Source organism: Mustela erminea, chromosome 2 (assembly GCF_009829155.1).
Source record: "Mustela erminea isolate mMusErm1 chromosome 2, mMusErm1.Pri, whole genome shotgun sequence".
NCBI classification, from domain to species: domain Eukaryota; kingdom Metazoa; phylum Chordata; class Mammalia; order Carnivora; family Mustelidae; genus Mustela; species Mustela erminea.
This window is the reverse complement of record NC_045615.1, coordinates 152,663,446-152,732,532: the sequence shown is the minus strand read 5'-3', so window position 1 is coordinate 152,732,532 and position 69,087 is coordinate 152,663,446. Positions and strand designations below refer to the sequence as shown.

General features: G+C 37.2%; 1 protein-coding gene across 1 annotated transcript; it reads left to right on the top strand.

The window, feature by feature from the left end:
- Positions 1-15,432: 15,432 nt before the first annotated feature.
- TMPRSS11D (transmembrane serine protease 11D) lies at positions 15,433-65,629 on the top strand. Its single transcript, XM_032332034.1, has 10 exons — positions 15,433-15,517; positions 35,342-35,463; positions 37,393-37,511; positions 43,506-43,573; positions 48,941-49,098; positions 51,077-51,115; positions 53,719-53,896; positions 59,483-59,742; positions 60,847-60,989; positions 64,034-65,629. Exons 1-10 carry the CDS (start codon positions 15,510-15,512, stop codon positions 64,193-64,195), a joined length of 1,257 nt encoding a protein of 418 aa, XP_032187925.1. The 5' UTR covers positions 15,433-15,509; the 3' UTR covers positions 64,196-65,629.
- Positions 65,630-69,087: the final 3,458 nt, after the last annotated feature.

Here is a 69,087-nt window from a genome sequence, read left to right as displayed (position 1 = left end):
GACCTTGATACCCCAAAGGTTATGCTGGTGGCACTTCTGTAGGGCCTGTATATTTTTCATGTGCTACAAAACTGCTACAGGAATGCAAAATGGTACAGCCACTTTGGAAGGATGTTTGGGAATTTCTTAAAAAACTAAACATATTTTTACCATACAATCCAGCATTTGTGCTCCTTAGTATTTCCTCAAATGAACTGAAAACTTATGTCAACACGGAAACATGCACAGAGTTGCCTGGGTGATGCAGTCAGTTAAGCACCTGACTCTTGGTTTTGGCTCAGGTCATGATCTCAGGATCATGAGATCAAGCCCCTCATCAGCCTCCGTGCTCAGTGGGAAGTATACTTGAGATTCTCTCCCATTCCCTCTGTCCTTCCCCTCAACTCTCTCTCTCTCTCTCTCAAATAAATAAATAAATCTTTTTAAAAAATCCTCATGATGTTTATGGCAGCTTTATTCATCATTGCCAAAATTTGTCAGCAACCAAGATGTCCTTCAGTAGATGAAAGGATAAAGAAGCTGTGGTACCTCCATACAGTGGAATATTACTCAGTGATAGAAAGAAATGAGCTACCAAGTCATGAAAAGACATGGAGGAATCTTGAACACCCGCTACTAAGTGAAAGAAGAGAATTTGAGAAGGCTAAATACTGTGTGGTTCCAAGTATATGATATTTTGTAAAAGGCAAAACTATGGAAACAGTAAAATGATCAGCGGTTGCCAAGGATTAAGGGGAGTGAAGGATGGACAGGTAGAGCACAAAGGATTTTTAGGGTAGTAGAACTATTCTGTATGATACTATAACGTTTGTCAAAACCCCAAAGGAAAAAACTGTAGATGGTCCACACCAAGAGTGAATCCAAATGTAAACTTCAGGCTTTGGGTGATAATGATGTATCACTGTAGGTCCACTGATTGTAACAGATGTCAACTACTCTGGTTCAGGTATTAACAGTGGGGGAGGCTATGTGTGTCGGGGGAGTGGCTGTGTGGGAGCTCTTTGGACTTTCTGCTCAATTTTGGCTATAAACCTAAAATTTCTCTGAATGTGAAAAATATTTTTTTAAAAAGCCACTAGAGCCTTAGAAACCCTTGGAGATGTAGTGGAATGAAATGGAGGCATACTGAGTCCTAACTTGCAATGGATTAGTGTAAGGGAATCCTTCTGGAGCTGAATTGTGTTGCTGGCAGAAAATATAAAACATTTTTTCTAATTATCAAGTTGAAATTCTTTTTATCAATAGAACTGAGCAGAGAACAAAAACTAAAAGTATTTTACTTAAATGAATACTGAATATCACGTAGCTTAAAATTCCATGGAAACTGATGGTAATAGTTGGGAGTGAGGCCCAGCGCAGGGACTGAGAACCTCCTGAGGGTATTGGAAGCCTCCAGCATAGTGTTACATTAATGTTGGAGAGGAAAACCGAAGATAAAATGCAGGCTTCAGGGGCGAAAAATAGAAACTAACAACAGTTCTTCAGTTTTCACTAATCTGTCCTTAGCCTTAAAACAGGTGTTATTGGTTTAGATACAGCAGATGATGTTGTGTGGTATGCTGTCAATGAAAATTCCTGTGTAATCTGTTGAATGTTTTGCATGGGCTATAATGACCACCTAACGTTACATCATGGTATAGAAAAAGCACTAGGCTGAGCAGCCCCATGACTGTTATGTGGTCACTGACATCAGAGAATGGACTACATCTGCACCCTGGATCTCCCAGGGCCATCTTAGAAGGTTCTGGCACTCAGTTATGCACTATCATCCACTATCATCCATAGGAACTGTGCTGTCCTTTGAAAGATCGTCTGTGTTAGCTGGAACATGACAGTTAGAAGACTTTAAAATCCTCTGTCTACTTCAGCAAAAGCAACACATTCAAAGAAACGGCAGCAATGACCATGGGTAGTATAGGCCATGGAAGTCTAGACACATGGCTCCATGACATTGGTTCCCCTCAAAGGAATATTATGCTTAATGTTGAAGAAATAACATTTCTTCAAGATATTTGATCCTTGTGGGAATGTTTTCCTGAAGAACTGGATGTGGATGGAGACCCCTGAGAAAAGATCATTACAGTTTCAGTGATAAAAGCCTGGGTTTGTTTACCGGAGGAGATTGGAAGAATCCCTGTTATTAGCTATAGACACTACACAGTTACCTCTGGGATTCCAGACAAACCTCCCTCCCATGTAAACGTTTGTTTCACTTTGTTTAAGTGAAGGCATTGAAGTATGAAATGCATCACTGGGGAACCTTAAATGTTTGTTACTAACCTTGAAGATTCCCACATACAAAACTATTGCGTTGATTATCTTGCGGGGATCATGTCTAGTTAGAGACAACATTCACAGTTCCTCTCAGTGCTGTTGAAACTATACTAAAGGTGATAACAGTCTGGCTCCATCGCATACACATGGTGGGGGTCTAGCACAAGCCTCTGGCTGAGCCTCCAACTCTCAAAGCTACTCCTGCTATTCCAGCAGTCTGGATGTGCGTTGATGAGCCTCTTCTAAGTCATGAGTCCTGCCCACAGCTAAGCAGAGTTCTCTCTCTTCTCTCCCCCTGCGCTCGAGGCAACGCATACTACCCCTGGTGCAAAAGCACGAGCATTACTCCTGGCTTTTTATGAAAACCACTCTAAAGGGGCACCTGGGTGCCTCAATTGGTTAAGTGTTTGCCTTTGGTTCAGGTCATGATTTCAGGACCCGGGGATCAAGCCTCTAGTCATGCTCCTTGCTCAATGGGAAGCCTGCTTCTCCCTCTCCCTCTGCTCTTCCCCCTTCAGTCGCTCTCAATCTCAAATAAAAAAATAAAATCTTTAAAGAAGAAGAAAAGGAAGAAGGAGGAGAGGGGGGATAGAAGAAGAAGGAGAAAACCACTCTGAAAAAACCTTGCCCTCACATTACCTTTCACAGGGCCATTTTTAAAAACTTAACATGCTCTGATTACACACCATACCTATGTCTCCTATTTGGTCCAAAGTCCTTATTTCCTTCTCATTAGGTATCTGAAAAGATTAGACCAACAAATTGGAGCACAGAACAAAAAATACACAGACACAAGGACACAGACACACAGACTGGATGCCAAGGTGAGCTGGATAGCTTCTCCCTGTTCGATGACTATGGACTATTCTTAATCCCAGACAGCTATCAGAGAATTATAAATATTAATCATAGTATTGGATGTTTAAAAACCTTGGAAAACAAACCAGGATGAATCAGTGGAAATGTACCAGTATTACTGAAAACAAAAACAAAAACAGAAAAGAATTCAAGTATGTGCTTTTCCAACAGTTAAGTGAGAATTGTTATCTTTGCATCAGAAGGATGTTATGTTGCATGTTTATGGTTCCAGATGGCCTCGAGCCCTGTTAAGTACCTCTCTACACTCATGTATCTCACAGTTCGGTGGAAGAGTGAGACACCAATACAAAACCTGGCCACTGATTCTCATTGGAATCAATGGACAATTGAATAGGGGTTCAAGGACTCTTTTAAGGTATTTGTAAAAGATTACACTACAAAATCACACATTTGCTGAATGGTGGATCGTGTACATAGAAGTAAACAATATGACATTCAATTCAATGTATTTGAATCCCAGTCCCACAACCTACCAGCTGAGCGACAATGGGTCTGTTACTTGAACTTCATGATGATTACTTTTTTATGTCATCTTGATTGGGCCATGGTACTTAGTTTAGATATATAGTCGGACATTATTTTGGATGTTTCTATGAGGTTGTTTTGGATGGTGTTAACATTTTTTCCAGGTTTAAGATATAACTGACAAAATTGTATATAAAGTATAGAACATGATAATTCAATAATACACATATATTGTGAAATGATTAGCACAATAAGTTAATTAATACATTCATCACCTCACAGTTATTTTTTTTGTAGTGAGGATACTTAAGACTTGTTTTTTTTTTTTTAAGAAAATTTCAAGTACACAATACAGTATTTTTTAAATTTTATTTTATTTTTTTTCAGTACAGTGCTATTAACTATAGTCACCACCACGTACATTAGGTCATCAGGGGCTTAATGGGCAGAGGTTGATTAAAGGGTACAAACTTTCAGTTATAAGATGAATAGGTTCCAGGATCTAAGTTATAGCAAGGGGACAATAGTTAATAATACTATACTACATACGTGAAAATTGCCTTAAGAGTAGAGCTTTAAGGTTCTCTTACAACAGCAACAACAATAAAATGGCAATTGAGGTGAAGGACATTTTACAATATATGTGTGTAACACATCATCACATTACACATGTTAAACTTACACAATATTGTGTCAATTATATCTCAATTAAGCTTGAGGAAAACCAGTAGATTACCTTGAATCTATCCCTAAATACCAATAAAAGTAAATGGGAAAATTAACCTATTCAAGATAACAAGAACAAATCCAACCAAACAAAGTCAAGAAATTTACTTGTTTGACAATCCCCAGGCCAAAGGCAGAAAAAATCCAAGTTCAATGAAAACTCCAAATTCAAATTTAGTCTATATGACTAAAGACCTTATAAGACGTGTTAGGTATATTACAAGTAAAACTAAAAAACAGAGCTTTCAAATCCCAACCCCAGAGTGAAGATCATGAGGGCAAACACTGTAAATTACAAGTGTTTGATTTGTAATTTATAAAGACGACTTTATGCAGATTTTCCTAGAAGACAGACCCGGGAGTTTATTTATTTGAATACAATTATTAATTCCTCAGAACTAGATTGGTATACTTTTTAATGTTCTATCAAGATTTCAATTAACCAAGATAAGGTCAGCATTATAAAATTCTCTGAAAAGCCTTCGGCAAGTCTTATACAGTCAAGGGAACAGTTAAGACAGCATAGAAAAGAAATGTTTTCTGAGCAATCCAGATGGTTTTAGGGAAAAAAATGTTTATATGTTTTTCATTTTTTCCACAGTTGTTTCTTGTCCAAGTCTCCTAGTTCTTGAATCAATTTTAATAATTGATTTTAAATTTCAATCATTTTTTTCAGAAATCTATTTTCTGAACACTAAATATTTTTATTATAGTTTCACAATTATCATTTCTTATATCTTCTACATCTGTTGTTATTATTATGCTCAACTTTTTAATTGTTGTATGTTTGTGTACTTTTTTATTAATACAAATTACCCTCTTCACCCTGGTTAATGTTGCTTTGGACCCCCGCCCTTACTGTCTCTGCTTGCTTGCTTTGTTCTTTCTCCTCTCTTTAAATTTCTTCTTGATTTAGTTGTGCATCTGATAACGCATAGGTTTCTGACTACTGGATTTTCCTTTTTAAAAATTTGTATTTATTTATTTATTTTTCAGAGAGAGAGAGAGAGAGAAAGGGCACAAACAGGGGGAGCATCAGGCAGAGGGAGAAGCAGACTCCATGCCAAGCAAGGAGACCGATGTGGGACTTGATCCCAGGATACTGGGATCATAACCTGAGCTGAAGGCAGAGCCACTAGATTTGCCTTTTAAAACCATTAGAACTTCACTTTTTACTATATCTATTGAAACCTTTCATCTATATTGGCATAATTTTTATATTTGTTACAACTTCCGTCTCCTTTATTTCTGCCATGTTTTTCTTATGTTGTCTGGCTAATGTCTTAATTATCTATATTTTATTCCCCAAATAGCATGCCCAGAATAATAAAGACCCTTACTCGATATTTCTACGTACTTCCCTCCCTTGTGGGAAGCTTTTGAATTCATAATGGTCTAGTAAATGTTTTAAACCTATATAAATTATTTTCTTTAACACATCTAAAAACAAAAATAAAAGAAAAGCATTTATGCCAATACTTAATGTATTGTCATCTTCCATAACACTTCCTGTCTTCCCTCCTCTCCACTGAAATTCCCCCTTTGCCAGCAGACTGGTTTATACTCTCTCAGGATGTCATGGTGGTTCCCAACAGGATTCGGAAACATACTCACCATGGGAATCCATACCCATAACTTAATATGTTCTAAGGTCCTTAAATTACAACACTGCACAGCTATAGTTACATTTTTTGAAAGTAACTACTTTAAAAATATTACCATATATCCAAGCCAATATATGATGAGGCATTGTCTCTGACTTTAAGATTACAATTAAATTCCTTCCATTTTTCATCATCTTTGCTCTCTTTTATACTAATGATATTAGAAAAAAATCTTCTAAATAGTACTTTCTTAACATTGAACAAGAACTATATCCAAACGCTTGTGGGATTTTTATACTGTCTTTGATACAATTTTAATGTCAATTTTTACATACCAATGCATGGTCTTAGACTCAAGAATCCTTCTAACATGAAAAAATATATACAAAAGATATGACAGTGGAAAAATAAGTCTACCCAAATCACACCTCAAATTACACTTAGTCATAACCTGAAGAGAACATATTTCATAGCAAAAAAAATGTTAACTTCTCTGGGTTTTTTTCCCTACATGTCAAAAAAGTGAGAGTAAATAGCAGGTGGTACTTTCAGACATTCTCACTTCACTTCTGAATGCACAGGACAATAATATAGTACTTTTAGTGACTTGAACAATCATAATGGAATCAGTTATTAAAGAAGTATCTCCAGGGAAAACAAACACTGTACTCTGGATTATAAGGAATTTACCCAGTTAGAATGTTCACAACAGCCCAACCAGTGTTATAGTCTAAGGCCCTCTGAGTAGGCAAGACAAACTCATATCCAGAAAAGATGTCTAGTCCTATAAGGAAGAAATGGCTGGTGCTTTCAGGATGAAAGGGGTCCAGTGCAGTAAATATGCTATCAGGTAGCCAGTTGGTCTCCTTAAGGAACAGTGCCATTCTGTGGATTCAGTGTGACTTTGTCAATGATGGGTTGGACATTCTAAGGAGGCATTAGTTAGAGTAGTGCTGGTAAGTGGGAACACAAGCTTTTGGACCCATATGGAACCTCGATCTCTCCCACTGTGGCCATCTCATTTATGTACCCATCATGCCAACACTTCATGATACTGTGCTGGGGTGACCAACCATGCCAGTTTACCTAAGATTGAGTTTCCAAAACGTTAGTTTTTGAGTTTTAGAGTCTGGACAGTTCCAGGCAAAATGGAACAAGTTTATCCCCTACTGGTACACCAGCATTTCCTGATGATTGTGGTGTATGTTGTATTATCTGGGCTCTCTCATGAAACCTAATTTTCTGAGGAGGCTTTCCATAATATATCCATTCCACCAGGCCTACTTCTCCGAGCCTTTTGATCATTTGGCTTCTACTGTCTCTCACCAAAATTCTGGAATTTCAACCTTGTTTAACATGGGCCATTGTTTTTTCCAGACTTCTAGGAGCCACTCCAGCAGCAAACTGACACCATTCCCTAAGTACCTCGGCAGATGTTATATCCTATATACTGAAAATCTGCCCATGTCAATCAACCCGTCCTTACCCAGCCTTATGTTCCAGATCTCTTGATCAAGCACCCTACAAATCCAGTCAAACAGAAAGTGCTCCCACAGCCCTTGACATCTGCTGCTAATTTTTGCAGCTCCTTTGTAACATAGATTTTTTTTTTCTTCTCTCTTCAGGCCTGACACATTCCCAGATGGTTATGTTATGACTTACCATGACTGGCAGCCAGGAGATGAAATGCACACAGCTCCTGAAGAGGACAGCTATCACCTTTCAGGGAAGAGGCTCTCTGCAGAATACTAACTCTCAAAGAACACAGAAGACCTACTTCTGCAGATTCAGAAGGCTCAAAAGAAGTCTGGAGAGTCAAAATCTTCAGGGATATCTAGCCAGCTATCTGCATTCCACGGATCAGGTCCCAGGCCTTCCCAAGTAGGGCTCTGACTTTGGAATAGCAGACTTGTCTCTGTTGAGGGTTCGACAATCATGGGAGTTGAGACACTCTATCCAATCTTGTACTTGGTATTCAGGTTTCCCGCTCACCTACTACATGAGATGAGGGCTTCTTAATAATTGACCAAAGAGAACCTCTGGATCTCATACTAGGTTTTCAATTATGTTCATTTCCCTCAACTTTTCATTATCATTTCTACTGCATTATGGGGCATACATCCAACCTCGCAGGAACCATGCAGTTCTACTCTTCTTAGGTCTACCACCCCCTCCTCCATATCTTTCAAATACACGAATCAGCACACTGCCCTGTACATTCACTTCTACTATCATGCTGGCCTAGTTCACTAGTGGTCAGAGTTTTAGTATCACACCACCACCTGTACCAGAAGCTGTTGACAAGCCACCTACTGCTAAATCCTCATTACCAGCCGGGAGGTGAGTGATCCAGTCCCCAATTTTCATCTTGATGTCTTTTTTTTGGAACTCTCTCAGTACTGCCTATTACAAGTTTGATTTTCTGGATAATAAACAATGAGACAAATAAAAGTACAAAGGTTTATTGAGAAATAACACCTGTTAAAGGAAAAGAGAGGAAGTGGGGTTGGGCAGAGGAGTTATCAGACAGCAATGCCTGTCTGACAAAATCTCCACCTATCAACTGGGAACTCTGGAGTAACCATTACCGTTAGAGAAATCCATATTATGTGGTAATAGCTATATTCTTATATTACTACTTCACTCAGTTTATTGGCTTCTAAGAGAAGAAAATGCCCTTGGCTTTAAAACTGAGGCTTTAAGACTGCTACTTGACAAAAGTAGCAGCTAGACACTGTCACATTGTATTAAGTATATCTTCTTATTGTGATGTTTTAATATCTGGGACTTTGCTAACCCCAGAGGGACTGCTGCTCCCAGGGCTGGCTAATACCCAGAAATGGCAAATAACTACACCCATAAGTGAATCCTCCATAAACCAACCAGCCAAGCCAGAGCTCATATCCCAAAACCTCCTTTTTTGAGCTCTTGCACTCTGAGCCATTACTCCCATGCCATAGAAGAATATGCCCAGAGTTACAGTTCATGTATCCCGGGCTATATAACAGACAACTCAGGGACAGCTCCTATACCACAGAACCCACTGAAATTATTCAAACTACTCATGCCTGCCCTGCCTCACTTGCTTTTTCCTACAGAAACCCAATAAAAGCTCTTGTACACAGCTCCTCCTTTTTCTCTCTGCCTCCTCTCTAACTCTGGTGCTTCCCCATGAGGCCCCACCTGGAATGGCATTCTCCTTTCTCTCGGGAACAGTAAATAAAAATCTCTTCAGTGGCCATCATCTTCTGATCCGCTGGCCTTACCATACCTAAACCAACATAAAATCTATATTTTAAAACACAGGTACTCATACACTGGGCAGCTGAGCACTGTTTTGAAAAATGATCTGAAGGATATTGCCATGTGTCCTACAAGAACAATTTTTTAAAAAATTCAAACATGGGAGCCTGGGTGGGTCAGGTGGGTAAGCATCTGCCTTTAGCTCAGGTCATGATCTCAGGGTCCTGGATCAAGTCCCACAGCAGGACCCTGCTTGGCAGAGAACCTGCTTCTCCATTTGCCTCTGCTGTTCTCCCTGCTTGTGTTCTCGCTCCCTCTCTGTGTCAAATAAATCAAATAAATAAATAAATAATAAAATCTTAAAAAAATAAATAAAAGCTCAAACATAGCTATGGTACCTCCCATCCACATGAATGAATATTTAACCACATACCAGACAAGGATGACAGGCTCAGAAAACATAGCAGTTCCCCCGCCCCCATAAGCCTATGGTCTACTGTGGAATAATGTGGTCGGTAGGAGAGAAGGGTAAAAAACAAAAAATAGACAAGGTCCAAATGCTGTGGGGCTTTGCCACCTATGTTAAGGAAAATGAACTGTATCTTAATGCAATAAAGCCACTGAAGAGTTTTTGTAAGAATGGTAACATAACTCAATTTGCAAATGGTCATTCTTGTAGGTATGAAGAATGTGCTAGAATGGGAAGAGACTTGAGGCAGGAAGCTAATCAGAGAGTGGCAGTGATCCAGCTGAGGCCCTGGAGTCATGTGGGACAGTGAAGCTGAAGACAGAAAAGAAAGGGTTCAGTAAATATTTATGCGCATAAGACACTGAGAAAAGAGAGGGAGTCAGGAATGATATCCAGATTTCTAGTGTCAGAAACCAAGTGAATGGCAGAGGGCTTGTAGAGCTGCAGAATACCGGAGAAGCAGGTTTAGGAAGAGGAAGGATGAAGATGTGAATACAAAGCACAAATGAAAAGATTAGCCTCCCAGAGAAGAACAAAAATCGCTTCCACTATAGAGGGATAGAGGCAGATGAGTAAGATATACAGATATGGTAACAAATAGTGGAAGGAGTGGCCCTCTGAAAGCGTCTATATTCTTCTCCAGCAGTAAAACTGTAAGTCATCAGTTAATAGCAAGGGCAGGGAATAAAGAACAGAAAATAAACACTTAAGGAACAGTAGAGAAGATCTGAAGTGGTTTTTATAAAGACTAAACTAGAAACTAACCAGAGAAACCTAGCTATGTTGCTGGGCAGTACTGATGAAACAGGTAAAGCCAATAGTCATTAATTGATAATGCGATTAATCTAAAAATAGATACTACTTCTAACAGTTGCATGTATTCCTATTGCTACCTTCTTATTAACCAAATAAAAAATCACTTAAGAGCCTTTTGTGGATATACTGGATAATTTTAATTGGGTTTATCAGCCAAAACCTTCAGTTTATAAGATCACTTACATTGTCTCTTAACATGTATTATATTAATTTGCCCTGATTGCTTTTCTGAACGTAGAGAAAAATTTCAAGAATCAAATTCATGCATATGTGCAGGAAATTGCCTCCCATAGGAGAAAATGATTCTATGCAGCCCAAGAAAGACGGATGTGGAGACCTTACGAGAGAGGTAAATGATACATACTTCTTTTAACAAAATGAAAACGTACCCATGACCAAGATATGCCTTTGATCTCTTACTATTATTAGAAACTGGTTTTAAAAGTTTACATGAGGCATGTACAAGAAAAATCACTGGTTGCCAACATGAAAGCCATCACAGGTTGTAGTAAGTTTTAGGTTACTTAAACCGTGTTTGAACAGACGCTTTAGGAATAAGATTGGCTTGGAGAAGCAAGATCACGGGCGTGAATCTAGGTGGGTGGGCATTTTAGAAACACCCGGGGCCATTTTCGAACTACATGCCCTCCACATCTCAGGCAATTGTGATCCTTACACAAGTACATACACATACTACCCTGAGCGTCGGAGGCAAAGGAATGACAACATTACATGTTGAACATGCCAGGTGCTTTACATTAGTTCATTCTTTTGATTTGATTTGACTGAATTTAATTTTTACAATTCTATGAGAATGGTACTTTAACTCAATTTGTATATGTAAGAAGACTGAGGCTCATAAGCAACTTTTCTGAACCCTGCTGTGTAGGAAGCAGAAGAACCTGAGTTTGATTTTCGGTGTATTTTAACTCCAAAGACTATACTGTTTCCACTACAACATGCCTTCTGGATAGACAAAAGCCTTTGAAACATAGTGGGACATAGTTATTCCCTAACTTCCAACCACCTACAAGTAAGAATATGTAAAATTAAACTCGGCCACACAAACAAAATCCAATTATTACTTGACTTTAAGATTGACATTTATAATAAAGTAAATGTGTCTATTTAAATACCATTTTATAACTTTCTTTTTTTTTTAAAGATTTTATTTATTTATTTGACAGGCAGAGATCACAAGTAGGCAGAAAGACAGACAGAGAGAGAGGAAGAAAAGCAGGCTCCCTGCTGAGCAGAGAGTCCGATGCAGGGCTTGATCCCAGGACCCTGAGATCATGACCTGAGCCAAAGACCATTTTATAACTTTCAAGTTGTGGGCACATCCATTATCTTTCTTTTTCTATCTATATAATAATAATATATATCTAGATAATATATTATCTATATAATAATCTATATATCTATATAATTTTCTTTTTTCTATCTATGTTATATATAATATAATATCTATCTATGTAATAGCTATATAATAATCTATCTATATAATTTCTTTTTCTATCTATATATGTGAGAGAGCTCATGACACATTCATGACCAACCATAGATCTATGACTGTGCTACCCTGAACCCAGTGACTAAATATTTAAGTTCCAAATTCAAAAAAGACACCACTGGCCCACACCTTCTTAGATCATCTGCTTTTTGGTTGTTTTCTCTGCTTATAATGTTATGACGGGCTCCAGTGAATGATTCATACTTCTGTCAAAGTAAGGCTTATTACCACACATTTGCATATTTGGAGATATTTTCTTTACCATAACCTCTCCCCCTCAGCCTAAGCAGGCAAAAGAACCAATCTTGATAGCTCATGCACGGCATGATTTATCCTCCACTAAAATAAATGATGTCTTCTATTTCTCTGAAGCCTGTTCATGTCCGTCTTCTTGAGTTGAGTTGTCTTTGTTTAGTGAGTTGTTCTTTGTTTAGTGAATAAAATCACTCATATGACAAAGAAAAAGAAGATTCTGATGTTTTTGGTATAATGTCATCCTTTATTCCTTATTCTTACAAAGGCTGCCCCTAAAGAATAGAAAAGTCAAGACCTATCCTGCCCCTCCCTGAGGATCTGAAGATTAAGATTCAACATCTTTTGAACTAGTCTCTGTAAGAGCAATCCCTTTGCCTCACAAACCATAATTTTATGCCCCACCTCTCTGTGTTAAGATCATCACAGGTAAGCAGGAAGTCGCTTTCAGACTGAATGCAGTTTTTCCCCCATGCCACTCCCCTGACTCACTCCCAAGTTCTGTTGTGAATAGTGATAGGGCACTAGGAACAGCATTAATACACTCAGTTACTGGGCATTTAAATAATATGTGTTGACTAGGCACCTATTGACTAAAAAATGCCTCACTAAGTGCTCCAGGAAATACAAAGTTGGAGGAGAAAGAGCATGTATCATTGGGAGAAAGAGCTGCCAACAAAAACCAGAAGATAAGATGCCCTTCAACAGACGAATGGATAAGGAAGATGTGGTCCATATACACTATGGAGTATTATGCCTCCATCAGAAAGGATGAATACCCAACTTTTGTAGCAACATGGACGGGACTGGAAGAGATTATGCTGAGTGAAATAAGTCAAGCAGAGAGAGTCAATTATCATATGGTTTCACTTAATTGTGGAGCATAACAAATAGCATGGAGGACAAAGGGAGATGGAGAGGAGAAGGGAGTTGAGGGAAATTGGAAGGGGAGGGAAACCATGAGAGACTATGGACTCTGAAAAACAGCTGAGGGGTTTGAAGGGGAGGGGGGTGGGAGGTTGGGGGAACCAGGTGGTGGGTATTATAGAGGGCACGGATTGCATGGAGCACTGGGTGTGTTGCAAAAATGATGAATACTGTTATGCTGAAAATAAATAAAAAATAAATTTAAAAAAAACAGAAGATAATACCTCATATCCTTGAAAATTTATTTTTAAAATTTTTTTAAAAGCCATTATAATATTTATATAATTTGGCCCAATAAATTATTTTTCCTTTCCACTTATTTCAAGGGAATATTTAGCAATAGAATGAAAAAGTATATTGGTGAAGATGGTCATTGAAAGAATCACCTACTTAGGGTGCCTCGGTGTCTCTGTTGGTTAAGTATCTGCCTTCTGCTAGGTCATGATATCAGGGTCCTGGGATCCAGCCCTGCACTGGGCTCCCTGCCCAGTGGGGAATCTGCTTCTGCCTCTCTTCCTGCATCTCCCCTCACCTCTCCCCCTGCTTATCCCCTTGTTCATGCTTTCTCTCTCTCTCACTCTCTCTCTCAAATAAATAAATAATATCTGTTAAAAAAAAAAGAGAGAAAAGGTGACTACAGTGAAAAGAAAAAAGAAAATATCTAAATACACTAGGAGATGCTTTCAGTATTTTATGATAAATCTATTCAGTACAAGATGATTCACTCTTTAAAATGTGTCCATTGAAATTGTTTTCCTTTCCTTTGTTTTGATGAATCTATGTACTATATCTGCATGTATTAAGTTTGAAATTACATTAAAATAAAAAGTTTTAATGCACATTTTATGCAACTATTAGGTACATATACAGCTGCTAAAATAATATATACAGCTACTAGAAATAAAAATTTGATAGCACAGGGCACTCATAAAAATTATATGAAGAATAAAAAGCACAATGCAAAGTTATACATTATGATATAACTGTATGAAAAAAACTTGTACATATTAAAAGTCCTTAAAGGTTAACATGTAAAATGAAAATGGTTTGTTTAGGTAGCTTTGTACAAGGGTTTTTTTTTTTTCTCCACTAAAAAAAAAAAAAAAAAAATCAGAATATCAGGCATGAGATACAGGATCAATGAAAATACATAAGGGAAGGGTAGGGAGGAACCCACTCCTTCCAGTTCCACTTGTCGGATATGCACATTATATAAAAAATGTATAAGAAGTTGAACACTTGTCTAATTGCAGTCCTTGAGTGAATTCATTAGCCAATAGCTCTCAGTGATTTACAAGTTAAAGGCATAGAATTTGAGTTGAAAAGAGTCCCCTAGAACCACCTCATTCAGTAGGTCAATCAGATTCATAAAGGAATAGTGCTCCCCCCCCTTAGGCTACACAATTAGTTGGTAAATAAACTAAAACTAAAATTTAAGTTTCAGTACCCAATCTAATTCAATTACACATTCTAATTCTTCAGTGTGCAGTATTTCTCACAAAGTACCTCAGCACAACCTTCCAGATATATTTCCTACTCCCTCCCAGCACATGAGACCGAGACGTCCTTTCTCACTTCCACACTGTTCTTGCCTCTGTGTTTTCATGGGCCTCTGTCCTGGCCCCAAACACTGTTGACATTCCCCTCCTTAGGCTCACCCCCATACATGCTCTCACTACACTGTACTGTACACTCATGTGCTAACAGCAGCAAGTTAGAATCCTTTTTTCAAAACACATATTTGGAAAAAGACAAAGTCAATTTTAGTTCCAACCATTCTGCTTGCTTATCCCACAACTCGTACACATATTCAATTATTTCTCTGAATCTCTGTTTCCTATTCTACAAGAAAAGCAGTATTTTATCTAGAGAAGAGTAAATTTAGAGGTAGTAGAACTCATGAGGGCTTGGAAAGTATTTTCTGATCATCCTCAGCTTGCTGTGGCAAAGAAGGAGGTGTATGACAATATAACTCAGGCAAGAGTATCACATACCATTGAATTAAATATAATGACTCTAGGCCATGTGGCGTCATTGCAAGCCTTCATGAAATAGCCATCCCCTGCTATCATGTTTAGTCACAATTTACCAAAATAAATTAAACTCTTACTGATTTGTGAAATTCCCTGTTTCTGATTTCATTCCACGAGTCATGCTATTGGTTCAAGTTGATTCCCTCAGACTCGTTTAGCAAGTTAGGGTTTAATTATGTGGGATTTCCTCCTTTGTCTTCAGCTTCTTCATAGATCACACATGATGCATGAGAGCCATTCCTTTGTGTAGAAATCTCAGGGAAGTTGGATAGGCAAAAGAGAGGATCTCTTCATTGTCCAGGATCAAAATGTATAGGTAAGTCCTGTTTTTTTGTCTCTGTAGTTTTAGAAATTTTATTATATCTCAGAGCATGTGAGAAATATACAGAGGCTGAAGAATTTTTAGCAATCTTCTAGTTACTTTTCCAGAAACTTCACTGAAACATATAGGTATTGTTTAGAGAATATGTTTGATTGTTTAGAGAATATGTTCGATATTATTTAAATAAGTTGCTTACAGCATGGCTGATTTTTTTTTTTTTTTTTTACAAAATGAGTAAACATAAAGAGACAGCTTAGGGTTATGAAAACATATCTTTAAAGAAGGAAGTGTTTTTGTTTTCTCACGCTTTACCCTTCAAAAAGTGATGTTTGGATTTTAAAAACATTATCGGTAAAAAATTCATCTGTTGTTTTAGAATTTTTCCAGGATTCTGTATTTTAATTTCTCTCTCATCACTAGCTATGAAATATACAATGAAACCTAAAGTCCTCTTTAAGAAAATAAAATAGTATTGTCTACTTTTCATATACTCACTGCATCAGTATTTTTCAAGTAAATTCTTATTGATACTTCAGGGGAAAAAACCAGTATTTGTTTAGTTTTCTTTTCAGCTAATGAATACTGATGTTCACACACATTCATATAAAAAAAGCAACAAATTGTGGTATCATCTACAGTCAGATGATACAATCTCAAAATTACTATATAATGTGATGTGTTTGTATGTGCATCTACAAGTGAACATATTGCTCATTTTGTTTTTCCACGAACACAGAAAAATGTGATACTAAGTCATTTTAAAAAGATGGTAAAAGCATAAGTAATGTGTTAGCTATGTTAAGAGTAGTTGAGTTTACTTTAAATCTACCAAACTTTAGAAAACTCAATCAAAACTTATATTAGTTTAATAAAATACATGTACAATTATATGCATTTGAATATATAAACACACAAGTGAAAAATGGGTAGCTAAGTTTCTAACAAGAAATAACTAAGAATTAACAATAATATGAGTAAAATAATTTCACATTCCACAATGGATATGATGAATTCATTAAAAGAGGTAAAAAAATTCTATGAATTTATATACTGTCCTCACTTTATGCAAAAAATCACAGAATTGTATTTACTCGTAGACTATTACTTTACAAAGTACACTTGTGAGAATGTCTAATGAGGTACATAAAACTCTAATCATTGTACTAAACACTAGTATTAAAGTGGTAAGCTTGGGACAGTCAGTTGAGGGGCTAGCTCTTGATTTCACCTCAGGTCATGATCTCAGGGTCCTGGGATCCAGCCCCGGTGACAAGCCCCGCATCAAGCCCTGCATCAAGCCCCATGAGGAGCCCCTATGTCGGGTTCCATGCTCAGCAGGGAGTCTGCTTCAGGATTCTCGCTCTCCCTCTGCCCCTTCCCCTGCTCTCTATCTCTCTCTAAAATAGATAAATAAATCTTTAAAAATTAAGTAGTCAGCTTATGAATTACATTTTTTCCATTATTTTCTAAATTTCTATAACAACGTAGTATTATTTTGGTAATCAGAATACAGTTTGAAATGCACTTTGCTGAAACATTTTATTTTAATTTTGTAAAGAAATTTCTCTATTTTTCAAAAATTAATGCTTATAAGCAGCTAAATGTACATCCAAATATCATTCAAAGGAAAATAAAGATAAACAATGCAAATAATGAAAGAGATGTACAATTTTAGAATGTCTTGAAGCAATCTAATTCCCAAATTGATTCATCCCTACATAAAATATGACACTCAACCAGAACCAAATTTTCCAAGTACAAAAGACTCTTCTTTTTTTTTTTTTTTTTAAAGATTTTATTTATTTATTTGACAGAGAGAGATCACAAGTAAATGGAGAGGCAGGCAGAGAGAGAGAGAGGGAAGCAGGCTCTCCGCTGAGCCCGATGCGGGACTCGATCCCAGGACTCTGAGATCATGACCTGAGCCGAAGGCAGCGGCTTAACCCACTGAGCCACCCAGGCGCCCAAAAGACTCTTCTTTGAAACCTTGATTTCTACACATCACAGTCGGAAATATTTTCTCTCTTAAATAGTCTGCATCTATTAAAAATCAATTTGTTGTTCCTTTTTTAACCTAAAATTTATATAATTACCGATTAATTTTGTTCATGGGTTGGTTGGTTTTTATCAGAACGAGATCATCAGGGTTACCATGCCAAATAGATGAAATTTTGAAAATAACGTGGATCCGCAACCACCAATCTGAGGATCCATGACTAGAAAACTATGCTTCCATCAACCTGAATAAAGAGACTTTTCAGTGGAAAGAGGAAGGCATATTCCTTTTTAACTAGGGGGCTAAAATTAGACAATTTTTCATTCTGACAGTTTTACTTTAAAGCCAGCACATCTGCCTGAGTCTACAAGGAATTCTACAAGGAATGAATGAAAACATCCAGTTTCCTTCTCTGCTGGAATGTTCTTATCAGCATAAAAGCATGCCATGCTATCTCCAATTTAAATCTCCAACTCCATGATTTTCTAACTCCTCCATATGATCTGAGAAATCAGGGTATCCACATTGGATAAGAGAAAGGAAATAAAAGTGTGTAATATATTTTCTCAGGTAATTCTAGGTAATTTTTAGGTAGTTTTTTTGTAGATCTCCAGGTAAACTCTGTGATACTTTTGGTTGAGAATGGGCTCTCTTGGACAGTTTGTTTACTTTAATTTATAAGTTAAACCCACAGATCCCTCAGGGTTGTCCTTTCCTAAAGGTTACAAAGGTGGTATATTTCTTTCTTTACCTACCTTGTTCACCCCTCTCCAAAGAAGGAAATCCTACCACAGAGCCCAAGAAACTGAACAGCTCCATTATCATGATATAATCATTATTCATTGCAAATCCCTGGGTATTCAAGATTTTGTCAAGTCTACATAGGGAGTGTCTACGACCCGTACATTATATAAAAAGTATAAACTGGGATTTGGAAAAATAAGCTAAAGATTTATAAGCTGGAATTCAGAATGCAGTTTAAGGAAAGACTTAAAGTAAGGGAGCATATCTCAGATCAGGAAGAGACAAGTCTCAGCAGAATGCCTCAGACCACAACAAATCATATTTCCATTTTCTTCTCTTTTGTCTGTGCTCGTGATATGATTAACTGACTAAACAGACATGTCAAAGCCCATCAGATGACCTGCCTTCTTCCAGCCCAAAACAACATGAGACAAAAGCAGAAAAGAAAGCCAAAAATTGTCAAAAATATGTTTCAAACTCTGCCTGTTACTTCAGTCCTGCTTTATGAATCGCTATGTTAACTTTCAAAAACCATGCTCAAAACTGTAAGTCATTAGGCAAAGACAGTATCTCTTAATAGAAATTAGACAACTGAGTATCAACTTATCTTTACAGTCATAGAGCCCCAACATTTTGAATTTAAAGTTCAGGTTTTGCTCACAAAAACCTCAGGTTGCATGCTGAAACAGTTGCCACATTTAGCCAGAATGTTTTTCTAATGGTGGTACAGGCTGGGAGAGGAGGTGGCGCAGACTGGGAGGGTTGTCCTCTGGAAGGCATTCCCAAGTTATTTCCTCAGAACTTTGTTATTTACCTGATTTTTAGGCTGCTTCAGCCTCCAACATGTCTACAGTTGATACCCCTAAAGTAAGTCAAGAGGACAAAAAATCAACATCAACTATTGTAAGGGAACTTAAAGATATTCAGTCCAATTCCAAAAAAGGTATTGCTCCAACTTAAATGATCCCATTCTCTTGAGCAAAGAAAACCGGTCATAACTTTACATTCCAGAGTATGCTTTAAGTCTAAATATAGCACATGCTTATGATATGTAAGAGAGAAGCACCATCCTAATAAAACCATTCATTGGGTAACTATCTAAAGTGATCAAATATAAAATTGACTTTGGAAAAGTTTACCCACTAAGGACTAACTCAGCAGAAAGAAAGAAAATGACAGATGTTGTTGAATATTTACAGTACCCATTTATCAGAGATATGGACAAGTGCCTTAGTGATTAATAAACGGATATGTGAGCTCGAGTTTCAAGGAAGAATATTAAAAAGGGCCAGTGAATGTATTTTTTCTATCTTAGACAAAATTTTATTCCGACAATCATACTTCTTAGCCAGGATATCTGCCTGAGTTTAACACTGCAAAGAATGGATTAAAACATGCAATTTGCTTCTCTGCTGGAATATTCCCATCAGCATAAAGACGTACCATACTATCTCCAGTTAAACAATAACATGAAGCAAAAACCTCCTTCCTTGACCTACATCCCCTCTCCAGCTATTGCCTTATTTCTCATTTCCTGCCCTCCACCGCAAAATTCCTCCAAAGGTTTGTCTAGACTCATTGCCTTCGTTTCAATTTTCTTCTCTTATTCATCCTCTTTACTTTTTAAGTATTTTATTGGGAAATCTACCATTCAAAGATGAATTTTTAAAATGAACCCCAAAGTAGTCATTATTTATTAAGAAAAATAACATTTCCAGGTAACACCCTGTCCATTAACTGCCCTCTCCCAACCCTGCCCAATCTGACTGTTATCTAGCATGTTATCTAGATAACACGTATCTAGATAAATGTCCCCAATTTTCTTTACTGTTTTATCATTCATAGACAGATCCCCAAATAACATATCATTCAGTTCTACCTACATCTGAAATTAATATAGATGGAATCAAAATTATGTTTATAAAGTATGTAGTAATTATATATTTATTCACACAGCTATATGATGTTCCACTGTCAGAATATACTCCAACTTACATATCTGCACTTCTGCTATTTTGCCATTACAAATATTGTAGCTCTGAACATTCTCAAATGGACCTCGTGGCACAAAAGTGCCAGAGTTTCTCCTGAAAAATGAATTTTCTGGGTCATAGAGTGTGTGCATGTTTATCTTGAACCTATTCCCTCTTATCCCACTACAAAAAGATTCTCAGCCCTACAGCTGTGAAATAGCTCATAAATAAATCTTTTTTTTTTAAATGAAGGTTTCCAAGTAGCAAGACAGGACCTACTAAAACAGTCTATTGGGATAGTGGATGCAGGAATCTTTGTTGTTGTTGTTTTTTTCAAGCTTCTCAATTGATTCCTATGCACACAAAAACTTGAGAGGAGTTGGCTTAGATGGTAATTGAAGCTGATTGAATGAGCTCAGCTAGAGAGAAAGGAGAACACCCAGGCAGAGCAGGAAGCAACATCAGACATTAAAGGTTAAATAGAGGAGAAGCAACCAGCAAAAGACATTTAAAAGGGGGAACCAGCAGGATAGAAAGAGTATGGAACCATGGAAATTTAAAAATTTTAAAAAAACAGTATTTCAGTTAAAAAAGGATGGCTCAATGGTCGGAAAGGTTGCTAACAGACAGGTGTTTTATACTCCCTCAAAAAGAGAGAAGTGGGGGCGCCTGGGTGGCTCAGTGGGTTAAGCCTCTGCCTTTGGCTTAGGTCATGATCTCAGGGTCATGGGATCGAGCCCCACATCGGGCTCTCTGCTCAGCAGGGAGCCTGCTTCCTCCTCTCTTGTGATCTCTGTCAAATAAATAAATAAATAAATAAATAAATAAAATCTTTAAAAAAAAAAGAAAAAGAGAGAGAGAAAAGTGCCTTAAGGCAAGGACAAGTTTTTTACTACTTTCAAGATGTCCCCAGTGTTTAGCAGAATGATTTTCTAAGTACTCAATTGCTATTGATTTTTCTAACATTTACTTAATAAACACTGTTAATAGTGTGCCCACCATGTCCCGGTCTGCAAAAAATAAAAAATAAAATATAATATCAGAGAATGAGCACAGACAAAAAAAATCAAGAAGCCTTTACATAGCACCACTTAATCTCTCAGCAGGCCAGTTTATTCTGCGTCACGGGAAGTCAGAGTGGTTATTGCTGAAACTCTCTTCCGTTGCTATCATTCTGTGATTCTATAAAATGTTATCACTCTTGAGAAATGCCATTTGTAAAAAAAAAAAAAAAAAAATTATATTATTTTCAGCTAAAGCTGAGTTCTACTGAAAGAAGAATGTAGAATTTACCATTTATTGAACACGGGCCAGAGTTCTAAGCACTTTACAAAGAGCATCCCACTTAATCTCACAACCCTCTGAGGCAGGTAATTATCCTCCTTTTATAAAGTAGGAAACTAAGGCTCTGAGGGGTTTTACCACTTGCCAACAGTCAGTTAGGTCTGTCTAATTACAAAAGTCCTGATTATCACCATTGTGCTATATTATCTTTCTATATTACTTGTGTAATAATTGAAAATACAAGCTTCTGGACAGGGCTGGTGTTTCATAGAATATTTATATAAAAATAGAAGAAACCCAGTAAATGGAGGCACTGGTTCAGGAGTCAGAAAAGAATCCTTATGTATGCCATCTTCATGCCCATGATAGGAGCCATGTTTACAGTATAGACAGGGCCTCACCCCCTTCATCAAATCCAGCCTCGCCATGTACAGCTCCACTCAAAGAACAGACCATTAAGAACTTGGGGAGGTAGAGTGGAGAACTAATCACCAGCAGCGTTTGCCATCATTTATTTGATCAACCACATGCCAACACAGCACCCAGTGCCAGACATAATTCTAATTCTGTTAACGAATGCTTAACTCGTTTGTCCTCACAAAAATCTGGAAGTAGGTACTATCGGTACCTTCATTTTGCAGGTAAGGAAATCAAGGAGGAGTTAGGTAACTTCCCAAGTTCACACAGTAAATAAACGGCAGACGTGGAATTTGAACCCAGTCAACAGAGCCTCCGAGTCTCAGCTCTCAAATGCTCCTGCTCATGGAGGTTCCAGTCTACTAGGGAGAAGAGGTGTGGGGATGGGAGACAGGATAGACCTTGTAAGCAGACAGGCCTGCTTAAGAAACACAGTGTTCGCAAAAACAGAGTGGGCAATAAGAGTAAGCACACCTACCAACAGTAGTGGTCATGGAAATGAGAAGGAGCCTTCCTTTCAAAGGAGGAAAGAACAGTGTGAAGGTGACAACTAAACTCACTGATTCTTTGTTTAATGATGAAGGAGAAAACTGGAGTCCAGAGAAGTGATGTGCCTCATGTCAAGCCGTTTCTCTAACACCTCAGGAGTGTTTTATCCCCACTAGACACACTACTTCCCAAGATAAGTGCTATGTCTGCATGTTTCCCAAGCTCTGAGGGACATATTTTGTTGTGAAGGCCTCCAAAATATTAGTATCGCTGTTCATTTCATTATGACACAAAAATATCCTGGGAAAATAATACTGAGAATCTCAATTCTTTCCTTCTCTTCTATAGACAATCTGGGCAAGGAGCCCCTAGAATTAAATTCAGAAGGGATTTAGTACTAGATGTTTTTTAAAATATATTGATGTAGGGGCGCCTGGGTGGCTCAGTGGGTTAAGCTGCTGCCTTCAGCTCAGGTCATGATCTCAGGGTCCTGGGATCGAGTCCCACATCGGGCTCTCTGCTCAGCAGGGGGCCTGCTTCCCTTCCTCTCTCTGCCTGCTTCTCTGTCTACTTGTAATCTCTGTCTGTCAAATAAATAAATAAAATCTTTAAAAAAAATAGAATAAAATAAAATATATTGATGTAACTAAATACTACTCAAGAGCACTTGAAACAGCTAATCTTGGCTTTTACCCATGATTCATTAGAAGCCATCTTTTTTTCTATGAGAACAATATCATGTACAGATATAGTTAAATAGCACGAACTATGATGAACACATGTGGGGTTCTGAGTTCATTCTCCACTCATCCCCTCCAAGTTACTGGTAATAACTCTCAACTGAGAGAACTATTCCAGGAAATTTCTAGAATCTATCATGCCCAATAACCTATGCCACCCAGATTGTGTTCTTGCTTTAGACCCGTCACTAGTAGATTTTTACTCCTTTAATTTATGCATTTAAAGTTTTTTTTTCTTTCTTCTCCCCCATCATTCATAGCACCCCTTCCCTGCCTCCCTGCTCCCCTCCCCAAGCAAATAACATGAAAAACATGCCACGCCATATATCCTTCCAAACAAACTAAGCAGGATTTGTTTCCTGGCAATTGTTAATTTTTTTTTTTTTTTTTTTTTTTTGTATTTGGGTCTATATGTAATAATCAGATCAAACATTGGGGGATAAAGACATCGGGGGCCAAAAATGCTTCTTTGGACTGTGACATACCAAATTCCCCATGTCAGTGGAACTCCCTTTGTAGAAACAATGAAATATCTAGACACTTTCAATTTAATAATAAAAATCAAGGCACATTGAACTGGAAGTAAAGGCCCCAAATCCTTTACTCACTTATTTTCTGTAAAAAGAAATATGTGTCTAGTTCACTGTTAGGGTCAGTATCTTTTGACAAAGTGGTGAGTTAAGATTTTGAACATTTCATAATGACCTATGACAGAAGAGACCTGTTTACGTCCTTGAACTTTAGGAAACAAAGAAGAAACTAGTATGCCTTCAATAAAGTCACACTTCGATTCTGAATGTACTCTCATCTAATTATATTCAAGGTCTTTGTTACATAAAATATAGTCCTTGGATCAATAACATCAACCTCACCTGGGAGCTTGTTGGAACTGCAGAATCTTGGGCCCAACCCCAGATTTACTAAATTAAAGTGTGCATTTTAATAGGCAACTCACATATACATTAAAATGTAAGAGGCACTAAACAATTACAATTAAAGTTAACAGCTACAGGGTAGTCTTCTAAGTATCCAGAATGGAGAGAGGGGTATGCAAGAAGCATCCTTGCATATTTAAATATGAATAAGCATGCCCTGTAAGCTGGGTGTGTGATAGTTCCCTTGTCTCTCCTGCAGAAACAATGCTTTGGGCAAGTTAGAACTCAGAGAGCAGCATTTTCGTAACAGAGTTCTGGGAACACGGTGTTCCTCAAAATGTTAGGTATTTCAGGAATAAATACTTCTGTGCTCAAACAATCTTGGGAAACATTGCTGTCTAGTCAGATCAGGACACATATGGGAAGGAAGAAACAGGAGAATAGGAGAATGTGCAAAGAACAAATGGGTTTTGTCATTTCAGAGACTGAATTTAAATATAAGTTTTCTCTGGGGTTTTCTTCCCCACCCTGACATATGACAGTAATATGTGTGACACACCCCCATGGATCTAACCAGGCTTATATACAATTCCCCGTATAGTACTTATAACTCCACCCCAAAATATAGGAAAATGCAGCCAGTAAGAGCGATGTTATGCTAGCATTATCTGCTCTAAATTGTGTAAATAAATCATTCCAAAACCTTGATGCTTTAACTATTATTTGTAATAAATTGCTTGTTGTCAACAATAATACACCACTGTATCCCAGTACCTCACTGATAGTTGCTGAAACTTGAACTGAATACCCATTCTGTTGAGTCCTTGTCTGCTTCTCTGAGTTCAAACCCACCCTCATCATCAGTGATTCTCTGACAGCTTAACAATTTTGTTTATTGTAGTAAGTTAACAATTATTTAAAAATGAATTCGATTTTTAATGGCTTTTGAGATGTAATCCTATACCATCAAGTTCACCTGTTTAAGGGTACAATTCAGTTGTTACTAGCATAGTAATGGTAGTTGTACAATCACTGAATTATCCCGATAGATATATTGAAGTTTAAAATTTTCAAGTACTCATTTCCCAAAGAGCATGTAGACAAGAAAATACAACATATTTAGACTGTAATGAATATTTCCTTATAATTTGAGAAAGTTGGCAAAATCATGTTGGTTGCTAATAAATGTTATAGTTCATCTTCAGTCAAAAATAAGGAAAAAAAGGAAAGGAAAGGAAGGGAAATAATAAAGAAGGATGGGAGAAAAACACCTAGTTTTTTGAAAACTAAATCCAGGTAGGACAAAAATGTTGTTTGGAGGAAAATAGACACAGATGCAAAACTTCAACTAAATAATTGTTTATTGCTTAGAACCTGCTAGGTTCAATGGCTTTGTCCACAGCTACACTCTCTAGAGCTCAGAAGAAATTCTGACATTGTACCCTCTGGAGTACATGCTAGACTCTACCTAACAGTAATTAGCAAGGTGATAGGTAACCTGTCTCAGGAATTTCTGTCATAACAGTTGCTGTTGAAACACTAGGCATACATTCTTCAATAATGGTAAAATAAACAAAATATTGTTCCTATAACTTTGTAGGTAGATGACTTCTAGAGAAATATACTTAAAGTATCCACATCATGAAATCTGAGAAGAAATATTTCCATCTATTCCGTTGTTTTCAAATCGCCTATGTAGGGTCTACCTTTGTAGACCATGCCACAGTCTACCATAATGTCAGTGTTTTCATTTGCACACTGAGAAAACTCCATAATCTCAACCACGGAAGCAAGAACCCACCCTCTGGGCAACTGTAGATTCCAGCAAAGATGGCCTTTCTTATAAAAGCAAGTGTATATTAAGTGTAGCAGAGCAGTAATTAGAACATGTCTCTAAGCCCTTAACTGGCTCTATTAGTCAGTAGTCTTCAGACATCTTCTATTAATAATTACACAAGACTAACTCTATAATGTAAATCTCCTAACACCAGGTCTTTATCCCCTTAGAAACATCCCCTTAGAAATATTTTTATAATGTAAAAATTAAACACAATGCTCGAAAGTCAATTAAAAGAATCTTTTATATCTTAAATCTTTTATTTCAAAAATATGACTGGTATTAGAACAAAAAAAACTCATAAAAGAAGAAATCATTTTTAATAGCAAAAATTTCAACATCTGCTTTGTTTATTGCAGAAACATAAGGTGAACATATTAACATGGAAAATATTACAAAACTAAAACTATTTTTTGACTTATCAGGGTCCAAATAAATTAAGATTTGATACACTATGATGGAACATGACCTATAAGACATTCTTTCTCCAGTAGTTGTTTAATTCAGTCTCAATCACTAGGACCCAGTGAAATTTTTCTAAATTAGGTAATAATTGTGGTAAGGTATCTTGAAATACATTTCAATACTATAATAAAATAAAATGGAGAAAGAATGCCCACCGACTTCCAGTATATAAAAATGATTCCTTCAAGTTTAGGACCAATTAGACAAATATGAATAGAGCATCATCAGGGAAGGCATTTCCTCCAGCAGTAAAGGTAGCTTTGCCCTATTGTGGACACATTCTTTCATGGGCTTCATTCTATTCTGTGAATTATTGAAAACAGTCTGAGATCTAGAGTATATCCTGAGTCCTAGGAAAGAAAAAAACTTAAATAGCCTGTGAAGTAATTGAGCCTATATTCTTAACTTCATTGGCAGCAGGATCTCATAAAACATTAACAACTCTCAACTCCACTACTACATGCTTACGTGCAGACACAGACACACGCACGCACCCTCACTCACCTATTAATCATATCAACTTGCAAATTTTGTGAGAAGACTTTGAATCCTGGATGGGCTTTCCCTATAAGTAGCAGATTCCAGAACTTCAGCACATCATTTCAGATCTGCTATATACAGTTGTGAAGTTGTTGCAATGCACAAAATTGCATGGCTCAGGGGAAGATTGAAAGCTGAGGTGGAGACTATGCTCCCTGCCAAGCTGTGCGTCCCAGAGTATAGCTGCATACAGCCCAATGAGCACCCTTTCCTAATTGCCTCTGTCTCCAGAAAAGCTGACTTTTCATAATTCTCACAGTATTACATAAATTAGCTCAGGTCCCTCACAATTTACCCAGCCTCTGTATCCTCAGGAAATATAAAGTGATTTATATCCTCAAGGAATGTAAACTTCTTTAAATGATACCCAAGATAAAAATAAATTAACAAGTAAATCACTGAATTAAAAGAAAATCCAATAGTGCATTTCAAAGGTACATGCACATAAAGCCGTATGGATTTGTGATTCAAGGATAAGATTCTCATCTTCCACATGAACCTAGAGTTTTTAGAAGGCACAATAGCTTAATAAAATAAATATATTCACGAAGTCTTAACTGTGGCACTAACCCTGCCACCATCCAGTTATGCAATCAGAATAATCCTCTTGTGTTTCTCTTTTACACTGCACCCGAGTTTATCAAGAACAAAAAAATAAATAAATAAATAAAAACTTAAGAAAGAAAGAAAAGTATTAGACTAGATCAGTGAAAATTTGCTAGAAATAGGAGAAAGGGGATCCTTTTCTCCCATCCCAAATTCAAACAGAAAAGCTATTCCATTTCATCTGTTTTCCATCTCTGAGCTTCCAACTTTGAATACAGTGTTTCTCAGCAAAAATAATAATAATAATAATAATAAATAAATAAAAATAAATAGGGCACCTGGGTGTCTCAGTGGGTTAAAGCCTCTGCCTTCGGCTCAGGTCATGATCTCAGGGTCCTGGGATCGAGCCCCGCATCAGGTTCTCTGCTCAGCAGGAAGCCTGCTTCCCCCTCTCTCTCTCTCTCTACCTGCCTCTTTGCCTACTTGTGATCTCTGTCTGTCAAATAAATAAATAAAAATCTTAAAAAAAAAATTAAAAATAAAAAATAAAACATTGAATTAGGTAGTCCCTACTGCCTGTCTAATGGTAAACATTGAGTTAATGAAATGGACTACAGTAAGTCCCTTTACGTTGGAACCATTTCTCATAGTCTTCATAACTCCAAAGTATAATGTAAACACATACACATATTCAAATATATGTGTTTGTATATCCTGCTATAGACAAAGGTCTATAGCAATGTTTTTTAACTTTCCATTTCTTAGCATCAACCGTAAGGCAGAGCGATAGAAATGAATAACAACATGATAATTAACAGAAAAATCCCCTCCCATCTGATGTGGCCATTGCAGTTGAGCTTGACAGACCTGGCTTCACATTCCAGCTCCATGGCGTACTAGCTGAGTAAGTAAGCTTCTCTTTCATCATCTGTAACCTAGGCTTATTTACAAGGATTAAATTAAGTGACGTAGAAAAATTCAACACAGTGCCAGGTGCACAGCAAGCACTCATTAGCTAGCAGACATTATTCTCCAGTCTGTATTTTATTTGTCAATATTTAAAGCAAAAAGGCACATCATATAATCCTACATCAAGTCCTTCCAAACTCTAGTTAAATTATTTTTAAACTCTTCTTTGCAGTGTCATTCCTCAATTTTTTCATAAATAAAACCCGATGTGGACTCCGTAATGGGTGTTGTGCTAAGGAGGGGACATGTCCTGACAGACACGATACATGTCTACTTCTCAGAAGTTACAGCCTAGAGGTGGGTGCAGGCAAGAAAACCATTGTTTCCCACATGAAGTAGGAAAAGGACTAGAATAGAGAAATTCACTGGGAATTACAAGATCAGATGAGGGGAAGCTAGGAGAGAAGAAGGTATCTACTTTGAGGGAAAAGAAATACGGTTGAATTACCTTAAGAACAAAATGGGAATCTGCTGGGCAGTTGAGGTATGAGCTTTTCTAGGCAAACGGTCGTCACACACAGCACTGGCTGCCCCATTTGGCCTGGCCGGGTTAAGTAAGTACATGAGGGTATGGCAGGAGCTAAAGAAGCAGAAATGACTGTGAAGGGCTTTCAGTGCCATTTGGAAGGTTTGGATGCCATCCTGAGGATCTTTTTTTTTTTTTTTAAGATTTTATTTATTTGACAGAGAGAGATCACAAATGGGCAGAGAGACAGGCCGGGGGTGGCGGGGGCGGTGGAAACATAGCAGGCTCCCAGCTGAGCAGAGAGCCCGATGCGGGGCTCGATCGCAGGAACCTGAGACCATGACCTGAGCCGAAGGCAGAGGCTTAACCCACTGAGCCACCCAGGCGCCCCCATCCTGAGTATCTTGACAAGCTATAGATAAATTTCAAATGAGGCAGGGGAAGGGGAGAGTGTCAGAACCGAAGATTTAAATTCAAAAATCTCCCTGGAAGGATTTGAAAGGGTTGATTAGAAGGAAGCGAAAATCTTGATTTCAATCTAGATTCCTCTTGTTCCCATATCTCACAGGTGAATCTTCAGCAAATCCTCTAGGGTCCAAATTAAAAGTAGGTCTAAACTAGACACTCCTCACCACCTCCACTCCCACCTGCTCCTCTAAACTACCATCCCTCCTCACCTCAACTACTGACTGACCGAAATCATGCCCCTGCTCCATCCCACCACCCGGTGATCCTATCAGAAAAACAGATGTGATGTCACTCCTTTGCTCAAAACCCTCAAAGACTTTTGATTTCACCCAGAGGGCAGACCAAAGCCCTTATATGCAAAGCCCTAACCGATCCGCGCACCTGCTGACTCTCCGCCCACCTTTCTGACCTTGGCTCTCTCTCACGCCCACACCTCTACCTTGCTCGTTCCACCCCATCTAGCTGCCCTTGCTGTTTCTCAAATTTACAAGCGGAGTTCCTGGCTCAGAGCCTGCTCCTACCTCTGCTGAAACCATTCTTCTCCAGGTACCTTCATAGCTTGCTCTCTCACCAGCTTTAGGCCTTTATTCAAGTATCACCTTCTAGCATGGCCTTTCTTGCCACGCTACCTTAACTTTCAGTGCCACATACACACTTCTTTCCCCACCTCTCTGCTTTTTCCCTTATTTTACTTATTCATTTCTGTCTCCCTTCACCAATTAGAACGGCTGTTTGTCTGTTTCTTTCACTGTATTCCAGCCCCCAGAACATCGAAGTCACTCACCAAATGCGTCTTGCATTAACTAATTAATGACTGTAGTTGATGGAAGCAGGGAGATCCGTTAGGAGGCATCGCAAGTAATACAATTCAGGCGGTAACAGCCAAAATTAAGAACAAAACAGAGGGTATAGAAAAAGAAAGATAAGGATAAGATAAGGATTTTGTGGGACGCCTGGGTGGCTCAGTTGGTTAGGCAGCTGCCTTCAGCTCAGGTCATGATCCCGGCGTCCTGGGATCAAGTCCCACATCGGGCTTCTTGCTCTGCGGGGAGCTTGCTTCTCCCTCTGACTCTGCCTGCCACTCTGTCTGCCTGTGCTCACTCTCGCTCTCTCTCTCTCTGACTAAATAAATAAAATCTTTAAAAAAAAAAAAAAAAAAAAAGATAAGGATTTTGTGGTGACTCTTGAATGCGAGAGAGACCGAGAGCGCAGATGCAGCTAATTCCTAGGTCTCCAACTTAGGGTACCAGGTAGATAGCAGTGAAATTCACCAATTTTAGAAATAGTGCGGAGTGTGTAGTACTGAGGGAAAAGGTCAGTTTCAAGGAGGGTTCCTTTTTTTTCTTCTTAGATTCCACTTTATTTGGTAAAACTCGGAAACTCACAGCCAATTCACAGCATCCCACCTCCTTCCCTCTGAAGAAAGCAGTTCCCCAGAGACACAAAACCTATGGCTTGGGTATCACCCACCATCCCCAGGTTTTATACTTGGGCAACTCAGGACCTGATAGTCAGGCTTCCAGACCCGAAGCTCTCAGGCCACAGAGAAATCAAAAGGAATCTCTCACTTCAGAGACAATGAACCTATCCCACTTGTCTCCTCCCCTTACTCACAGCCTCCCTGGACCCCAGCTTAAATAAAAAGATAGCAGAGGACAATGCATGAGTATCTCACACGCACACACGTGCACACACACACACAGAGCTTCCTTTCTGCCCCAGAGCTGCAGAATCCCTCCCTGGGAGGACAAATGGCAACACCAATCAAGGCTTAGTGGCGCAAAGTGCTGGTTGGAATTCTCTGAGACTGGTAAAAATCCAGAGAGAAAATCTTTCACCTTCACCCCATTCCCAGACCTCTCATATTTAAGGAGGTTGTAAAGCATCCAGAAGATATCTGGTGATAACTAGCAATGATGGCATCAAGCTCAAAGACAGAGGTCTGGGCTGAGGATCTGTCCTAGAAAATGTTATCCTAGGGGTGCCTGGGTGGCTCAGTGGGTTAAAGCCTCTGCCTTTGGCTCAGGTCATGATCCTGGGATCCTGGGATCGAGCCCCGCATTGGGCTGTCTGCTCAGCAGGGAGCCTGCTTCCCTTCCTCTCTCTCTGCCTGCCTCTCTGCCTACTTGTGATCTGTCAAATAAATAAATATATAAAAATCTTTAAAAAAAGAAAATGTTATCCTATAGAGTGCTTGCCAAAACTATGGCATGAACTGGGATTATCGAGGAAGAATGCTTCGCAAGAGAAGACAACTGTGGTCCAAATCTTTGTTATGGTGACACCTGAGATGTAATTTAAAGGACACAAAATTGTCTAAAAGTCCTTTACATGCACATGCATCTGAGTTTACGATTACCCTGTCACAGTTTTCCTCCATTCTTGCAGATAATGGAAATTATTGCCAATGGCTCTATTAATCCACAGCCCTATATTGGCTGTAACTATGGGTCAATGGCAAAGATTAATTAATATTTCTAAATAACGTTGATATATTAATGTAAGATTTACTTTCAAATAAAAATTAAATCAACAATTATTTTATCGCACACTTACTATGTGGAAGACAAAGTCCTCGCGCTCCATGGATGTTGATCCTCTTCCTGACCCCAAATGAAGTCAGAAGAGCTAGGAGTCCCGCAGCTTTCCTGTCTCCCAGAGTGTGAGGAAGAGCACGTGAAAGGAAGTGCGTGTGCTTTGATTCAAACCAACCTCGTTTCAATTTTCAGCTGTCCCTCCTGAGTAATTTTGAGTTATTTACTCTCTAAGCCTCACTTTCCCGATCTTCAAAACAGGATCATAATACCTGCGTTATAGCTGCGAAGACCGTCGATACACATGTGCAGTGCCTGACACTTAGACTCTCAAAACTATAGAATAAGTTCTGCAGCATCAATGTAACTCTTCCAAGTTAATAAAAGAGAGCAAACAAGAGGGGGAAGCTGGTTAAACATGTTAGAACTGAATTATTTGTTTTGCTTCGTTCAAAGGCAATCTCACTGATCAGGAACAGGCTTTAAAAGCAGTTATTTTCTTGCACAGATTTCCATTACATTGCCTCAAAATTCAGTGTTTGCAAATATGTTATCTCCAATAGTTTCAAAGTAAATACTGTGCACAATTTAGTTTGTGTTGGCATAAGCTCTGTAATCACCCATATACAGAGGTTCAATGACAAGTTGCACTACCAGCAGAAGAGTAGATATTTCTTCAGTGGTTTCTACACGGTGCAACAACCCATTCTTATGCAATTAATTATGGCTTGTGGGATTAAGGTGATTTGAGCTCCACGCCCTTTGTTTATTGAGTCATATGTCTCCTGGTGCTTTTTAGTCATTGAGTTTAAGGTGTTTTCCATGAACTGAAGCAAAGTTGGCGATAAAGTCATTCCCATGGCCTTATCCAAGCTAAACCAGCACATGCTGACTCCAGCCCTTGTGTTTTTTCAACCTTCAACTTCTTGTTTCTCACCACTTCTCTCTCCACACTCATAAGTCTTGACACATTAGTTCATCTCTGGTTGAGGAGAATGATCTACCAGTTTGGAAATTATTCAGACTTTTGGGTTTACCCCAGACTCCAACTCTGTCTCCTTTTGACTCTGCCACTACTCAACAGCCACTACCATTTACTGAAATCACAAATGCCAAACACCGTGCATCTGTGATTGTGTGTGATTTGCACAGTGACCACATATGGTAACAGGTGAGTAAACTGAGTCTCAAAAATCAACAAATGCCAAAGTGCCAATTTTCTCCAATCTGAAGGTTAACGCAGTGGTGGTTTCCTAGTGCTGGACTCTGGACCAGCGTCAGTGGAAGTCAGTGTTCACGTATAGCAAAATGAACAAAGAGCAATGCAGTAAAAAAGATATCATAAAACTAAAGCTACGTTATTCATATTTTGCTAGCCTGAGACTATGTCCTTCCTACTTTTAGGCAAGTAAATGCCCCTTCGTTAGATGATGTTTGAGCATGGTCAATTTTTGTATGATTAATGTGTTTGTTCAACAAAATTGAAAGTTGGCAAGTCCCAGTCTGCCTCCAACAATCTCTTGATATGTTACTGGTCTCAGAACCACAGAATACTATGTGCCGGTGATATACTATAAAATACCAGGAAGTGTTTCTGAGTCATGGAGAGCCCAAACAACAACAGGCAGCCCTACTATGAAAACTAAATGTCTGCAAATCACTGACCCTCAGTGCATTCTATTCACACTTACACCAGAAGATTGGCAAAACAAATAGGAAAAATGAGAAACTATAATCTTGTTAAGTGTAACTATTTTTCAGCTATGTTAAGGCTTTATTTTTTTTTAAGATTTTTTATTTATTTATTTGACAGACAGAGATCACAAGTAGGCAGAGAGGCAGGCAGAGAGAGATGGGGGAAGCAGGCTCCTGGCTGAGCAGAGAGCCCGATGAGAGGCTTGATCCCAGCAAGCTGAGAGCATGACCAGAGCCAAAGGCAGAGGCCCAACCCACTGAGCCACCCAGGTGCCCTATGTTAAGGCTTTAAATCTGAAACGTGCTCAAAGTTAACACTGCAACAAACTTATGAATATCATAAATATTTATGAATCATCTATTTACAGCAGTTACTCTGCAAAGTGTCCGAAACAGAAGCATGCATACTATCTTTCCCCTCCAGTGGCACACCGCCTAGTAGACAATCTATTTAACTAGAAATATATTTCCTAACATAACCTCCTTAATATTCAAGACAGCATGTGAGGCAGATTTTTTTTTTAAGATTTTGTTTATTTATTTGACAGACAGAAATCACAAATAGGCTGAGAGGCAGGCAAAGAGAGAGGCGGAGGCAGGCTCCCCGCCGAGCAGAGAGCCCGATGTGGGGCTCGATCCCAGGACCCTGGGATCATGACCTGAGCCAAAGGTAGAGGCTTTAACCCACTGAGCCACCCAGGCCCCCCAAGACAGATATTATTAATCCCACTTCTCAGGCTAGGAAAGTCTTAGAGGAATGACAATATGACCTCCAAGCAAACAAGGGAGAAAAGAGAAATTCACACTTAGTTCTTCTAGTTACCTCCCTAGCGCAAGTGTATGTGGCTGTGGGGAGGGAGGCAGGGAAGAAGACAGTACCTGGATCATGTGCTTAATAGTAATCACCAGATACCATATTAGTACAAATCTACTGGCTTGCACTGTAGTTTGTAAATTCATTGGGGAAAAAAATAATAAATCACACAAATCTTCTGCTGTTGGGACAGTTCTAATTCATTTCAGAGGTGAATTTCAGAGTTCAGGCTTGTTATTCTCCAGGACCTGAGCACTCAACCTCTGGTCACACCCCCATTTTTAATAATACAGAGAATATGCAGGGAGGAATGCTACTGTTCTGACTCCCTCCACCCCTCTCCCCTCCCAGAAGGACTCCTCTTCCGTATACCACTGGGGATGGTACCCAGCTAAGAGAGCTCTACCATACCTAGTAAGTGTCCAACATAAGGTCTTGGGAAGACAAAAAAACAGTACAATTAATTGTTACTCTTGAGAACCTCATCAAATGACAGAGGAAGGGAAATCATTGCAAAGCATAAGTCCGATTTACTTATGCTTCTATCAAACTACCAAAATGTCAGCATTTTCGTGCTGAAAAAAAATTTGAAAGAAAAGTCACTAAGGTTCTCGTCAAGTGGGGTACCTGGGTGGCTCAGTGGGTTAAAGCCTCTGCCTTCGGCTCAGGTCATGATTCCAGGGTCCTGGGATCAAGCCCCGCATTGGACTCTCTGCTTAGCGTGGAGCCTGCTTCCTCCTCTCTCTCTGCCTGCCTCTCTGCCTACTTGTGATCTCTGTCTGTCAAATAAATAAATAAAATCTTTTTAAAAAAAAAAAAAAGGTCCTGGTCAAGAATCACATGGTTTCCTATATGGAGAGCTACGTTCATACTAAAAGACAAAGGAAGATAGAAAATGTTCATAACCTACAGTAATGGCTTCCCTGAATCAAAGGTTAGTTTTTGATCATTTTCTCTTTTTTTAAGGCCAGCACGGGTGCCCTCAACCTCAAGATTCCTGAATCCGTATGTAGTGTGTTTTGTTGTGGTGGCAGGGGTGGTAATCTTGGCGGTAACCGTAGCTCTACTCATCTACTTTTTAGCTTTTGGTAAGTACTAGAACACTAAAAGGACCACTTTCCAAACCAAATAACTAAATATACCTTCAGATGAAACGTTTGGCATTCTTCCTTTTATAGCCACTATTATTTTTTAATATGATGTAATTGTATGTCTTATATATCCCTAAATACATGTTTGTGTCTATATTTCCCTCAATTAGTAGTTTTTTCTCTTCTTTTTTTTTTTAGAATAAACAGTATTACCCAGACAAGAATTATTCTAGCCAAAGGAAAAAAAAATCTCTTGATTCTTTTCTGATACTAGAATTTGCCGATTTTGTTTTCTCATTTAATATCATGATTTCCACTGAAAAACTGTAAAAGTGAAATATTGCAAAGAATTTTAAGTTTCAACCTTAAAAATTTGGAAGTATATGTTAATCATGATCTTTCTCCTCATAAAACAGGAGAAAAACAAATTTTAAAAAGGACCTGTTCTTTTATTATTTCTCTTAGTATTATTATATCACAAAAATAAAGGACACATGGACAAGAAACAATATAAAGAATACAGGATACCCTGCTTACTCACAAACAATGTTCTTTAATATCTCAGTGAACATTCTTTCAGATGTTTTAATGTAGATAAAGAAAATTGTGTCTAATTCCCTATATAATATATGCTATAATGTGCTTTTTTCATCTAAAAATGCATTTTGGGATTATTTTATTTCAACTATAATTCTGTTAAATCATTTAAATCATATGTGTGGGTATGAATGAATGTAGAGAGACAGAGAGAATATAATTTATTATATATTCTATAGTAAATAGGCAAAAATGCATATTTATGTGAAAGCTGAAAAATTCTCAATGGCACAATAAAATTACCAGCATTAGGAAAACCAGTAATAATAAATAATCTTTTCAGTCAATCTAATTATAAAATTGTGGCTACATTTTTCTGTCAAATCACCTGGGGACAGTTACATCTAAGGTGAATTACAGAGGTAAGACACCTCAAGTTCCCAATTAAATTAATCAATTTTCACTTTTAGTTGTACCACATTGTCACACAAGTAGAAGAGTCTAGGTTCATCCTCTGCAGAATGTGTCCCAGTAACCATTTATGGCCCTTAAAAGACTTACCCCTCCACCACAAAGGACTATACTACCCTTCCACCAGGATCTCTAACTCTTTCCCCAATATACATACTTTTCTGCATGAATTATGCTTATGAATGATCAAAGATTTTTCCTGAGACAGGTTAGGTTATTATATCCACGTTCATAATGTTTCTAAGATGTATACAGTATGTCTTAGAAATATTTACTTTCTTCACCCAACTGAATATGTCCTCTGGCAGACATTTTTTGGTGGAAATAATTCACACTGGACAACCTATTAGTTATTTTATTCAAACGTTTATTTTCTAGCTTACTCTAAAAAACTAACAAGTCACTAATTCCTCTAAAATAATTATTTTTTGAAACAATTCTTAAAATATTCAGAATTACTTTGGGTTATTCTTTAGTGATAAATGAATAATAGCCTATTATAGACATTCATTAATACTTCTTGATGAATAAATCTGCAATCACAAATCTCCCTAAAATATAGTTAAAATGAAAATTATGATACTTCTGATCACTTTAATTTCACAAATAATGCTGCTCTGATTTTCCTACATCCTTAACAGTTTCAGATATGTCAGTTTTTTAAAAACTGAAAGAAAAATAATTTTATTATAGTTTCATTTATAGTAAGTTTAGGGTTTTCTTTAAGAGAAGCAAAAAAAAATTTTTTGGATAAGATACTATTCAACTCTTCTAGGAGAAAGAGAATCATGAAAACAACTATTCATTTAAGAGAAGCAAATTTTTTAATTATATAATAGAGCATCCTATAATCCTGGATAAATTAAAGTTTAAAGTACTTAGTAGTGAGACTAATTCTGCCTTTTCTTTGCTTTACAGATCAAAAGTCTTACTTTTACCATAGCAGCTTTAAAATCCTAAATGTCAAATATAGTAATCAGTTAAATTCACCAGGTACACAGGAATATAGGGCTTTGAGTGGAAGAATTGAATCTATGGTAAGTTAATGTTTGTCTTTGCTCTTTATTCTGTCATAAAACAAATTTGGTAACAAATCTAACATGTTGTGATCTATTTGTAACTTCTAAATGCTCTGCATATTTTTCATCCCTGAATACTGAAGGATGTGTTTCTTTGTGCTTTTTCCAAGTTAATTTGCTAGTATACTGATTCTTCTTTACTTTTTTTTTTTTAAGTCATGAGTGAAAAGTGCTAGAAGGCTCTTGAGTAAATTCATATTTTATATGATTATGACTTCAAAGGCTGGAAGTTTGCAGTTCATGCAAGTTGAGCATTTACTACTGCTCCCCTTGAGATTGCCTTTTTAAATCCTTTCCATTTGGCTTTCTTTCCTTTCTTCTTACCCAACTAAATACATAGGGAGCAGGTGTTAAATGACATGTTTGCACATCAATAATAACATAGTTTAGACAACATCCTACTCTGGCTCAGTGATAGACATAGGAAATATGCAAAGCAAGGTCAGGCTTTAATCTCACAAGTGGACCCTTGCATTCATTTATGACCATGGACCAGAATCTGGCCTTAGCTCACACAGTCAGAATTGACCAGTCTTGAGGTCTTACTTAGCTTTTAAAGAGTCTTAAGAATATAAATTAATCCAATGTCTCTAAAACTTTAGCATGTAACAGAATCACCTGGCAGGCTTGTCAAATCACATATTTCTAGGCTCTGATGTCAGAGTCTCTGATTCAATAAGCCTGGGGTGAACTCAAGAATTTGCATTTCTAAGTTCCCAGGTGATGATGATGCTTACGGTCCAAGGACCACACTTTGGGAACCATTAAGTTGATCTGTAATGAGAAATCTTGTGACTGGGAAACTAAATATTGGCTCATCTAACACATTTTTCCCCAGAGGCAAACTTCGCTAGAAGCCAAGTTATGGAACAACTGCTTAGCTTAATGGGATTAGAGCAAGGGAAGTTAGGTATATCATTTAAATGTTTAATGAGATCAGAAGAAACAGCTGAATCAGTTGATTTGGGAAGAGAATCTATGAGAGTCCCTACGATTTTCCTTGTTTTTGAGAATCTTGACAGTTTTGCAGAGTACTGGCCAGTCATCTTGTAAAATCCCACAACTGGGCCTTTTTTGTTTGTTTGTTTTCTCTTGCTTAGAGTGGAGTTTGGGGAGGGAGGAAGACCAAAGAGGAAAAGTATCATTTTCATTCCATCACACGAAGGGGGTTCATTACACTGTCAGTCACCGTCAACTTGATCACCCAGCTGAAGTGTTTGTGAGGTTTCTACATCGTACAGTCATTCCCTCCCTTAACCACACTGCACTCTTTGAAAGAAAGACACCGTGTCTAAGCCACACATAAGAAGTAGAGGAGCAGGGAGTTATGCTTTGAATATTTGAAGGATGTTTTAAATTCCTCTGTTTTTCTATTCTCCCCATGTATTTATTCAACCACTTGCTTACATCAATATAGTGTTCCCTGCATTTTTAAGATTAATTCTTAGGCTGCACTCCAGAAATGCCCCAGTTTACATTCTCACCCACATTACGTAAGTGCACACGGGTACGCTTCTTTCCCCATGGCATTAACGTGCGGCGTCGTAAATCATTTTAATTGTTGCTAATTCAGAAGGTGAGAAGTGATAGCTCACTAGCACTAATTATTTTGGTTTGCATTTCCTTAATTACTAAGATTTAATCTGTCTTCCTATATGAATAGGTCATTTTTACAACCTCGTTTGTGAATTGCCTGATCACGACCTTGCCCATTTTCTTACTGGAGCACTTGTCTATTTTATGTGGATTTGGGGAAAAAAAAAAAAAAGACTTGTAACTTGTACTTATTAGAATATTTAAGTTGCCAGTCATTCACATTGCATATATTTCTCTAACAATATGACTTAACTCTCAATCTTGTTTATAATACAGGGGGTTTTTAATGTTAAACATTTAATTTTTCATATAGCCAAATTATCAATCCTTTGTATGAGTTCTCCCTTTTGTGTTAGGTTAAAAATGCTTTCTCCACTCTAAATACTCTTTAAAATATTCATTTTCATTTTCTTTTTTTTTATGATTTTTATTTATTTATTTGACAGACAGAGATCATAAGTAGGCAGAGAGGCAGGCAGAGAGAGAGGAGGAAGCAGGCTCCTCGTTGAGCAGAGAGCCGATGTGGGGCTTGATCCCAGGACCCTGGGATCATGACCTGTGCCGAAGGCAGAGGCTTTAACCCACTGAGCCACCCAGGTGCCCCTTCATTTCCTTTTTATAATTTTATTATTTCAGTTTTTATAATTTTATCTTTTATTCATCTGTAATTTACTTTGCAATAAGGTAGAGATCCAACTTTATCCCCCAAAATAGCTAGGTGGTGGTACCAAAACCATGTGTTTAATAGTGCAATGGGTATATTTGCCATGCCACTTTTATTGTACACAAATTTCTCCTTTTCTTTTTTCTGTACCTCCTTGTCTTCACTGACTAATCTTTACCCATACCAGTACCAAACTATTTGGAGTACTGTGGTTTTACAATATACTTAAACAACTAGCAGAGAAAGTTTTCCCTTGAAATTCTTCAGATGTATGATTTCCACACTCTGATTTCTTTATCTTTCAGTAAAAACACTTTAAACATTTAAAACGCCTTATGAATAATACTCTACTGCAGTGCTAATTTATGGTTTACAAAGCACTCTCTAACCTTCAGTTCACGACGGCCAAATGAATTAACAAATCATTTTTATAGATGGATAAAGTAAAGGTTGTGAGATTAGGAAACATGTTTAAATGTCAATCACCTGTAGAGTGGTAGAATCAGTATTCAAACCAAGGGCTTCTGACTCCAGATCCAAGGATCATACCATTTCCCAATGGTAACCTGAGTCCCATCATCATCCTTGTCCCACAAACAACCCATTATACTTAATGAACAATAGAATAGTCCCAGAATCTTCTGTTTTATTAGGCAATTCATGTCTCTTTTCTGGCTCTCAATTTACTCATCAGTGAAATAAAATCATTGGACCAGATGATTTTTATGGTATATTCTAACTCAAAAAGTCCATCATTTTCTGATTTTCAAGCAAAATATTCACTCATTTGCTTTTCCTACCCTGCTTTTCTGGCCACTTCTCTGTGTCCTTACAGGATCACCCTCTTCTGTGCTGACATTCAAAGCTGAAATCCCCCAAGGCTTTGACTTCGCTCTCCTCTCCAGTCACACTGTTGTGTATTTGTAGATGATCGCATCCATGTGCACTACTTCAACTAATACTTATCTAATGACTCACTTGGTCTCAAGCCCAGACATTTCTTCTGTATTTCAGACTGTTTCATCCAACTACCTGCTTAATATCTCTACTTGGTTTTTTTTTATCTCAAATGTATTATGTCTTAAAATCAAATTCATGATTTCCCCATACCATACCAGCCTTCGTCCAACAATCCTGTCCCAATGTCACTCATTAAGTTTTCCAAAGCAAAAACCTAGAATTCATCTTTGACCTACTGCCCTTTATCATTCCAAATATCCAATCCATCACCAATCCCTGTAGGTTTTATTCCCCTCTATTTCCTTCATTTCCATTCAATTCTCTTCATACCTAACACCATGCCCTTCCAAAACCATCATGATGTAATTTTACAGATGGAAAAACTGAGAAGAAGAAAGGTTACAAGGCTCATTCAAGTTCTTATAGCAAGCCAACTTATCTGTGTTCTCCGTCAACTTCCTTTTCCACTGTGCTATTGGAATTGTCTACAGTCATCTGCTCACTGATTTTCTGTGAACTGATAAGTTCTAGTGAAACTGATAAGTTAGAACTGATATTAGAACTGATATCAGAACTGATAAGTTTTAATGAAAGGGCCAATTACATTGTATTCTGGAAAATCCAAAATCTTATCTATAGTCTTCTTCTTTTATCCTTGTATTTTGATATCAACCAATTAATCAATTTGTTTTCTTTACGTTGCTTATTATCTTAGTCATCACTAAAGTTTTCCACATAACAAAAATGTCATAATTAAGGTGGATTTTTTAACTTTGGTCCAGTCTAGCCTGTGCAGGTGTAGTGCCAAACCATAAATTAAAATATAATCACAGGAAACGTCAATCCAGATTTTACCAATTCCTTCAGCTTTAGGTCAATTCCTTTTACTTCTGTTAAAATCAAGTAAAACTAAAGTTAAACCGTTTATTAAAATACCTCCTATAATAGTATATTAACAAGCATATTAAAATTCATCTTTCTTTGTAGTTAACTGGAATATAGTTCACCAAATAACAGGAACTGTTAATTCTAGTTCATAGAATTTGGGGAGGTTTTTTTTTTTTTTCTTTCTCAACATTACTAATATTTCCTAAATTTTTAAAAAAAGGAACATGAGCTATTTCCATAAAACTCATAGTCTCATTATTCTTTGAAGTGTCCAAAGTTGTCTGAAAAGAAAGAAAATCATCGTTTTGTCGCATTACTGGCAGTCTGATACCAGCCTATAGGAATGGATATTTTAAAAGATACAAAGTGGTGTAATAAAGATTGCATTAACTTTACAGTCTCAAGAAGGATTGGTTTCAAATCCTGGCTTACTCTAATATTCAGCACACTACTTAGTCTCCATGTCCACATCTCCCTTTTTGCTGCCTCACAGTACAAGTCAATGGAATTCCCTCCCACATTAGGAAACCTCAGTACCTCTGACTAACCCTGCATCATGGGAGAACCATTCCAGTCACAGAACCACCCATAGTTCACTGTAAAGCTGAGCTTTATAACTCAAGAGCACCATCCTTGGTGGGAATGAAAAATGATGTAGGGGATCTTGGTTCTTTCCACAATCTGGTGATTGTGGCCAGTGCTGCTATGAACACTGGGGTACAGATGGCCCTTCTTTTCACTACATCTGTATTTTGGGGCTAAATACCCAATAGTGCAATTGCAGGGTCATAGGGTAGCTCTATTTTTAATTTCTTACCTTTAACAGACAAATAGATAAAGAAGATATGGTCCATATATACAATGGAGTATTATGCCTCCATCAGAAAGGATGAATACCCAACTTTTGCATCAACATGGATGGGACTGGAGGAGATTATGCTGAGTGAAATAAGTCAAGCAGAGAAAGTCAATTATCATATGGTTTCACTTACTTGTGAGGCATAAGGAATAACAGAGGACATTAGGAGAAGGAAAGGAAAAGTGAATTCGGGGAAATCAGAGGGGGAGATGAATCATGAGAGACTGTGGACTCTGAGAAACAAACTGAGGGTTTTGGAGGGGAGCGGGGAGGGAGATGGGTGATCCTGGTGGTGAGTATTAAGGAGGGCACGTATTGCATAAAGCACTGGGTGTGGTGCATAAACAATGAATCTTGGAACACTGAAAAAATAAAATAAAATTTTAAAAATAATAAAAAAGAAAAATCATTAAACATTATAAAAAAAAGAAAAATAATGCAGGTAAATAGTTAAGGTTAGGTCAGGAAATTACTGATTGATGTCACAAATAACCTTGGATGCTTAGGTATTAGTCAGAATTAACAAGGAAAAAGCTGCCCTTTACATGTTTTCTCCTTTTCATCACTTATTTTAACCTGGTTTTACCCATTTAAAAACAGTTGTTGGGGAATCACACAAATGTAAGTTGTATCATGGACTCCCCTAGTGTTGGCTTGGCACTGGCCCCGACCCCCTTAGGAAGAGCCACCAAATCACCCTGAGTAAAACATCTAATGTTGAGATGACTTCTAGTGAAGATGCATCCCGTCCATTATCATCTTTGTATCATAGATGAGTAAAGAGGCACTGCATCCGAAAGCTGTATCACTCGTCTAAATCAACCTCATCTGTTCTGAGGCGGAACTGAACTAAACTGAACTGAACTGAAAACTCCAGTCCCTGCTCCTCATTAACTTAAGTCCTACGTTGCTACGTTAGAAAGAAGAAGAAAGGGAAGAAGAACTGTAACTACAAAGAGGTTTTTTTTTTCTTTTCTTTCTACAGATTACTGAAACGTTCAAAGAATCAAATTTAAGAAGTCAGTTCATCAGAGCCCATGTTGTCAAACTGAGGTAAGTGGAACTCTATAAAAAACATATATGCTTAGATGCAGCTTGGCCCATTTGACTCTTGTTCACAGCATGGATAATGAATGAAGCGTTCACACAATTTGTTGCAATATTATGAAAGAAGCATCATGGGCAGCTTAAAAAACAATGCCAAAACAATAACAAAACATGCCACATATGATCCATTTACTAATGTAAATAAACATATTGCTTCAATTCTTTTTTTTTAATTATTTATTTCTTTTCAGCGTAACAGAATTCGTTGTTTATGCACCACACCCAGTGCTCCATGCAATCCATGCCCTCCGTAATACCCACCACCTGGCTCCCCCGACCTCTCACCCCCCGCCCCTTCAAAACCCTCAGATTGTTTTTCAGGGTCCATAGTCTCTCATGGTTCATCTCCCCTTCCAATTTCCCTCAACTCCCTTCTCCTCTCCATCTCCCCATGTCCTCCAGGCTATTTGTTATGCTCCACAAATAAGTGAAACCGATGATAATTGACTCTCTCTGCTTGACTTATTTCACTCAGCATAATCTCTTGCTTCAATTCTTGATAGGAAAGGAAGAAAGATTAAAGAGAGTCAGGTGAAGGTATACATACATCCTACTGTATAAATCCGGTGGATCCCATTCACAATCTAGCACATGTAAACAGTGTCCCTGGAGTTGCACAATGCTGAGGTCCTGGGTATATTCATCCAAGATCAGACACTCTGACCAACATCAAGCTTTTTGGTTTGTGTCTGCCTAGAACGCTGTAATGTAAAAGATGCTGTGGCCAAATCCAAGCATGTCTGGCAGGAATTAATAATAATAAGGGGAGCAGCAGTATGCATTCTAGTTATTCGACATTCCTGCCTTAGTTGAATGTGTACCTGTCTGTGTGATGTGATGAGACAGGCCCTCCCAACTAGAATACTAACCCTATCACAAATGCCTCAAATGGGTACATCAACCGATCCTTCAAATAATACGCAAAAGTCCTTTGAAAGGGAGGTATTTCTCAAATACCACCACCACAAGAAAATTCATATTTCTTCTTTTCTGCAGAATAAGTCCCAGGAGCATGAACATCTGATCAGATAAGTCTTGTTAAGAATTGAGAAGAGTAGGAAGAATCCATGGGAAGAGTATTTACCAACATGAATTTCAGTCAGCTCTCAAAATCCGTAGGACTGGATGAACCATCTGCATTTCCTCCTCTTTTGCTCACTTCCCACCTACTGCTCAATTCCCCACAATCTCACCCCTGATGCCACCACAAAATGCTATTTACCCTTGCCAAGTTCAACAATGACATCCAAGTCACAAGCTCTGAATAAACTCTATCAGTCTTCTGTTTGGACCTCTCAATAGTATTTGGTGATGTTGTATTTTCAGGTCTCCTTGAAGTAGTGCCTTCCTGTCGTTTCTATGACCCTACATGCCCTTATTTTCCTCTTACCTCTCCATTCACTCCTCAATTTTCTTCGCTAGCACAGCCTTCTCTGCGCATCCTTCAAATGTTGTTGGATGTCAGCCTGTGCTATAAGTGTCTCATCTTCTCAGTTCTTCTCAGTGGCTTCATTGTCCCCGATATGCTCGACATTCTCAAAGTTGCATCTCTGGGCAGTCCTCTCTTCTCATTTCTAGACATGAATGTACACAGCCATCAACTTGATGTCATCATACAGTTATCTCACAGACAACTCAACTTCACTGTGTCCAGACCGGAACCTAATGTCTCTCCCCCACCAAATATTACTCTTTTACTGTTGTTACTTCTAACAATGGCATCACTTTCAACCTAGTTGCTCAAGAAATATACAAGTCATCTCTAATTTCTCCTCTCCATCAACCCACACATCCAACTATCTAATCTTTCTATTCTATTTCCTAAATATTTCTAAGATCCATAACTCTTCTTCAAATAGTTCCCTCAACCATTTCTCTCCTGGACTCTGAACGGTCTCCTGAATGAGCCCCCTTTCCTTCATTCTTGCTCCACTCATTTATACAGCAGCCAGAAAGAATTTTTGAAACAAAATTCTAAACATATTATTCCCCCAGTTAAAATCCTCCTATGGGCCACCCATTGCCTTTGCAACATGCCAAGTATTATATAGGAATATAATAGTTGCATATCAAAGGCACATGTATTTTTTATATAATGTGTGTACATGTGTGCATATACATATACATAAATATGTATATATATAGAGAGAGAGACATTTTTATACACATATATGCAACAAAGTTTACTCAACCTTCCTTTTTCTAATTTCTTCTTAACATCTCCATCTCTGGGCTTATCTTTCACTACCCTCCACCTAGATTAGTCTCAGTCCCACTAGATTTCTGTTAGTTCTTCACTATCCCTAACCCCAAGAGGGGTTTTCAATATTTTATTTTCAACATTTACATATCCTTATAGGTCAAACATTTCACTTAAAACAGAAAGACAGCTACATTTTCTAATGCATTTTGATCATCTTTGCTTTTAGTGATTATCCTTAAAATTTAAATAAGGAGAGTTGACTTAATTCTCTACCCTTTTTCCAAATAATATAGGGAACTTGAAACTCTTGTTCATGTTATTATGAATGATGTTTTAGCTCCACTCTATTTGTAATGACTCCAAATTAGTCACTGTAATGATAGATTACCAGTTTGCCATTTTTTTTTCTTTATTTCTTACCATACCTTAATCCTCCTGGGTTCAATCTCCTTCTTATTGAAGTACTTTCTTTATAAATTTTCACAAGAGTCCATGAGCCATCAAGTATCCTTTTTGTTTTGCTTTGATCTAAAAAAGTCCTATTTATGTTTATTCTTGAAAAATACTTTAATGTGGATATGAAATTCTAAATCAGTAGCTATAGCCTCTCAGCAATTTTGAAGGTACAATTATATACTGCCTTTTTTGTTGCTATGAAGAAATAGTATTTCAGTCAAATGTTCTTTGGTAGAAAATCTCTATTGTTTGAAAGTCTTCCATTTTTTTTTGGAGTTCAGAGGTTTTTTAATGATGCATTTTTGTTTGTGGGGGAGAGGTGTTTCTTTTATTTAGCATGCCTCAGACTCTTGTGATCCAAGGCTTCATATCTTCATCCGTTCTGGATAATTTTCATGATCTCTTACAATATTGCTGCCCCTTTATTTTTTGGTGATCTTCTTCAGTTTTGCATTAGGTAAACACTGAAACTTCTCTAGTCTCTTAGCCTCTGTTTCATCTCTTTATCTGTGCTACATTTTGTGTGATTTCTTTATTTTTATCTTTCAGTTAATTAATTTCTCTTTAGCTTTGTCTGATATTTTGTGTAACCCATCCACTGAGTTTTTAATTTTGATTAAAAATTATGACTATGTTGTCCTGTCTGCAAGCTCTATTTGTTTCTTTTGCAAGCTTGTCTGGTCTGTTTTTATAATGTCCTATACTTTTCTCACATTTATGATTCCCCCTTTTATGTCATTAGTCATTTCAAATACAGTTACCCATCTGTTAATTTTATTATATGAATTTTTGAAGCTGCTGTCCTCATTCTGCTGATTCTAGCTTATGATAAATTCTTTGCCATTGGGACTGTAGGATTACTTTAATCCCACTTCATAAGTGGGATACTATGCAGCCTGGATTTAACATTCAATTTACAGAGCATTTGCTTCTATCAGATACTCTTGGAGGATCAGCAGCACATGAGCCATTTTTTGTTGTTGTTAATTTCTTAAAGTTTCTGGAATCATGCAGATGGTGGTAATGCAGATCTAAAACTTTCATGCAGCTAGGCTCATGATCATGAATTGTCAGGACAATCTTTTTTCTGTCTAGACCTGGAACCCTGAGACACATAAACTTCCTTATCTTTTTTTATTTTTAATGACATGATGAGCACATTTTTTTTCTTTCTAATCCATGCTTTCACTGAGGGTTTAGTTCTTTGAGAATCCTGGCCTTATTTAGAAACCTCATGTTTATTTCCCTAATTAGCACTAGACCAAAGCCTCCTCTCCCGTATCCATGTGAATGCTACAACTCAAGCCTGTTAGATATTCTAGTACTTCCTACATAATATTCATGTTATTTATTTTTGTTCTTCCAAGATTTCCCTTACTTTATTTTTTTTATTAATTTTTATTTATTTTCAGCATAACAGTATTCATTATTTTTTTCACCACACCCAGTGCTCCATGCAATCCGTGCCCTCTATAATACCCACCACCTGGTACACCAACCTCCCACCCCCCACCCCTTCAAACCCCTCATATTGTTTTTCAGAGTCCATACATTTCCTTTACTTTAATGTTAGCTTAGTTTTGCATTTCAAGTGAAATTTATTCTATTTTATCAAGTATTTCTGGTTATTTTATATGGAGAATTTTTTAATTATTTAGACTTTCATGTTGCTAGAAATGAAAGCAATAATTATTTCTTCAGTGCCTGCTCCTCTATCTAAACTGCAAAATTCACAAGAATGGCAAGTGTGAATCTTGATCACTGTTAATTTCTGAAACTAAGAACAGTGCCTAGCACAAGAAGGTGGTTATTTAACATTTGCTAAGTAAATATTAAGTTAATATCTGGAATGAATATTACAGCAGAACTGATCATTGAGAGGAGAGGAAGAGGCCTAGAATGAATATGAAAGACAAATTTATCTATTGCACATTTCAGAAAAGAATATGGCCAACGTTAGGTCGGGCAATGATTAACATGGTAATTCACACATAAGGAAGTAGACATTACACTGATTTTTGATCATTGTAGCATTTAGTCAAATTATTAAGCTTCATTGTGGAGAATATGCGTAGCTAACTGATATAGAGATAAAATTTTAACATTTGACTTTGTGGCCACATTAATGCATTTGGGTACTAGAAAATTAACCCAAGTCTTTAAGTCACTTTTCTCTTTATAGATTTGTTTAATGAGATGAGGGGGTTTCTTTTTTGAAAACTTTTGTAAAGTCAAGTATTATAATTATATTATATTATATTATATTAACAGTTAATACTGTATGCTATGTACTCTTCCCAAAACTTTTGCATGTGTTAATTCACATAAACTTCGTAACAATCATTTTAATGTGAGGAGACTTAGAGAAAGATTAAGAAACAAATAACTTACTAAACTTGAACAGTAAATGGCAGAACTTTGGAGTTCTGACTTTAAAGCCAGCTATACTGAATGGTGGATATAGTGTACCATGCTTTGAAATCAAATATTTGTGGAATAACATTGTTATATATCATTAAGTATGAAAACACTGTTATATGAATCTGCTCTAAAGCTAAATTCTCCAAGTGAGTTTTTTAATGTTTAATCAATAAGAGTATATAAACAGAATAGCATAAAATTATATTTATTTTTAATATATTTATGGCTTTCAGGCAGGAGGGTAATGGTGTGATAGCAGATGTTGTCATGAAATTTAAATTCACTAGAAATAACAATGGAGCATCAATGAAAAGCAGAATTGAGTCTGTTTTACACCAAATTCTGAATAACTCTGGAAACTTGGAAATAAACCCTTCGACTGAGATAACATGCAAGTACCATTAATTTTTTTTACCATTTTATCCCAATATGTCAACTTAACCCATTATAATTCATATTTTAATTTAATGAGATTGATTTTCTTTCCTTGGAATTAAACTTTACGAAAACAATATACTGCAAAGGTAGACATAATGCATGGTTCTCTAATATAAAACATTCTGATGTTTAAAGAATCATTCAGCACTCATATAGTAAATTTCACTAGCTAAAATTCTTTTATTAATTTTTCCTCTCAACACTCCTTATGAGAGATGTTGTTGTCAGATGTTCAACCTGTAGGTATGTTATAGAAGTGGCAAATAGCTGCTCAAGGTCAGAGAACCATTTAATTAACACTCCACCTCACCCAGAACATAGGGTGCATTGGAAGATATCTAATACTTGTAGAATGAAGGAGGAAATTAGAAAGTTTAGCAACATTCCTAACTCCTCTCTGAAAATATCTGTACCTCTGCCTGTCTTGAATCTATTTCCATTTCTTCCATTGCTACCACTCTGGTCCAAGCCAACATCATTACTGACTTGAACTACTGCACTAGCCTCCACATTATTCTTTGTAATATTTTCTTGGCCCCTTCCAAACTACTGTCTACATAGATCAAGGAAATATTTTAAAACATAATTTCAATATTACTTAAAAGCTTCCCATGACTTCCCACAAATGAAACAAGCAAACAGATATGTTCTGACATATCTTTGTAGGAAAAAAAAAAAAAAACACAGCCTGGTAAAGTGGAGATAGACATCTTGAAAAGCACAAAGGTGGAGGCAGGGAATCCAGATTGAAGGTTATTATAGTAGTATAGATGTCAAATGATGAAAGCACCAACAAAAGGGGTAGCCAACGGGATCAGGAGGATGGGCCTAATGCAAAAGATTGTTAGAGGGTAAAGGGTACAAAATCTAAAAACCAATAAGGTGTGAAAATGACGGGAAGGGAGGAATAAGATAGAGACACTCAGATTTCTGAGCCACTGGTAGAAGTGAGACCATTTCCTAAAGGAGAAAACATAATGTAAGTAGCAAATCTGGAGTAAATTTGGTCACACTGAGTTTGAGATGGCTATAGGATGGGCAGAGAAGATGGTTCTGTAAGCAGACCTTAAATTACAACAGACAGACCTTCACTCTCTGCTATCACCATATTTGCTGTCCGGGCGCTCACACCATCTCCCTTCGTGACCCACTTGCACTACCAGCCCTACTGATGCGATTACTCCACAAACATCATCCATCTCCGTGCACTTGAACCCATTACACTTTCACCTGGAATACCTTTTTAATACTTATCTGCCCAGAAAGTTCTTTTTAGGTCTTCAAAATACAGCCCAAATATTTTTCTCACCATGAGAACTCAGTGACTCTCTCAGGTGGTATGATCACCCTCACCATTCTCCTTTCCAATTCCACTTGAATTGATTTGAATGGCTCCTTGATTAATTTCTAGCTGTAAATTATGTCAGGGCAGAACTCCTGTGTTTTGCTCGGTGTTATATCTGCTATACTAAGAATAGAATCAGTAGTATAATACAGATATATCTATATATACCTACATATATATTCAAGTAAATGAAAATCTAACTTCTCTTGTGCTATTTATCACATCATATTTTAAGCAACAACTTACTTATGTTTCTATTTTCCCAACTAAACTGACTGACTTGAGAGTAGGAATAACTTTTAAATAGCTTTTAAGTATCTTTTAGTGTTTGATGAGAAATTAAACACAAACTTTTATATAAATAACAATAAATTAGGGGAAGGCTGTAAACACAGAGATTTCTGGGACTTAAGACTCAGAGACTTTCAGCAGGTCTAAGATGAAGACTAGAAATCTGTATCTTATCAGACCCCTGACTGATTCTGATGGTGATTGTCTGAGGACTACATTTAAGAAGTTAAGATGAAATAATAAACACCCTTATTGATCTTATTGATCTTACTCTCTATTTTTTTTTTAATACCAGCACTTACTGACCAGGATACAGTACATATTTTCACTGAAGGTAAGTTTCAAAATTATCTTATAAAAAAAATTTATCAAAATACAAATAGCAAATGGTCAAGTATTTGCACTCTGTGCCAAGGTAGCTTCTAAGGTGTTATCTTTATTCTTATTAATTCACTCATGTGGGGTACTGTTGAGAAGAGACTGCTGGTTCCACTGGCCCATGGAGCGATGTTTAGGTTTTCCCCTCCTTTTAGAAGAAGGTGGCAGCAGTGACATTCTGTGTCAAGTCTGACCTCAGGAAAATGTTCTTGACAGCTTTGGGAAGCTTTTCCTACCCCCGGTCTATGGTAGCACTTCTGCAGACTTAGAAATTCTGTTTGGGGACACCATTAATATGGCTCCTCCTGACCACCAGAATAGCCTGCTTTGTTATTGATTTAAGTTAATCAAAAAGTAGAATTAAAAAATTATAAAAGTGTTGTCAGTTTTATGTCTCTCACAAAAGAAGAGTCATGACTTTCCTATGTCATTCTGTACACTCACAGGCTAGGACAGCAGAAATATAAGCCCTAGAAAACAGCTGTTTCCTTCTCTGGTGATGAAATGTAGTTAGAAATTAGTTCAGTGCACCTCTATAGCTGGTTTATCTCAAATCCTTAAGTGATGTTACAAGGTAATGCTGCCTTTATGGGTGTTTCTCAACTTCATTATATATTTAATTCATACTTTTTTTAATGAAAATATGCTTAAGTAATTTACTAAGAAATTTGGTTGAAGGATGCAACAGAGGAACTTCTGTGTATATTCTAAATGAAAGTCTGGACCTCCTCTATCTGGAAAGTCTGTTAGGAAAAAATGCCTTTGGATGGATGTTCTATTAAACAGTGCCACTACTTTAGAGCAATAGAAATTGTTGGTGGTGGTTTACTTCTAATTTCTTAATAATAGACTAAAAAAAAGGAAGTAAATCATGGGAAGGGGAATTGAGAGGACTTGAATGATCATTTCAGTTTCAGCCATTGGAGTGTTCATAGGCTTTCTCTCTTAAGATGTTTAAATCTCACTTAGATACTTACAAACCCTCAGTTACCCTCAAGTATACTCTGTGGACCTGCAGTAACTCTTTTTTGAGGGTGTATTTGGTAATATAGAGTGAGTTACGGAGGTGGACTGGAACTTTCATGATGAGCTGGATCACCACTATGGAGATTTCTTGATGAGAACAGTTTTCCCCCAACTTCAGTGTACACAGGAATCACTCATTAGAATGTAGCTTCTAGTAAGTTCTGAGGCTCTGACACACAGCATGGTGACTATGATTAATAAGATAGTATTGTATGCTTGAAAGTTGCTGACAGTATATCTTAAGCATTCTCACCACATGCACACAAGAGTTAACTATGTGAGGTGATGGAGGTGTTGGTTGTCTTGACCTTGGTAATCAACAATGTATATGTATATCAACTCACACACTATACATTTTAAAAATACAGAACTGTATTTGTTAATTATTCCACAATAACGTTGGGAAGGGGGGGAATACAGCTTCTCATTTGTTCCCTGGCGTGTGCCTTAGAGTCAATTTTTTTTCAGCCTTGAGGGAAAATTGATAAAATTGTAAAATATTTAAAGTACACAAATTATGATTTGTTATATATATAGATATATTACAAAAAGATTCCATCTAGGTAATATATTCATCACCTCACATATTTAGCCGCCCCCTTTTTTATAAGAACTTTAAATTCTATACTCTTACAAATTTCAATTATACAATAGTGTTATCAACTGTAGTCACCCTGTTACACACTAGATCCTCAGATCTTATTTACCTTATAGCTGAATTTTTTGCACTTTTACTAAATTCTCCCCATTTCCTCCACCCTCCATCTCCTAGTAACTACTTTCTACTCTTTCTTTCTAGGAATTTGACTATTTTTTTAAGATTCTACAGCATATAAGTGGTACCATGCAGAATTTATCTGGCTTATTTTACTTACCAGATACATTCCAGTTCATCCATGTTGTTGCAAACAACAAGGTTTCCTTCTTTTTTAAGGATGAATAATATCCGTGTGTGTGTGTGTGTGTGTGTGTGTGTGTGTGTGTAAATATCTATATATATATATATATAGATATATATAGAGAGAGAGAGAGAGAGAGAGACATTCCTTTGGCCCACTCACCCACTGATAGACCCTTGGGTTATTTTCACACAGTCTCAACATTTCTAATAAACTTATAAACTTCCAGGGTATGCCCATATTGCAGGTCCACAGACCACACTTTTGAATAGCAAAGCTAAAGAGAAGATGAAAATTTTCTAGTGAACTTTTGGCCCAAGATCTTACACCCAGCACTAACCCATCTTAACTTCCATTCATGAGAAACTCCAGAAAACTCTGAAGGCTCTCCAGAATTCAAAGCCTGCATCTCAAGTTCAGAAATATTCTCTAAAATGTGGTCTATAGTCAACAGGAGTCACATAAGTACTCTAAAAAATAACATACTGATCATGCTTTTGGAAAGGTTAGCATGTTCTGGAGAAGAACCCATGAAACACAGAAAAGTTGTAAAAGATGGAGAGATTCTAGCAGCACCTCCCAAATGTAAATGAATCACGACCTTCCCAGCCCATTCTTGTTCTTTTCTCATTAGGTTGTGGGGCCCGTCCAGACCTAATAACTTTGTCTGAGGAGAGAATCACAGGAGGCACTCAGGCTGAGGAAGGAGACTGGCCGTGGCAAGTGAGTCTACAGGTGAATAAGGTTCACCACTGTGGCGGCATCCTGATCAGCAGCATGTGGGTCCTGACGGCAGCTCACTGCTTCAGAAGGTGAGGCCGCAGCTTACCTACCCATCTGGGAACAACTAGGAGAGACATATACAGAAGAACGCCATCCAAACCCCAAGGATGGAACATATTTGGATTGTGCTAAAAATAATTGGATACAAAAAATATTATGAGTCTTTTCTTCCTATCCATCATAGCAAAAATATTTTTTTTTCTCCTTCACCTTGCTAATTTAATCCTATTTTTCTGTTTCAGGTAATAGTATGCTGTCATGGTAAAGAACAATGATTTATATGTCAGAATGTTTAATTTAAATCCTAGCTATGTAAGCTTGAGAAAATTATTCAACCTTTATAAGCCTCTTTTTTTTCCCCCAAATTAGGAGCCTACTATTATCTATGTTTTAGTGTTTTTGATAGGGTCAAATACATTAATCTAAACATATGTTAAATGTTAGCAAAATGAATTGCTATAGAAAATTTTCACATTATATCATGTAAGCTGATCAACAGACTGATGGCTGATCCAAGACTGTCCTATGCTATTAACTAATTCTTTCAAAACAATTATTGAATATCTACTATGAGCACAGTGTTATCATAGCAGCTAGTTAACCATTGCCTGTACTGTAAAGGAGCCTACATTCTAATGTTAGAGATAAACATGCGCAAAAATAATGATCAGGAATAGTGAGCAGCATAAACAAAATGAATTTTAAAAACCTACAAAGAATTTTTCATTGATGTAACTGAAGGCTATTGCTAACATGAGGGTGATAATTTGCCAGTGGAGAGTAGGATGCATAAACTTACTCAGAATAGAAGGACTTTAGACTCAGATGACTAAAATCTGTTAAGTACAGACACGCCTTATTTTTTTTTAAGATTTTATTCATTTATTTGACAGACAGACAGATCACAAGTAGGCAGAGAGGCAGGCAGAGAGAGCGGGGCGGGGAGTGGGGGTGTGAAGCAGGCTCCCTGCTGAGCAGAGAGCCCGATGCGGGGCTCGATCCCAGGACCTGGGAATATGACCTAAGCCGAAGGCAGAGGCTTAACCCACTGAGCCAGCCAGGCACCCCCAGACACGCCTTATTATAGGAGCATCCTAGACCCCTACAGTTGCTGGGAACTAAACTCTAAACGTTCACTCAGAAAAGTGAAGATGATCTAAATCAAATGTGCCTCTGACCATATCTATTTTCCTCTCAGACTCACTGAATATCCACAGTCTAAAATCCAATTTACCACATACCTAAAGCCCTCCTCTCCAATCAACCCAGACTTATTTCTCAAGGCATGAACCTTGAGCTCCTGCCAGGTTAAGTTATTCTCTACCCCCCAAAATCTACCTACTTTTTCAGGTTTAGGAACATTGTGCACTAATCATGATAAAATTTACTCTCTCTTAACAGTTTTGTAACAGGCACTATATTATCCAGCAGTACCCTCAATCTGCAAAGAACTTCTTACAAATACTGAAGATTTTTCAAAATTCCAATGGGAAAAAATGGAGGAAGGGATAGTAACATTTAACGGAGAAGAAGCAAATTGAGCAAATGCTCTTTAACCTGAAAAAGTAGGCAGAATCTAGGGATAGAGAATAATACATTCTGGCTGGAGCTCAAGGTTCAATGTTTAGTCCCACCTGAAAGGCCAAAGAAAAATGGCACTAATTGATTTTAATCACCTTTGAGTATGGGAATCAGGAATGCAAATACTTGCATTAATTAAGGATGTACTGGATTCAAAGCCCTAGACAGACACAAACACCAAAGCTAAGTAAAGGATATCACTATAATGAAAGCCATTGTTATAAATATTGTCAATGATTACCAAAGGAATTCATGATTTTAAATGCTTGGAACATCTTCTTTCCTGCTTTGTCAAAGTTTAATTGACCACCTAGTTCTGGGCTCGTTTCTGGGTTTTCTCTTCTGTTTTATTGATCTCTTTGTCTATTTTTGTGCCAGTACTATATTGTTTCAATTACTATAGCTTTGTAATATAACTTGAAGTCCAGAAATGTGATTACTCCAGCTTTTCATTTTTATTTTTTAATTTAATTTTATTTTTTCAGTGTTCCAAGATTCATTGTTTATGTACCACACCCAGGGCTCCATGCAATACATGCCCTCCTAAATACCCACCACCTGGCTCACTCATCCCTCCACCCTCTTCCCCTCTAAAACCTTCAGTTTGTTTCTCAGAGTCCACAGTCTCTCATGATTCATCTCCCCCTCTGATTTCCCCGAATTCACTTTTCCCTTCCTTCTCCTAATGTCCTCCATGCTATTTCTTATGTTCCACAAGTAAGTGAATCCGTATGATAATTGACTTTCTTTGCTTGACATATTTCACTCAGCATAATCTCCTCCAGTCCCATCCATGTTGATACAAAATTTGGGTAGTCATCCTTTATGATGGAGGCATAATACTCCATTGTATATATGGACCATATCTTCCTTATCCATTCGTCTGCTGAAGAGCATCTTGGCTCTTTCCACAGCTTGGCGACTATGGCCATTGTTGCTATGAACACTGGGGTACAAATGTCCCTTCTGTTCACTACATCAGTATCTTTGGGGTAAATATCCAGTAGTGCAATTGCAGGGTCATAGGGAAGCACTATTTTTAATTTCTTAAGGAATCTCCACACTGTTTCCCAAAGTGGCTGCACCAACTTGCATTCCCACCAACAGTGTAAGAGGGTTCCCCTTTCTCCACATCCTCTCCAATACTTGTTGTTTACTGTCTTATTAATTTTGGTCATTCTAACTGGTGTAACATGGTTTCTCAATGTGTTTTCTATTTGAATCTCCCTGATGGCTAATGGAGATGAACATTTTTTCATGTGTCTGTTGGTCATTTGTATGCCTTCTTTGGAGAAGTGTCTTTTCATGTCTTCTGCCCATTTTTTGACATGATTATCTGTTTTTTAGGTGATGAGTTTGAGCAGTTCTTTATAGATCCTGGATATCAGGCCTTTGTCTGTAGTGCCATTTGCAAGTATCTTCTCCCACTCCATGGGTTGCCTCTTTGTTTTGCTGACTGTTTCCTTTGCTGTGCAGAAGCTTTTGATCTTGATGAAGTCCCAAAAGATTATTTTCACTTTTGTTTCCTTTGCTTTTGGAGACAGAAATCAGTTGCTTTCTTATACACTAAAACATGAAAATATGGAAAAGGAAATTCGAGAATTGATTCCATTTACTATAGCACCAAGAACCATAAAATACTTAGGAATAAACCTAACCAAAGAGGCAAAGGATCTGTACTCATGGAAGAAATTGAAGACACCAAAAGATGGAAAAGCATTCCATGCTCCTGGATCAGAAGAATAAACATTGTTAAAATTTCTATACTGCCTAGAGCAATCTATACTTCAATGCCATCTTGATCAAAATTCCACCAGCATTTTTCAAGGTGCTGAAACAAACAATCCTAAAATTTGTGTGGAACCAGAAGAGACCCCGAATTGCTAAGGAAATGTTGAAAATGGAAAACAAAACTGGAAGCATCACGTTACCTTATTTCGAGCTTTACTACAAAGCTGTGATCACCAAGACATCATAGCATGGTACTGGTACAAAAACAGGCACATAGACCAGTGGAACAGAGTAGAGAGCCCAAATATGGACCCACAACCCTATGGTCAACTAATCTTTGACAAAGTAGGAAAATATACAGTGGAAAAAAGACAGTCTCTTCAATTAATGGTGCTGGGGAAATTGGACAATTATATATAGAAGAATGAAACTTGACTATTGTATTACATCATAGACAAAGATAAACTCGAAATGGATAAAAGACCTCAATGTGAGGCAGGTATATAGACATTTTAACAATATTTGCTCTTCCAGTCCATGAGCATGGAATGTCTGCATTTCTTTGTGTCATCTCCAATTTCTTTCATTAGTGTTTTATAGTATTCAGAGTATAGGTCTTTCACCTCTTTGGTTAGGTTTATTCCTAGGTTTCTTCCTGTTTTTGGTGCAATTATAAATGGGATTGATTCCCTAATTTCTCTTTCTGCTGATTCATTACTGTTGTATAGAAATACAACAGATTTCTGTATGTTAATTTTGTAGCCTGCAACTTTACTGAATTCATCTATCAGTTCTAGCAGTTTTTTTGGTGGAGTCTTTGAGCTTTTCTAGATATGGTATAATGTCATCTGCAAATAATGAAAGTTCTGCTTCTTCCTTGCTGATTCAGATGCCTTTTGTCTTTTTTTGTCTGATTGCTATAGCATAGTTATTTATATTTTTAATCCCAGACACTCATACTGTTTCTTATACAAAGTAGACACTTAATAATGACTCTAACTAATGAAAATAATAGTTAGCTTCATTGAATGTTTACTCTGTGCACCAAACACTGTGCTTGACACTCTTGTCTCAATACTTACAAACTGAGCAAGAGCATATCAACAGTCACATTTTATGCAAAAATAAACTAAGAATTAGAGATATGAAATAAATTGCCCTAAATAACACTGTTAATGTATGGCATGGCCAAGATTTAAATCTAAATGTAACTTTTTCCAAAATCATGCTCTTATTCACATGCTGGATGAAAAAAAAGGGGAGGGAAAAAAGAGATGAAGAATATCTTTAGAATCTTCTCTGTAGAAAAACAATTATCATATGATCTCTCTGATATGAGGAATTTGAGAGGCAGAGTGGAGGGTTGTGGGGGAAAGGGAGGGAAAAAATGGAACAAGATGGGATCAGGAGGGAGACAAACCATAAGACACTCTTAATCTCACAAAACAAACTGAGGGTTTCTGGGGGGAAGGGAGAGGATGGTTGGGTTATGGACATTGGGGAGGCTCTGTGTTATGGTGAATGCTGTGAAATGTGTAAGCTTGATGATTCACAGACCTACATCCCAGGGGTAAATAATACATTATATGTTAATTTTTTAAATAAATAAATAAATAATAAATAAAAAATTTTTTAAAAAGAATCTTCTCTGTAAAGAACCTGAGCAAGGGGCACCTGGGTGGCTCAGTGGATTAAGCCGCTGCCTTCGGCTCAGGTCATGATCTCGGGGTCCTGGGATCGAGCCCCACATCGGGCTCTCTGCTCAGCAGGGGAACCTGCTTCCCTCTATCTCCCTCTCTGCCTGCCTCTCCATCTGCTTGTGATCTCTCTCTGTCAAATAAACAAATAAAATCTTTAAAAAAAAAAAAAAAAAAACCTGAGCAAAAGAAGTTCAATATGAAAAAAGTGTGTAATTTGCTTACTGTATACTACTTTTCTCATTAGGATTTTTAACTAGCATTCTTCTTACATAAGTTACTGTACCTTATAAAATTATTTCCTGGACATATATATTTTTATTTCCGTATCATCTCTATCTAAATTCCACAAAACTCTTGCAATGTTATGTGGTTACATTTTATTTTTACTCAACCTTAGGAGCAACACCGAGTTATTCAACCCCCAATTTACAGATCCTTTAGATAAATGATCACTCATTACTAGCTATGTACTCCAGACATATACACCAAAGAGATACTGATCAAATAGTTGCTAGCTGGTAACAAGAAGGACAAACACAAAATTCAAATATTAAAAACTCTCACAGATTCCCTTTCAAAGTATATTTTCTTTTTTTTTTTTAGCCAATCTAATCCTCGTGTATGGACTGCCACTTTTGGTGTTTCGATAACATTTCCTAAACAGAGAAGAGGAGTAAGGACTATTTTAATCCATAACAATTATAACCCTGCAACTCATGAAAATGATATTGCAGCTATCCAACTTGATAGAGGCATCAATTTTACCAAAGATATCCATAGGGTGTGTCTCCCAGAGGCTACCCAGAATATTCCACCTGGTTCTTCTGCTTATGTGACAGGATGGGGATCTTCAGAATTTGGTGGTAAGTGTCTCAGGAAAATTAAACAACAACAACAACAATAACAAAATCCCCTGGCACTTTCTGTTATGTAATTTTTTTTAGATTAGGGAACACCTAAAGGACATGTTCTATGGAAGGAACAACCTTATATTCAAAGAGTCCAAGCTCTAGTTATTACTGGGTTTCCTCAGGAAAGCAAAGCAATGTCCCTACAAACTATGGGGAATTCTCAAACATAGTAATAAGGATATGTAAACCAAAGGGAAGAGGAAACATGAGTTCTTCAATGATCCAGAGACTCTGTAGATCTCAAATGTCTCCCCTATAAGGAAATTTTTTTTAAAAATTGAAAAGAAGCTTTGGATAAGTATTCTCTACGGTTATTAACAACCATTAAGGTATTCTGAGATGAAATGAATCTTGCCTCTAGAGCAAGAAACTCCATATATACATAAGCATTGCTCACTCTTGTTTATTGAATAAATAAAATAGGCATAAAAATGAGGGAAACAAGAAGGAACAAATAGGGCCATGGTGAAAATGAGAGTATCAGCCAGGGTGTGGAAGGATAGCATTAACAATTTCCACATGCTTCAGCTCATGTTGTAGATTGTATCTCCAAGGAATAATATGAAGGCTTCATTGTCCTAGAAAATATCTCATTGTGTTTTTATGACCCAAAGTAATGTGGTAAAATAGATAAAATGTGTACCAATCACAAAAATGGCAGTGCCACTTTGAAGGAACATAAACATACAATAAATTAGTGCTTTAGCCTTGAAACCAGACTGGTTTCTCTTTCAATTGCTAGATTAAAGGTTCTTCAATATGTTATTTTTTTCAATTCAAAGTCAATCAATGAATAACTTGAATACTACTAGTCAATAGCAGATTTGTTTTGCTTTCAAGGTCTAAAGGGCACTGCATCACAAAGATAAAGCAAGAAAATAAAATTCATCTGTGTATAGGGGTTATTCTACTCTACTGCAGGAATCTACTTACATCTTCAATAGACTCCTTCGCTGAATAAGAAATAGTGTTTGGAATACACTTATTCCTTCCCCTATTTCCGTAGAGTTATTAATTTATCAATTTTGTTTTTTGTTTGCTTTTTATACTTCACAGGTAACACGGTTTCAGATCTACGGCAAGCACGGGTCAGAATAATAAGTAATGATGTATGTAATGCACCTGTTAGTTATAATGGAGCCGTCTCGCCTGGAATGCTATGTGCGGGTCTACCTCAAGGCGGAGTGGACGCATGCCGGGTAAGTTCATGACAATGTTATTACATCGTTATCTAAGTTTATAAGTACTTAACTAGCCTGTGACACTGCGCTAGGCATAGAGGTAACATAATTACAATACACAGCCCTGATCCTCTAAAAATTTGTTATCTAGATTTTCTAATTGAAACTCCCTTATGAAGGTGATCCAACACTAATTTTGAGAAACCAAATTCCAGACCGTTTAACCAGCAAAGCTCAAGAACAAGACAGAACTGCATTTGAACTCCTTAACCTTTTTTTAATTTTATTTTTTTATTTTTTTACTAACATAATGTCCTTAACCTTTATAACTAATCTTTTATCCATAAATTGGGGATAAGAGTAGTACAGAATTTTTTAGGTAACATTAAAGAGTAGATGAAGATTGACTACGTCGCATGTGCGAAACAACAAAGAAATCTCAGCCATCTCAGCTATTTTTAAAACTGTTGTTAACCTAGACCATGACCACTGATGTTAATAACGTCAATCTCTGAAAAATATATCATTTCAATCTCAAACTCTCAGTCACTGTAAAGGTTTAAATAAATTAATCACTCATCTAAGAGTCATAGACAATAATTGATTTTAAAATATAAAAAACACCTGAATATCAGCACCCTAAAGATAGAAAACGTACACAAAAAGCTTAGTTATTTGAGTCACAACAGTGTCCATAACTGTAAAACAGCACAAATGAGGGGAGAAAACTATTTAGATCTATCATTTTCAACCAAACATAAAAATGCAAATAATTATGAAATCTTTAAGTAATTAGAACACAGTTTTAATACTAAGATTTTTAATTAAACTATTTAAAAAATTAGTGTGGTTATGTCCTTCAGTAGATTTTAATCTAATGTCTGAAACCCCATTTAGTAAAAGCAGTAACTACTTACTTATCAGGAATTACATTTCTGGAAATTTAAGAAAAATTAATCTTTCTTGAGGAAACTGCTGCTGTTTTCTGGAGCAAATTGTATGCAGAAAAATCGGGTTTATTCTTTCCTCAAATATTACTGGCTTTTATATTTAGTGCTCACATTCTTGAAAAAGTAAATAAGTAGCTCTTCCACAGTTTTTCAAAGATCCCAATCTGTGGGTTTTCTTTCCCAAAACTAAACATTTTTTAAATGACTGCAAGATATGTGTAAATTGAGAAGAACTGCTTATCAATTTTCAAAATACCATTAACTACCCATGGGCTTTTTTCCTTTAAGTGGAGATGTCTTCGTGGTAGAGAACACTTACTCATGCTTTCCTCAAGATCCCCTTACCTTCTGCATGCCCAAATTCTGCTCTTCCCCTCAAGCCCAGATCAAGCCTTAGCTCATCATGAAAATTTCCTGGTGTGTTCCACTCTGGACCCAGTAATTTTCAACTGAAATACAACAATACATAAAGGTTTTGCTTCAAAAAGAAGTGGAACTTTACAAAAGAGCTTATGAGATCAGTTACTTGTTTCTTTCCTTCCTTCCTTCCTTCCTGCCTTCATTCAAAGAAAAGGTATGAATTACTTTCTATCCACCAGATATTGTGCAGGCACAGCAAGGTGTTCCTTGCACTCATCAAAGTTATAGTCTAGAAGAGAGAACACAAGCTTAGATGTCTGCACAATAAGGCAGTGAAGCTGTCCAGATACAGGGAATATTATACCTTTTAGTTTAACATCTGTTTGTGCACTCTTGGTAAGACATTATGCAGATACTGACTAGAAAGAAAAAATTGCAACAAAAACCCAATTATGAGAAAGCGTAGGGAACTGGTTAAATGGAGCACAAACACATAACCCAGAGGAGGCAGGTGCCAATCAGCTCGATGCAGTTGCTGACATGCAAGCTGGTGATTCACACCCTGACCTTCTTCTCCTCATCTAGACCAGTAACTAAGTAGGTACGAAGAAGCTAGCTACTAAGAGCCATCAAATGGAACAGCAAACTCCTCTAAAAGCACCTTTGGCAATGGCTGACTTTTCTTAGTACAGACTATATGCCGGCTGTGCAGAAAGTGTCGTATATGTAAAACTCATTTAAACATACAGAAACATGATTCACAGGTGAGGAAACTTAGGCAGAGAGAGAGAGCATTAAACAGCTTACTGAGTGTCATATGGCTGACAAGTGGTGGATTCCAACTCAGGCTGTCTTCACTCCAGAACCCACACACTTAACCGATCAAGCAGCATGTAAAACGGACTAAAGTTGTCTCCCCACCTAGATTACTGCATGTACAAATATATGTTGATTGGTTGGTTATAATTGGTTAGTCAGTATTTCATAAGGAGTGTTTTACTCATTGCCATATAATTTTTTTGATAATTCACCAAAGAATCCTTCTTGATGATACATTATACACCAGACACCATGTGGTACTATGAATAGGAAGACAAAAGAGATTTATGAAGACTCATCACCCAACCAATATTTCCTTAGCATCTCCTGCGAGCTAGAAGCTTAGGATACAGCAGCATCCAGAATAGGTATGCCTTCCATGGCAGACCTTATAGAATAGCCTGAAAAACAGACACTGAATAAGTATCCTCTGTGCCGTGAGTTTGTAGTAATGTGTGACTGCCACAAGGGGAACTGCTACAAGGGAGCAAGTTCAAACAGACCCAAAATGTGCTTGTATAAAATAATACAGAAGCGGTGAAGGAGATACACACAGGACGTGGGAACATAGGCAGGGAAAAACTAACCCAGCCCAAAGCCAGAAGGGGTGGCAGTGGGAGGGGGAAGACACAGGCCATGGAAGGCTTCCTGGAGGAGGCAAAGTCAGGGATGGGTAGCCCTCAGCCAGGCAACTGAGGACAGTCTGGGAAACACGTTTCTCATCTTTTCACGCATGCTGAAGGAACGAGTGTTCTTGAAGGGTTTCAGTAATTTTCACTTGAAAAGTAGTATAGTATTTCAACTTGGTATAGTATTTCAACAGAAAAAGGCAGACTAAATTTACTGTAGTAAAGGGTGTGACTTCTATGGCATAGAAATAAACTCCTTAATACTTTAGGGTTGCCTAACCCTTCATCATTGTGTTTCCTTCAGGGGGACTCTGGTGGCCCACTCGTTCAAGAGGACTCACGGCGGCATTGGTTCCTCGTGGGGATAGTAAGCTGGGGAGATCGGTGCGGTCTGCCAGATAAGCCGGGAGTCTATACCCGAGTGACAGCCTATCGTGACTGGATAACTGAAAAAACTGGGGTCTAGCGCCATGAATGCCTCTCTGTGGCAAGGTCTGTGTGCCGGTGTATATCTAAAATTCCAAAACTTTCCTTTCAGGAGGAAAAGAGACTAAAAGTGCCCTGTTTTAATATCCTGTTCCATAATATGGTTTCACAAACACTATCTCTTCTTTATTACACGGATCCCATGTTTTCTCAAGAAAGCTGTATGAATATTGCCTTGTATTGTGGCCATGGGGCAGGGGAAACACGTAAGCTAGTTACAGAGGGAACAGTTTTACTGCAGTTGTGATAAGAGACAGTAATGAGAAAAACAGGTACCCTGAGAGTAGGCTTCAGGGGAATCTGGATAAATCTGCAGGGTCAGAGGAGTCTTCTCTAAAAAGTCTCACTGAAACCGGGCAAAGTATAGAAATTCGCAAAGGAAGAAGTGGCAGAGTAACATTCAAGACAGAAAGAATAGCACAAAGCAAGAAAAATAGTATTTATTTGAAATTTCTGGTTATGCAATACTTTATAGGTGGTATTAGTCTGAGAATTAAATATGTGAAGTCACTGTACAATCCTGCAGCAATCTTAATTATCCTATAAAAACACACTCCCATAGAACTGATGAATATCAGACATTTAAGATCAAATGTAAAACTGTCACTCCTCAACTGAGACCCAATGAATTATAACTTTATGATGGCTTGTATTAAAAATATCCTTCATCTATATGAGAGAATGTATTTCCTCCATAAACTGATGAAATACACCTACACAACCTTCTCAGCTAACTTACAACAACACAGTGCATTTGAACAACTAAGTAGAAGTAATAAATACTCCTATTGAACAACTAAATATCAACTAAATAGGAGTAATCGTAAGAACTAAAGATCACCCAGGGGCAGTCATTTTTGAGAATTTAAGGATCCTTAATAGCTAAATACAAATAATGAATTTTGTCATATGTGAAGAGTTGTTTTGCAAAGAGAAAGGTTAAATGGTATAATTTTAATAGAATTATCTTAGAAAAGGAACTTTTCCCTCTCTTCCTATTTCTCCTTTTCTCTCCCCTACACACACATCACCAAAGAACGTAAATAAAATCCATTAAAATTCAATGGCAGAACAATTTATGTAGTCTGAATCATGAATGTAACTGAATTTTTATGGGATCCTCGCATTAACTAAAGCTGAGTTACGCATGTGTCAGGGCTACTCCCTTCTGAAAGCTAACAAAACACCTGGGTATCAGAACTCAACGTGCGTGATGCAAACTTCTTGTATTTCCTCATGAAAATTGCGAACAGAACTATAGTGAAGTGATGTACTTTTAAGGAAAAGAAGTTGAAAATTTAACCAACTTGATGAAATGTACAAATTGTTAGTACACCTTCTTTCAAATAAACTTTTTTTTTTCAGTTGCTTGCATTGACATTTTACTACAAAATCTCTACTAAGCATGCATTTACAGGACGATGTCTCTGTAATTTCCCACATGAATGTCACTTACATTGTTTTTCTTTCATTTGGCTTGACCTAACAAATTGTTAGATGTTTAGCCTATTCATTTTTTTTCTTTGGTTGTCAAACTCTTTTAAAACTATTTCCTTACCTAAGTATTAAGGGAAATTTTGATTATGAAGGATGATCCAATTTATTTAATTGGATCTCCCAAGGGAATCGCTAAGTAGACTCTAAAGGCTTGGCACTTTCTGCTGCCTTATAATCAAGCTCTGTAACTGAGGCAAGCATCCAGCTTGACACTCCCTGGCTTTACTGTGACAACATTAAACTGGTAATTTAGAGTAAGCCTCGAGGGGAGTGCATTTTGTGTATGGATGTGTGTGTGTGTGTGTGTGTGTGTGTGTGTATGCCCTTACATAATCATATTTTTTATTCCTATATGTTGAAAGCTACATAGAGTACTTATTTAGCAAAAAATAGAACAAATTCAATTTATTGAAAATAAAATATTTAACCAATGTTTATTTTTATGAAGAGATAATTGAATACCAGAACACGTATTTAAGAGCTTCTTTTTTTTTTTTCTTTATTTTTAATGTACCGATGGGTTCCATTTCCTGAGAGCTAAGTAACTCCATGAAAGCAATTTTGTGTATTTTTGGGAAGAGTGATAATTCATAAATCTTTTCAGTTCTTAAAAAAAAAAAAATCGGGGTGCCTGGGTGGCTCAGTGGGTTAAAGCCTCTGCCTTCGGCTCAGGTCATGATCTCAGGGATTGAGCCCCACATAAGGCTCTCTCTTAGCTGGGAGCCTGCTTCCCCCTCTCTCTCTGCCTGCCTCTCTGCCTCCTTGTGATCTCTCTCTCTCTCTGTGTCAAATATATAAATAAAATCTTTTAAAAATTAAAAAAAATCATTCTGAAAGCTCTGGCAAAAATTTTCTAGCACCCTAATTCAGTGCCAGAAAAAATTATTAATACCACGGAAAACCCTGTTCAGAATATAGAAAACACAGACTAACCAGTAAAAAAAAAAGCAAACAAAGTGAATATTTGATGTTTAAACTGAATCCTCTTGGGTTTAAAATAGTAAGCAGAGCTAATGAAAAGACAATCATCCAAGGAAGTTTAGAACAAACAATTGGTTGTTTATGCACTGTTTGGAGGTCTTAATTTCAGAGATAAATCATTCATTTAGCAACTTTACTGAGCCCTGCTATGTTCTAGGCTCTCTACTAGACACTAATAACATTAAGATAAATAAGACATAGTACCTACATGTAGGACACCCAGAGAATGGAGGTATCGATAAACATACAATATAACTTGATGGATGCATTGATAAAGGGTAGGATGTTTATTACAGGATAACAAAAGAAGGGTGGGGGTCCTAGAAGATTCAGGAGAAATATTTTTTGATATCAAAAGTGACTCTTCCAGAGCACTGACTTGCCATGATAATAGTTACTCTATAGTTTATATGGGAATGAAGCAAGGAACGTCTCAGAGTGTTTCCCTAAACCTGTCACAGGCTCTAATTTCCAGGATTCAGTTGCTATTATCCAGTTTGGTAAACATTCAACAGTTCAAACAGATCCAAATGGGTTTTTTTCTTTATTTTTTTCATATGTCTATATAATCCAAATCTCAAAACACTGTCCTTCTCATTTCTAATCAATCAGTTTGATTAATTTCCTATGGGGGAAATGGGTCATTTCCCAGCATATTTCTAGTGATTAATTTCTGAAAGAATGAGTTTTCTTTTGAAGGAAGAGGTTCCCTTATCAAGAGAAATACTTAAGCAGAAGCTGGATAATCACCTCCAGAAATGCTTTGGAGGATTTCTGCCATGAGTCAGGTTTAAACAGACCATTTCCATTGTCCACTCCAGGCTAAGATTCTACCCACAATTAAGGAAATAGTTCTGAGGGAGCATAAAATCTTTGAGAGAAAGAGGAATTGTAGAGCATTGGGACAGTGTTTATTTACCTGGTGCACAGCCATGAAACAAATCATCTAAAACAGGACAAAAGTTAGAAGAAGGGAGACAAGTCAGAAGGCTCTTGCAATAATCCAGGGAAATGATGGGCTTTACTTGGATTGAGGAGCAAAGAGTGAAGACGGTGAAAAATACTTGAAATTCAAGAAATATGTGTAAGAAGAAACAGCAGAAATTACCTTTAGACTAGATTTAGGGGCTGAGTGTGATCAAGGATGACTCAAATTTTAAGCCTGAACAATTGAAAAGAAAGTTTGAGAGGTGAACAACAGTTGAGGATGGGAAATCAAAAGTTTCTTTCTGAGGCACCCTAGGTAGCTCAGTTGATGAAGCATCTGACTCTAGACATTAGCTCAGGCCATGATCTCAGGGTTGTGAAATTAAGCCCTGGGTCAAGGCCCAGGTGGAGCCCCCCTTAGAACTCTGAACTGAATGTGGAAACTGTTTATCCCTCTCTGTTCCTGCCCCTCTGGACTCTCCCTTTTCCCTTGCACACACAAGGGCACTCTCTCTGTGTCTCAAATAAATCAATAAATAAAATCTTGTTTTAAAAAATGAGCTTCTTTCTGAATCTGTTACATTTAAATTGTATAAACAGCGGGGTCAGACAAATAACTACAAATACATATCTGTGGCTCAGAGAAGGGACTGAAACTGGGAATACCAATCTGATGGCATTTACACTTTCAGGGAAATAGGGGGTAAAAGCCATTTGGATGACTGGAAGAGAGAATGGGGAATGCACTTTTTAGAAAATAAGGAAATATCTTGATGACCTTGAGAAATATCCTGATATCTTAAGATGAAAAAAATTATTTTAGTATCACAACAAAAGACTTAAAGAAAATGTGTTAAATTTTATCATATTTAATTAAGAACATTTTGTTATTCAAAAGACACTATGAAAGAATAAAAAGGGAAAATGACAGAGGGAAGATATTTGCAATACACATAACTAAAAATTAGCTCAGACCTAAAATGTATAAGAAATGACTGTAAATTGATAAGTAAAACAAATAATAAAAGAAAATGGACAGAAGATTGAAATTAGATAAATCAGAAAAAACCTGAATGGCCAATAAATGCAATAAGAGGGGTTCCAACATTTTTATTCTTTTTTTTTCCTTCATCTTTATTTTTTTATTATTTATTTTTTTATAAACATATAATATATTTTTATCCCCAGGGGTACAGGTCTGCAAATCGCCAGGTTTACACACTTCACAGCGCTCACCATAGCACATACCTTCCCCAATGTCCATAACCAACCCCCCTCCCCCCAGCAACCCTCAGTTTGTTTTGTGAGATTAAGAGTCACTTATGGTTTGTCTAGAGGGGTTCCATCTTATTAGAAATAAGAAAAATAAAAAATACAGCCATTATAATATACCACAACACCACACCAATGGATAAAAATTGAAAGTCTAACAAATTCAAAAACTGACAAGGATGGCATAATATAAAC

Excerpts from the sequence above, each read along its gene's own strand:
- TMPRSS11D (XM_032332034.1), top strand. Across the intron at positions 49,099-51,076 it reads CCCTTCGACTGAGATAACAT|CACTTACTGACCAGGATACA; the intron begins GCAAGTACCATT and ends TTTTAATACCAG. Across the intron at positions 59,743-60,846 it reads GGGATCTTCAGAATTTGGTG|GTAACACGGTTTCAGATCTA; the intron begins GTAAGTGTCTCA and ends TATACTTCACAG.